Consider the following 71,135-nt stretch of genomic DNA (forward strand, 5'->3'; position numbering starts at 1 on the left):
GTCAAGCAGCTTTGTTTCTGACTCACTATGTTCCCAGAAGGAGTCTAAACACTGTCACACACACACACACACACACACACACCAGATGCCAACATTATTATTATTTTATTTATTTATTTATTTTTAGCAAATTATACTCTTTCCTCTGTATTAAATCTGATTTTAAATATGAAAAAAACTTAAACAAGGCTTAAAGGGAGAACCAACAGACAGAAACATAGTTTTTTTCATGCACTGATCAATTCTGGGCTATTTTGCTTTTATAACATGTCTTCTTTCAGACTCTAGTGGGAAAAAACGGTAGTGTATTGTTATATATTTGTCTATTTGTGTCTGTACATTTATCATAAATTCACCAAAAGTAAGCATAAGTTAAGTTGCCTATTTAAACAAAATTTCAGAAAACTTAAGAAAATAATAATTGTCTTAATGTAATTCAGAAATAATCAATCAATCAATCAATCAATCAACATGTATTTATACAGCACTTTACAGCAACCAGCAGGTATTCAAAGTGCTTTACATCAGGAATCAAGTATAAAACAACATATCATTCAATAAAAAGAATGAAACATATAACACAGTAAAATCAGAAAAGGTTACAAAGAGTGAAATTGTCACACCACTACTATGTATTAAAAGCCAGTCTAAATAAATAGGTTTTGAGTTTGGACCTAAAAAGAGCTACATCCGTAATAGTGTGAATATCAGAAGGTAACTTGTTCCAGAGTCTCGGGGCAGATCACCCCACCGTTTATACCTTGACCTTGGGACTTCTAAAACCAGCTGATACTCCAGGGCCAGGCTATTTAAAGCCTTGAAAACAAACAATAAGATCTTAAAATCTATTCTAAAATGCACAGGGAGCCAATGTAGGGGTGTAGAGAATAGGAGTGATGTGTGCACGTCTAGATGTATTTGTGAAAAAGCGAGCAGCAGCATTTTGAACAAGTTGAAGGCGTGAGATGGAGGTCTGATTCAGACCAAAATAAAGAGCATTACAGTAATCCAACCTAGAACTAATAAAGGTATGAATAGCCTTTTCTAGATCGTGCCTGTTCAGGAAAGGCTTAACTTTAGCCAGGAGACAAAGCTGGAAAAAGCTCATTCTAACAACATTACTGATCTGCTTGTCAAATAAAATAAAATAAAAAATAAAGCTAGGACAGCACTCCAATTTGATAAAATGTACTGCCACACAACGGACGTTTCGGGCAGCGCCCTTCCTCAGCGTGTGCTTAATGTAATTCATCAACTTACAATACATATCTTTAAAGGCTGTTTTCTCAAAATGAGTTTTTCTCAAGACTCTGAACCAGAAATCTCCACTTCAGCACTGCAGTAGCAATAACAAACACCAATCATTCCACTTTCATTCCTATTCTGAAGGGTTTTACAGAGGGGTTTGTTAATATATCATTCATAGCCTCATGTTACACAACATTTTAATCCTTAAAACATGGCGAAAATTTATTATTTTTTAAATGGCTGTGTGTTGATGGTATATTCTAATTTATTGAGTGCTAAAAATATATATAAATCCAGAATTCCCTCTGTAAAAACCTTTGACTCTAATATGCCAACAACATGAAACAAGAATTGTGAACCTGGCTTCATCCAATGTTCAGATTTCTGTTCTGAAAATGTATGCAAATGAGTGCGTATTTAATAAGATAATGCCTCATTTGCATATTTAAACATGCAATGTATTAGTCATACAGAAAATAATTATCTTAATGTCAGTAATCAACTGGGGAAGTTACATGGTGATATATATTAGCTACATTGTATTGTTTACCTTATTCACCTGTAGTGTATGAATTTATGTATTTGTGACTTGTTTTATTCATGACTAAATTGCAAATTAGAAGTCTTACCTGGACTGATCTGGACCTGTTGGAGCGAATCCAGGGCCTCATCCTTCCCTCGCACCCCTACTTCCTGGTTATGACTGAGACCTTCAGTGACCTGAACCCCCGAAGACTGAGAGGCTGATACTGGAACAAGCAGTTGAATAACAGACGGGCAGATTCACTGTCATCGCTCGGAGAACAGCAGCAGAGAAAGAGAGAGGTTTACCAGGGGAGCAGAGTGCTGCTGCGGAAATGCTGAGAGAATCGATGGTGGAAAGAACAACCAGAGCAGAAGTCCATATTTCCATGGGCTGTTCTGAACACTGTGTTACAGAGTACACCATGTACAGCATCACGAGCATCACTGTCCGGTCAGCTGTGAATAAACAAATTAGAGGGCAAACAAAAAAAAACACTGGATGTGGAATCGTCGATACAATCTAATGGGCTATGGAAAAGGAAGGGAGGCGATGTTTCTGTTGCTTTTCTGCACGTAAGCAGGGATTGATCGCACCAGTGGCTCATGCTGAGCCATCCGAGGACTGGGGATGGAAATGGATACGATTATATTGATACCAATGTCATTATCGATTCTGCTTATCGGTCAGATTCTTTATCGATTCCCTTATTAATTCCTGGTCAATTTTCTGTGTGGGGAAAAAAAGTAGGCCTACACAGGTTTTCAGCGTCAACGCAACTGTTTTTATTATCTCTGAAGTCTGAACACAGTGGGGATGAAATGAGAGAACGTTTGTATTCATTTTCATTTAGGTTTTTTTTAGTCAAAGAAAAAACCTACTAAGCCTGCCTGTGTGGCGCTAATGTTATTATAAAAGGATATTGGCACTCATGCGTAGTGTCAAACACATGGAATTCCTGGAATGTAAGGCCATGTTTCGGAGAAAAATGTTTCAGCATATTGCTGGTGTTTCCACCCTTACTTGAAATTATCATTTTACAGACATTACAGCACCACTGTTGTCCATTTTCTTCATGAAATCAAGCCATGCTTTTGGACTGTTTCTTCCTAGCTCTTGAGCGTAACCATTACGACTACACGCCTAACCTCACCCTTAGCCAAACCGTAGCCTAATTTTAACTTTAACCCTAAAGCCAGGAACTGACCCTCAAACAGTCCTTTGAAGAAGTGAGAACAGACAAACCAAGGGGGTAAGCTTCTCCTGGGACCGCGAACCTCCTATGGCGCCATTTTGTTGCTAACAAACCATCACCTCCTGTTAGCATTCCATTGACTGCCATTCATTTTGACGTCACTTTGACAGCGAATAACTTTACATCTGAAGCGTTTAAAGACTTTATTTGTCCATTGTTTATTTCTAAAGAAACTCGACAATGTATAAAAGGCTCCATTACCTTGTACCTCACGTTATGGCTCCGTAGTAGACGTTTTTGTAAAAATAGGCTAACGATTGTGTCATAACCACGCGACTTACTGTCGCACAGTAGAGAAATTACCGTACAGTACAGGAGAAGCTCGCAGGCAGTTTCGACTCACATTAGCTGTTTAAGTTTAATTACTAATGTTAATTAGCATTTTAGTTAGCAATAATTAGCCTGTGTCCATGTTATCTCCTTACATATACCTACACTCTCCGTCTCTGTAAGATTCGGAATGATTGAGATTTCTCTTGGCACATCTACCAGAAGACTTACAACTTTCAGACACGTTGCTCACGTCACATCTACGTCGTCTCTCTCAGTTGGAGGCTGCTCAGTAACGCTCAGCCATCACCGGAAAAGTGCTTCTAATGGCTTTCACTGGTCTCCGTCCAGAGCAATGAGATCTGTTGGTCCATTTTATATATGTCAATGAGACAAACTCACTTTCCAACAACACCAATGTATGGAAGCCCATATCGGCCAGAACAAAACAAAAAATAGACAAAAAGTTCCTTGACATATTCGTGTTTTATGTATTTTATTTTGTATCTTGCTTAAAGGTGCAGTAGGTAGGATTGCGAAGATCCAGGACTTAGCCAAAAAATGTGAACATCGACAACTTCTCAGTTCCTCCCCCCCTTTCCGCTAAAGCCCAAAACTGTCTCCTAAGCCCCTCCCCCCACAAGGGAGAATGAATGCGTGTGCATGAGCAGTGATTGACAAGCAGTTAGACACCCCCCCTGGCCCTGATTGGTGCATCTTTTTAAATCTAAATGAAGAAAAAACTGAGGTCATTTTGTTTGGACCCAGTCGGGCCGATGATATCCTTCCCGTTGACCTGGGCTAACTGCAACAATATGCGAAACCCACAGTCGCAAATCTGGGTGTCAAAATAGACAATGGTTTTAAACTTGATAAACACTTAAATAATGTTGTTAAATCCAGTTTCTATCACTTGAGGCTTTTATCTAAAATTAAACCTGTTTTATCACGTAAGCACTTTGAGCATGTGATTCATGCTTTTATTTCAACTCATTTAGACTACTGTAATGCACTTTACATTGGCGTTAACCAAACCTCTCTCTCACGCTTACAGTTAGTACAAAACTCGGCCGCTCGTCTTTTAACCGGAACTCGCCTCGCTACATTGGCTCCCGGTCCATTTTAGAATACATTTTAAGATCTTATTGTTTGTTTTTAAATCACTGAATGGGCTGGCACCTCGCTACATCTCAGACCTCTTACAAGTTTACACCACCTCACGTTCACTTAGGTCTACTGATCAACTTCGGCTGGTCGCTCCAAAAACCAGGTTAAAATTCCCCAAAAATTGGCCCCGACCCTCGAATCTTTTAAATCCCATCTTAAAACTCACTTGTATTCCCTGGCTTTTAACCCAGCATGAGAACTGTGCGCTCTTATGTTGTTTTATGTGTTTATATGTGTTTTTATGTTTTATTTCTTGTCCAGCACTTTGTAAACCTTTGTTTTTTAAATGTGCTATATAAATAAAATGGATTGGATCTGAACAGGGAGCTGTGGATTTTTGCAAATCGTACTACAGGCTGTAGGTGGTGCCAGAGGAGCCGGATTATTTTTTAAATTACCTGCTTCATGTAGTTCTACTCAAACACAGGGTCAGTTTCAGTAAATATGACAGAAAGTTAGTTTTATAAGCAGTGATGCCGGGTAACGCGTTACTTGTAGCGCGTTACTCTAATCTGACCACTTTTTTTCATTAATGAGTAATCTAACGCGTTACTATTTCCAAATTAGTAATCTGATTAAAGTTACTTATCCAAGTCACTGTGCGTTACTATTTTTGTCATTTTCCTTAGTAAAAATATATATTGTTTTTACTTTCTTCTTGCGTCTCGGGGAGTGAAGTCACGTATGCTACGACAAGTCACGTTTTCAGCATGTGGACAATTAACGTGTACGCAGCGACACAAATGTAAACAACAATGGAGGGAGGAGAGAGATGCGCGTTTTCTAGCTGGAAATACAGTCACTATTTTGAGTTTGTGTCAGCTAAAGACGGCAATATTATGGTTTGTTGTACATTCTGTGCTGGTGGCGACAAAGTGCTATCTAGCTACAAAAATACTACGTCAAATTTGAAGAAACATTTGGAGTCGCAGCACCGCACAGTCAAACTTACAGAGCAAGTCCCGTCAGGTGGTGCAAAGCAGAGAGAAGGAGGTCCCCCATCATCCAAACAACAAAAGCTGGACTTCGGTGCAAAACCAGTAAGTCGGGGAGAGTTGAAGAAGTTAGTCGGGCAGTATGTTGTAGAGGAAGTGCTGCCCTTAAACATGGTTGACTCGCCTTCGTTTCGTGCCATAATAAACAAGATCCCTACTACTGTCAATGCCGAGTTGCCTCACAGAACAGCTTTGTCACGGTTGTCATTTTTATGTTGAGGCTGTGGGGGTGTTGTCAGCAGCTACTGAATGTAACTAATAAAGTAACTTGTAATCTAACTTAGTTACTTTTAAAATCAAGTAATCTGTAAAGTAACTAAATTACTTTTAAAATCAAGTAATCTGTAAAGTAACTAAGTTACTTTTTCAAAGTAACTGTGGCAACACTGTTTATAAGTCTTACCTACTGCACCTTTAAATCTCTGTTGCTTATGTTTTACCTGGCTGCAAGTGTCAAACTTTCCCTCGGGGACAAAAAAGTTAAAGCTCAGACATTGACTTCTTGACCTCGACAGAAACACGCTGTATTCTGAAAAGAAACACATTTATATCTTTATTTTTTATTTACTGTCTAGCCAAATCCCCAGGTATTTATAAGATTACCCATTAAGTGTATGGAGGTGTGTGTCTGTATTATCAAAAAACAGGCCGCTGTATAGTTCTGTGTGTGTTCAGTAGGGAGTTTTTAGTATCTTTACTAAATGCATGATAGGAAACTGGTTCTAAGTCACATAACCACACCTTCCTCTGTAACGTAGCTCACACAGCATTATCTACAGTCAAGTATAACGACAGTCTGCAAAGTCGGCTTTTAGCAAAACCATCCTGCAACAAAACAACTTCAAGCATTTCCTTCACGTCAGTGGTAAGTTTCGATTTAAAGCCAATTACAATGGTCTAACAAAAGCAACACTTGAACATGATTTACTAAATAGATGATTGTACGCACCTTTAACATGTTTGACCAAACCCAAAAATATAAATCTTGAAGCTGTTTAAATTGTAACTCATACTATTTTCTGTAAATGTCTGAAAAAGTATACAATAGGCCTACAAAAAGAAACTCTTTGAGAAGAACGAATTATGATCAATCAAGGTATTCTTAAAATGTTCGTATTTCTTCAGGAATGTAAATATATATAATATATAATAATTTCTCTTTTTATCCAACTAAATTGAAGTGCTCACAAATCAGCAAATTATGAGATAAGCTAAACCTTTATTAATCCCCGAAGAGAAATTCAGGAAATGGTGGTTCTGGTTATGATTGTTTAAGGAATACAACATGCAAAATTAACACAAAAATTATTTAGAATACAAGGTACAACCACTATAGAGAATACTGCTGGATATACAGAAAAATATATTGGTTGTAATGTGATTTTTAACTAAGTGATGACTAATTTACTTAATTCCCTTTTAAGATCTTGTTCTCCAAAACTAAAGCAAACTTGAAATAATATTTTAAAATAAATACCATGATCTCAAGAGAGTATTTTTTGGGGGTTTATAAAACACTTCAGAATGGAAGAATTTTGTAGTGTTTCAACTCTCCCATGCGCCATGTTTGTTTTTCAGCTTTAGCTGACCATGTTGACAGCCTTAACTCTGGCCTCCCTGAGCCTTATGGTGTGGCCATCTAACCTCTGCCCTCCAACCTGCAAATGTCTCCACAACCTGACCAATGTTGTGTGTCAGCAGACAGGGCTGGACCAGATCCCTGAGCTACCAGAAGGCACAGAGCAGCTGTACGTCTCATACAATAAGATCCAGGAAATACCCAAGCATGGGCTGGAGAAGCTAAAGGTAAAAGGAGAAAGCTTAAAGGCCCTGACACACCAACCCGATTATCGGCCATCGGACAGTCTGGCGAGGTCAGTGACGCGAGTCTGTTTGGTGTGTTCCATGCCGTCGTCAGTCGGAGGAGCCATCGGCCTTCATTTGGGCCGATTTGACATGTTGAATCGGAAGGCAGGAAGTCAGACTAAATGGCCAATCTGATTGGTGGAGTGCTAACCCGGAAATGACAAGCGGGATGAGCGTGACTAACGCCTCTCAAAATCTGACGAAAATCTTTTAAACTGACCTTTGTCGATCTGAAATTAAGCCTATTTCTCGCTTAAAATGTTTTCAGAAACACGTTTCGGTGAACTATCTTCGTAAAATATGAGATCGTATTCCGAACGAGCCACCATTATGCTTGGTTGTAAAATCCAGGAGCAGCCAGACCCACGTGACGCGTTCGTCCAATCAGCTGCCGGTTTTAATTTTTTGGGCGACAATACAGATTAGCGCTGTCTGCTGTTATGGAGACGTATTACGTCTCGCGCACGCACAGAACGTACGCTCAAGTCGGCGTCGCTTCGGTGTGTTCCGAGGCACTTTTTTGACCAACATGGGGAGCCTTTTCTGCCGAAGGTCAGCCGTCGGGTTGGTGTTTCAGAGCCTTAATGCCCATTTGGGCTTTCAAGATATTGGATGTAGCCTATTATCTCACACTAATAATATGACTTTTTTGTGATATTTCTAAAGAATAATACATAACAGACCTTTCACAAGTCTTCTCTCCTCCCTGGATGTTCTATAGGTCCTGGACCTGACTAAGAATCAGCTGAATGTCTTCCTATCCCTCAACCCAGTTTGGCCCAACATGACAAAGCTGTCTAAGCTCTTCCTACGCAACAATGACCTGAGGTTGCTACACCCTGGTCAGTTCCTAAACTGCCTCGCTCTCACCTTACTGGACCTGAGCGAGAACCAGATCGAATATCTACCCACTGGATTCCTCCATGGATTATCTAATCTGAAGACGCTGTTTGTGAACTTTAACCAGATTCAAATGTTACAGGTTGGTGGATTGGAAGGAGCCTTCGCCCTCGCTGACCTCCACCTTAGCCACAACAATATAACAAAGATAGAGGAAGGTGTGTTCAAGAACTCCACTGTGTTGGAGAACCTTGTTCTGTCCAGAAACAGAATCACACGTGTGGGCAAAGCCAGCTTCACAGGAGTAACAAGTCTCCAACAGCTTAACCTGAGTGGTAACATGCTGGTCACTGTTCCAGCTGAGGCATTGAGGGCTGTAAACAGGCTTAGGTATCTGTATCTACAGAAGAACAGCATCATCAGCCTTCCAGAGAATTGCTTCTCCTCATTGAGCCTATTGGAGCATCTAGACTTGAGCAACAACAAGCTGACCACTCTGTCTGAGGGATCACTCAGAGGTCTGACCATGCTGCTTGCGCTGGACCTCAGTCTCAACCCCATAGATTCTCTTCCCTCAAAAGTCTTCAATGACCTGATCAGCCTTGAGTCACTTGATTTATACAGGAACAGGCTGGCATCTCTTCCTCTGGATGTATTCAGTAACTTGAACAACCTGCAAGAGTTGCAGCTGGACAGCAATCAGATCTCTGCCATACCAGTCGGGGTATTTGATTCGTTGTCCAAACTCAACGACTTACATCTGTCGAACAACCGCATCCCGGAGCTCCGACCTGCTCTGTTCAACAAGCTTGAATCACTGCAGAACCTGTACTTGGAGTACAATGCTCTGAGGCACCTTCCCGAAGGCCTTTTCCACAAGATGAAGGTCCTCAAGAAGATACACCTCGATGACAACCATATCAGGTCTCTACATCCCTCAGTCTTCCATGGTTTGGTGCGAGTACATTCGCTGAAGCTCTCTCGCAACCATCTCACCTCTCTACACCCGGACCAGTTCAGAGACCTTATTGGTTTGAAAAAGTTAAAACTAGATGGAAACCACATAGGTAACCTTCCTGCAAGCCTGTTTGTGAATCTACTACATCTTAATACACTGGATCTGGACTATAACCGTATCTCAGAGCTGTCTCCTGATGACTTCGTAGGGTTGACTAACCTGAAAGACCTCAGATTGAGCTTCAATCAGCTCCATGACATCCCGTTTAACACTTTCTATCCCCTACACAACCTCCACAAGCTTCTGCTGAAGAACAACAGCCTGGGTAGTTTACACCCTCTGCTCTTTGCCGGACTTTCAAAGCTAACGGAACTCAACTTGGATGGAAACAAGTTGGATCACCTGCAACCTGGTGTATTTAAAGGACTCTTAAAACTTCAGAAACTGAGTTTAAAGTCCAACCAGCTTAGAGCAGTAGAGAATGGGACTTTGGAGCCTTTAAGAAACCTTAGGGCTGTCTATCTGTCAGGTAATTTATGGGACTGCTCCTGTGCACATATTCTCTACATCAGCAGCTGGGTCAACATACACAGAGACAATCTCGGAGACCAGCCCATTTGCTTCTTCTCTTCTTCTTCTTCTTCAGAGAATACAACACTTTCTCAGGCAGCTCTGTCTCCCCCGTTGTTGCAAGATCATTGCATGACAAGTGCTGCAAGTGGCTCATCCCCTTTACTTCCTCTAGAAATGCTGAATCTGCTCACAATTTATTTCATAGCTGTCTGCCCACTGTGACATCCTTTGTGGTGAATTTGTGCTCTCTAACATTTTCTTCCTGCCTTTGCTTTTCATGTTAACTCTGTACAGAAGCCCTGAGAGGCAAGTGAGAAGAAAAAAAAGTCTGGTGATCCATTTTCTAAGTCTGATCTAAATTCTTTTCTCTCCTGTGTTTATGATTAAAGAAAAGATGTCAGGACAATCTTTCTAAGTTCCTTAAACATTTTCTAAGTTACTTTTTTTCCATCTGTGATTTTGTGCGTGGATCACGTTTGTTTCAAGTGTTTGATGTTGTAATACTCATTTCGGCCACAAGACACTGAAGTGTATCACTAACCTGTGTTCTAAATACGTCTTAAAGCATTTGTGTTTTCTTCCAGGTGAGTTTTAATTTCTCCATGCACTCTAAATACAAGGAAGGTACATATTGTGTTGGCAAGTTATGTAACATTACTGTCATGTCTTTCTTTTGGCTATAGACACGTATTTTAATCAGTGCTAATCTGCTGTTTTAGTCCTATTTCGAAGAGAACATGGAGTAGTGGTGTGCTTCAGCATCTTGTGGTTGAAAGGAGTATTACAACAACAAACATTTAAATCCTGACAAAAGGAAATTCACCAGAGGCCTGTACTACGAAGCAAGATTTGGCGTTAACGAGGTAACTTCAGGTTCAACCCTGGGTTTTGTGTATCACGATGGTGGATCACTTGTTACCAGGTTCAATCGCCATGGTAACTTATGCTGAACACCTAGCCTGCTCGGGAGCAGGTTATGTTGGAGATTAGAGATCAACCGGTGTAAAAGCACCGCCTACTGACAAATCAATACTTGGTTGATAACAGCGTCACCGTTCTTAGAAGATCAGCTGGAGCTCGGTGCGCGGAGAGAGAGAGAGAGAGAGAGAGAGAGAGAGAGAGAGAGAGAGAGAGAGAGAGAGAGAGAGAGAGGGAGAGAGAGAGGGAGAGAGAGAGAGAGAGAGAGAGAGAGAGAGAGAGAGAGAGAGGGAGAGAGAGGGAGAGAGGGATGTGCTCATAAAAGTTAAAACATTTAGAGACTGATAACCCCGTTAACATTCCCTGATGGGTATCTTCATGAAATATATTGATTTTCAGCGCAGAGAATTACGTATAGGCTATTTGTCGGCTTCTTGAGTCGTGTGTTGCCAATGCCACACATCGGTTTGAATTATATTTTTATATTTTTTATTTGCTCCCATGATCGCTTCCCACTGCCAGGGTTGCAACTGAAATAATAGGCCAACGACAGTTTATAGAAAGCACAAGTGTAATTATGGTCAGTTGTGCCTGACTGATGGGGAAGTGATATTGATAAGCGTTGTGATTTACACATAACAGCGTCAGCTATTTTTTTGCCAGCTGTCCTCCTGTTTTAGGAAGCAGCGACTGTATTGCTTTTTGCCTGTAAAACCGTGTTCCGTGTTCTTCATATTTATGTAGAATTATAGTTTGCTCTTCTTATGTAAAATATGCGGCTCTGGTAGATGTTTGCGATTGGTCATGCTGCGCAAACACCGCCTCTTTTATGTGAACGCGCGCGTCGCTGGATTGGGAAACCCTGGGTTGATTGAATTATTTGTTAACCACCGTCGTGACACAGGTTATGCGGGGCCGCGGTTGTTAGGTTAGTGAAGCCGGGTAACTGAAATCAATCCAGGGCATGCAGATCTTGATTCGTAGTACAGGCCTCTGCTTAAACGTTTTTTTACACCTGTTTTCAGAGACGAAAAAAAGCAGCTTCGAAAAATTATCCTGGCAAAACTTTTTTCCCCACCTGATATTAGAGATGAAAAGAAATTTAAGGAACATAAAAAGATTATCCTGGCTAAACATTTTTTCACCCGTTCCTACGTCATAAACACAGAAGAGAAAACTATTTAGATTAGACATTGAAAATAGATCACCAGATATTTTTTTTCTGACTTGCCTCTCAGGGCTTCCATAGACTTTAATTTTTAAGTATTTGCACCATGATCACAATATACTGTAAACTTGAATATCTTTAGGTGCATTTAAATATTGTGTAAATACAAATGTATATGTAAAGTGCAAGATAGAGAGTTCTTGCAAAACTGTAAACTTAATGATTTAATTCACAATCAAATGTGGGGATAAGGGATCTAAAGTGAATATGAGCATAATATACACATTGGTAGCACAAAAACGTGGTACATATTACATTTTAGTAAACCTCACCATAAGACAACATGGACTCTAGTCCAGTGATTTGCATCAGCTCCTGGTTTTGTATCTTGCTGATATTTAGAGTTACTTTAAGGCTGCGAGGGTTGAGCATGTGTTCATAAATACTGGGAAAACTGGCTTGACGACTAGAGATAAGTTTGTGAATTGTTTGTGTCTGCATTTGATTTTGACAGTATACCAGTCAAAAAGAGAGATTTTAAGCTCTTTAACCTCTTCCAATGCATTATGAAAGTCAATAAAATAAAATAAAAAACTCACAAGATTTAGATTTCAATGTTTATCAGTTTGACTCACATTCACAAAGTAGACGAATAACAAATACACTCCATAAGAGTAGTTACAGATGGAACTTTCTTACAAATAACGGTTTCGGTATTGTTAGTCAACACATAGGCTCTTCTAATGCACACAAGGCAACTTTGTTTCCAAAAAAGTCATAGTTGTATTTTATTTATCTATTGGAGATCAAATGCACCGCATTCAGGTAAATGCCTTAAACTTAAAACGTAAAAAAGGGTTCTTACCTAAGCCTTTTTTAACTTCATCTAAAAGTTGTTCATTTATTTGTTCACTAATCTCAACCCCACATTGCATCTATCTCCACCAGCTTCACAGTAAAACAAATCAAATCTGCAAAACCCACCTTCATAATCTCCAAAACCACTTTCACAGCAAAGTCTTCTTTTATTATCTATATCCACTCATTCATTCCTCAACAGGTACAAGGAAGCCTAACGTCATCTGCTCTGTCACCAGGGCTGACGTCTCATCAGAGTTTTGCTTCAGACATAAAAACACTTGTGGTCCTTCAAGTTCCTCAGGTAAGAGAAACTCTTCCCACACTTGTCGCACATAAACTGTTTCTCCCCGGTGTGTATCTGCTGATGGGCTTTCAGGCTGTTGCCCTGGTTGAAGCTGCGTCCGCACGTGTCGCAGCTGAAAGGCTTCTCTCCAGTGTGGATACGCTGGTGTCTGTTCAGGTTTCCCGTGTTGCTGAAGCATTTTCCGCATGTGCCACAGCTGAACGGTTTCTGTCCTGTGTGGACAGCCTTTGGAGAGGAAGGTTAAAAAAAAAAAAAGCTGTTAAGTGAAGTCATGTTCAGCTGTAGGATTAAATTGACTTAACACCACACTGGGCCTCATGCGAGAAATGTACTACTCTAAACCTCTCTTACTTAAAGGTGCAGTAGGTAAGACTTATAAAACTAACTTTCTGTCATATTTGCTGAAACTGACCCTATGTTCCAGTAGAACTACAGGAAGCAGATCATTTAAAAAAAAATCCAGCTCCTCTGGCACCACCTACAGTCTGTAGTGAGATTTGCATAAATCCACAGCTCCCTGTTCAGATGCACCAATCAGGGCCAGGGGGCGTGTCTAACTGCGTGTCAATCACTGCTCATGCACACACATTCATTCTCCCTTGTGGGGGGAGGGGCTTAGGAGACCATTTTGGTCTTTAGCAGAAAGGGGGGAGGGACTGAGAAGTTGTCAAAGTTCAAATTATTTGGCTAAGTCCTGGATCTTCACAATCCTACCTACTGCACCTTTAAGTATGAAGAAGTCCTGAAGAGAACACAAAGAGTATTATCTAGCTCTTTTCTGCGTGATAAAGACATATGTAGTTAGTATGGCAGCAGACCAATAACTGCCTGTCTGTCACCTATAAAGGAAATTACCTCAGCTCGTGTTCACAAAAAACTTGTTTTTTTGTTTCTAATTTATTTAACCAGCATCACTGTTCGATGTTAACAGAAAGTGTGCTCTGTTGCATCTATAAACCACACAGTAGAGCAATGTCAGAAATAAAAATGTATTTCTATGGTCAGCAGCAGAGGTTTTTCTGTGTCGTAGCATGAGGTCTGTGAGCTCTCCTTTTTTATTCCATAAAGTATCTGTTGGGGTAGATGCTGTTTTAATAACAAACCCCCTTATCCATCATTTTAAAATGTAGGTCTTTCAAAAATTCTTTGTTTGCCTAATTTAGATTTTTCAACATGGCATCATGACTTTGCGTAAACATACATGCCGACTTTCTTAAGCCAAGTGGCGTGTTATCTGTACGCATTTTGAGCTATCCACGTGTATGTCTACGCTGTATACAGCGGACGTAAACATACGTGTTATCGCCATCTTGCCGTGTTATCGTGAGAAGAAAGGAAAAGAAGAACCGGTTGGGTTTACGAAAAGAAGAAAGCGACGGTTGAGTTTAGGAAAAGAAGAACAGAGTTGGGTTTAGGAAAAGAACAACGGGGTTGGCTTTACACAAACAACAGAGTGAGGAAACGCTACACGCGGGACGCGCTCGCCGCTCTCCTGGTGAAAGTCCTGTGTTTTACCCATCCTCCACCCCAAACAACCTCCCTATGCGGATTTTCGCCCTTTCATACTACTCGCTACGGCGTAAATTCACACACAATCGCAAGGTAATGTCAGTCAATGGAGATCAGTCTGGATTTTTAGGACAATAGTCCTTGCTTTTTTTGTGAGCTGCTAAAACATGGATGTTGCTACAGACCAGCAACACATTTCCGTTTTTTTGTCAAACACAGCAAATGAAAGGGATGGGGATATCTTTATAACTTCACTGTTGAACCTTTCCATCACAAAAACAATGCGTAATGCAAACCTACCTGATGGGACTTAAGGCTGCTGTGCTGTGTAAATGTGTGGCCGCAGATGTCGCAGGAGAAGGGCTTCTCCCCGCTGTGCCCCTTCAGGTGAATCTTCAGGTAACTGGATGACTTGAAACTCTTCCCACAGAGCCCACAGCTGTGAGGCCTGACCACTGTGTGGTGCTGCTGGTGCGAGCGCAGGTCGGTGATGGAGCTGAGCCGCCGGCCGCAGAGCACACACGTACAAGGAATGGTTGCCGCGTGCGTCTGGAGGTGTTTGCGAAGCGAGTCGACACAGGCCATCGTAGTACCGCATGCTACGCAGGCTACGCTCGCCAGCGGGTCCTCGCCTGAGTGAATCTTCTGGTGCATCTTCAAGGCACTCTTCTGGATGAAACATTTACCGCAGGTCTCGCAGCTGAAGGGACGCTCACCGCTGTGTATCCGCTTATGGCCTTTCAGAGTGTCAGCCTGGTTGAAGCTTTTGCCACAAGTCTCGCACCTGAACGGCTTTTCCCCCGTGTGTATGCGCAGGTGGCGCTGCAGGTTACCTTGTATTGTGAAGCTTTTCTTGCAGTACTTGCAGTTATAGGCCCGCTCTCCCGTGTGGACCATCTGATGCATTTTCAGGCCGTGGGCTCGGTAGAAACTCTTTCCGCACACTTCACAGCGAAACGGCCGGACCTCAGCATGGAGACGCTGGTGGTTCCTCAGCAGCTGCTTCAGGGTGAAACCCTTTCCACAAACGTCACAGATGTGTGGTCTCTCACCTGTATATGGGACCAATGGGTTAGAGTAACAGAATATAGCATACTAAAAGACAATATGCTTTTTAAAGCTCCCCTAATAAACATGTTTAATGAACATGAATCAAATAACTGGATGTAATGTGAAATAGGTTTCTTGCACTGACTAACACAAAGACAATTCTGCAGCTCTACTGAGCTTCTTGGACACTTTTAACCAGGCCAGCAGGAGAAAGACTACAGCACATATTCAGTGGGTATCAAGGAAGTAAACCCAGATGCTTAGAAACGTTTAGCATATGCTACAAGGGAGCAACTCCATTGAACTGAATGGCCGCCATTTTGGGATCCGGTATCCAGTTAATATAATATATCCATGCTTTTAGCTCATTGTTTTGGTTTTAAGGCACTTTACTGTGTGGTTGAGTCTCATGGCTCTTAGTCTATCTTTGCCAGACCCTCCTCCAAAGTGCGTTGGAGGAGGGTCTAGCTACTCCACATAGCATTCGGGGATGGGAGGAAAACGTGCTCTGTTTTATTGGCATTTCTTTAAACCAATCACAATCGTCTTGGGCGGTGCTAAGCACTGGAGAAAAGCCGCGGTGCCGCTGCAAAATAGGTTCGGAAGAAACTTGTTTTGGTGGAACGTGTATGTTTAAAAGTTGTTTTAGTCGTGCAGCAGAAAACTCAGATTGGACAGATAGTCTAGCTAGCTGTCTGGATTTACCCTGCAGAGATCTGAGGAGCAGTTAACCATAGTCCTCAGAAATCCACCGGAGTTTAGAACGCCAAAACAAAGGAAGAAGGTACTGGACATCCGGCCAAAAAGAGTGAAATCCGGCGGAATTTCCGGCAGCAACGGAGTAATCCCGGAAGTGGAACGTCGTGGATATAGACTAGTGAATGCTGGACAACATTCATCAGGCCAAAAACACACCTCCAAATTAATACTAATACCACTGTGTCTGCTGGATGTGTAAATATGTTTCCTATGGATGTTTATATGGATGTTCCTTGACACTATTAAAGCCGCAAAGATTAATCGATTAGTTGTCAGCTATTAAATTATTCGCCAACTATTTTGATAATCGATTAAATCGGTTTGAGTCATTTTTTTATAAGAAAAAGTAAAACAAATCTGATTCCAGCTTCTTAAATGTGAATATTTTGGAGGCTTTTTTCCACTCCTCTATGACAGTAAATTGAATGTCTTTAAGTTGTGTGCAAAACAAGATATTGGAGGACGTCATCTTGGGCTTTAGAAAACACTGATCAGCATTTTTCACCATGTTCTGACATTTTATAGACCAAACAACTAATTGATTAATCCAGATAATAATCGGCAGTTAATCGACAATGAATGAATCGTTAGTTTCAGCTCCAGACACCATATTGTGTGTGTGATTTTATACTTGTCATTATCTTTAAAGGCTGCCTGTTTTACATCTGGCTGGGGGACTACCAATGAAAATAGGTAGCACTTTTGAGCTAACTCGGGCACATTTACATTGTTTTAATGATGATTAATGTTCACTGTCCCCTTTCAAATAAAGAAAGAGAAAATAGAAATATCAACTTTTAAGGCAATATCAGGGCTGTTGGTTTGTCAGCTTCTTGTGGAGTCCTTATGCCCCCCCCGTACCGTATTACCACACTCACCAGTGTGAAGCAGCATGTGTGCATTGAGGCTTCGCTGGAGTGAAAAGCCTCTGCCACACTGAGAGCAGCGGAAGGCCTTCTCGGTGTTCGCCCCGTGGACGGCCTGGTGGGCTTTGAGCTGCAGCAGCTTGGTGAAGGTTTTCGTGCAGTGTTCGCAGCTCAGAGGCTGCTGGTTCTGACTCTGACCCTCCTTCTTTGATCGACCTCGATGGATCTTGGGCTTAACAACACGTTTAGGTCTGGTAGTGAATCCTGGGTCACCGTCGTCTGAATCTTCTGGCTCCAACTAACAGAACAATTGCACAAATTGTTAATTAATTTCCTCCTAACTCGTTGTTTTTTCTTGTTTTTGGTGGGCTGCATACACTGGCCAGAATGCAGAAATTACCATTAACTGGTGTAGTTCATTACATGCTTAACAAACTGGTCTCAACACTCACACTAACATATAGGGGCAATTTAAAACAGCATGGACCATGGACTGTATGTATGCTAAATTCTTTACGTAATAAAGGAGGACACAAACAGACAAAAACAAGAAAATGAATTAGGTATTTGGGAAATCAACCTGGTAGTCTGGGTCGTCATCGTCGTTCTGGCCCAGGTCATCTCTGTTCTGACCCGAATCAGAGGACGCCTGGTCAGCAAACGCCTCCAATTCTTCTTCCTTTATTATCACAGGTTGGACATTTTCCTGAGAGGAGTATAGAGAATATGGACATATTTAAGAGTCAAAACATTGTGTCTGGGTGGACTAAGGCAGTGATGGGGTTCCGTTAAAAGTTTTCAGATTCAGTCATTTAAATTATTAAAGGATATCAGAACATCTACATAAGAGAAGACAGGATTTTACCTCATAAGTTCTGACTTTCCACAGGTGAATTATAGGCGATCTCTTCACTCCAGCAACCCCGCTAGCCACAACTGTAAAAATTCAGAAATCTGTTTATCAGTATTTTTTAGCAATTTCTGCTTTCATCGGACAAAGTACAACGTAGCCAGGCAGAAAGCAAGAGAAAGCAAAGACAGTGGAAACACAGCACACTGCTGAGTCAAAGTCTCAGCAAACTGCTCCAACATCGATACAGTGTTGGTGCTTATGATAACAAAGAGAAATGATTTAAATGAGTTGCTGTCGAAGTGCAGTGGTTTATTATCTTGTGCATATGTGAAAGCTTAAATGCATCATTCATATCCTGCCCTACAGAGCTAAGTGGCAATAAAAATAACACAAGACAATAACTGTTAGTAGAATTTATGAGCCTATTCATTAAAATACTGTGTATATATAGTTATACTGTTCCTCACATTTGTACAGTGGTGGAAGAAGTATTCACATCTTTTACTTGAGTAAAAGTAGCAATACTACAGTGTAAAAATACTACAAGTAAAAGTCCTGCATTCAAAATAGAGATGGTCCGATACTATTTTTTGCTTCCCAGATACCGATTCTGATACCTGAACTTGCGTATCGGCCGATACCGAGTACCAATCCGATACCAGTGTGTCATATATTTTATTATGTTTTAACAACTGTATACTACTATCCCTGTATGGATGATATGATGTATAACAGCTGTATACTACTATCCCTGTATGGATGATATGATGTATAACAGCTGTATACTACTATCCCTGTATGGATGATATGATGTATAACAGCTGTATACTACTATCCCTGTATGGATGATATGATGTATAACAGCTGTATACTACTATCCCTGTATGGATGTGATATTATTTCTATCTTTGTTGTCAGTCTGGCTCAAGGTAAACTCTTTGTGAAACATGAACAATGAATACCACAGAACTTTCTTCTTTTATGCAGTTTGACAGTCAGTTATAACGGGAAAAGAACATAAATAAACTACTTTAATGTAGATTTTCTTTAGGGCTTTATTACGTGGTATCGGATCGGTGCATAAACTCCAGTACTTCCCGATACCGATACCAGCGTTTTAAGCAGTATCGGAGCCGATACCGAACATCTCTAATTCAAAACCTTACTTAAGTAAAAAGTACCAGTAAGTAAAAGTACTCATTAATAGTAGTAGCAAAGTAAAAGTATAAAGTAACATAAAAGTATGCATTAAAATACTCAAGTAAAGTACAAATACCTCAAAATTGTACTTAAGTACAGTGATTGAGTAAAAGAGTATACTTAGTTACATTCCACCACTGTGTTTTTACGGCAGTTTCCCTACCTCATTCTTGTCAACATATACAGTATTTACTTGTTGTTTTTTGAAAGAAAGAATGCTTGCTAAATATCAACATGTGTCATAATATATTTTATTACACTGACTTGCTGAATACTTGAATCTGATTGGTCAATCACAAAATTCTACGGTCTGCTTTTCCTCACACCTTTGGGCTGAATCAAGACCCCTCCGCTCCGGTCCTGCATCAGCCTGTCACCGTTCTAATTTGCTATAATGACCAGCTCGCTGGGAACACGACCAATTTCCCACTCAATGTTTAATTAAAGTGCTCATATTATGCTTTTTGGCTTTTCCCCTTTCCTTTATTGTGTTATATATATCTTTTTTGTGCACGGTATAGGTTTACAAAGTGAAAAAGCCCAAAGTCCACCCCAAAGGGACTTACCATCTCCAACAGAAAACACTGTTCACAAACTGCTCCAAACAGCTCTATTGTAGTCCAGCCTTTACTTCAGAGACACACATGGTCACTTTGTAACACACGTTATAATGCTCGCCTAGCTGCTAGCGTGGCACGCCCTCATACTCTGCTTCTGACTGGCTAGTAGTCCTTACCTAGCTACTGAGCATGTGTGACTCCCAACAAAGATGGTACAGAAGTGAGATGTCTCACTGTAGCTAATACAGAGAGCTCAACACACAGGGTGAAAAGAGGAGCTGCAGTAATGTGCAGTACAACAAAAATATGGTGTTTTTTGAAAATTAAACCGTGTCAACCTATTCTGGTACAACCTCTAAATACAATTATGAACCTGAAGATGAGCATAATATGAGCACTTTAAGAAAAACAACACAGTGAAAGGATAATCTCATCACCTCTGCGACTCTTCCTGCCTGAGCGCTGGCTCTGGTCAGTCTCTCCTTCTGCTCCGTCGGTCGAAGCCCTCTGGCCCTCCATCTCTCCGCTGCTTCCCTCCGTCAGCTCCTCTGCTTGCTTCTGGCCTCCGCTGCCCTCCAGCACCAGCTTCAGCTCCGTCTCCGCCACCTCTAGTCTCTTCCTCAGCTCCTCAATCTCTGCAACGCCCTGTGTCACCTACAAAGACAAACTTTTTTAAATTGAAATCATGACTAATGGAGAATGTGAGGATTTTGTAGCCATCTGGTTTTCTACTTGGGTTGGGCGGGAGCGTGCCTATGTTCCCACAGCCCTATGGTCCCACATTTCTAAGAATATTTTTCAAAATTAGGCCCTATGTTTCCACATTTCCTTTTTCATAAATTTGTATCAGATTTGATCCCCCTTTCTCCCAATTTGGTAGCCAATTACACCCAACCTATTATCCAGTAGGAATGGACTACAGATGGAATGTAGCTTTTAGCTAAATCTGGTAACTAACCCTAACCCCTAACCCTAAACCCTAACTAACCCTAACCCTGGGAACATAGGGCATAATTTTAAGAAAAATCTTAGAAATGTGGGAACATAGGGCTGTGGGAACATAGGGCCTAATTGTCAGTGAATTTTTTTTCTTAGAAATGTGGGAACATAAGGCTGTGGGACCATTGGGCTGTGGGAACATAGGGCTGATCCTGGTTGGGCAATATGGCGATCCATACTAATAATATAAAACTGTACAGTCGTAACTATCCCTTTAGTTTTCGTAGTATTTTGAATTAGAGCCTGAGCGATTTGTCAATCTCAGACATAAAGGTATCGGCATATATGTCTGATATGAAAACTTTTTTTACAGAACATACAATGCAGAAAACGATGCTTGGGTGATTTAGATATTGTGTCATTACATAGTTTGTCCAGCAGAGCACACTCCGACTCCATTGTTTACTCTCAGCACTGTCTGCAGCATGCAGCAGAGTGCATCCTGAGCCCACGGTGGTGCGAACTGCGGAGCCAAGCGGTGTCCCCGCAGTAAGTATCGAACTAGTTTGTGAAATACATTCTGGAAAGTTAGTAAACAATGACCCTATCATTTTCCCTTTTTAATATAACTAATATAACATTTACCATGTAGCTGACAACCGCCATGTTACCCGTGCTTATAGTCACACCGACCTCTGCAGTCATAATCGGTACACTATCCATGTAGAAAAGGTCTACTTTCATTCCAGTTAAAAAAATCTCTGTATCGGCTGCCACATCAGTAATCAGTGACTTGATTCCCTCTAAAATCGGTATCACTCTAAAAAATTCCATATCTGTCAAACAAGCAGAATCATCTCTAACCAGAAGTTCGGGGTTGATAAAAAAAACAAAAACATCTTAGTTTCAACTGTTTCTGCTGAGATTTCTTGGTACGGTCCAAATTCAGAATTAACACTTGCACGGGCGTTGGCCAGTACTGTGGAACATCAAAAACTAAAAAAATGTTATGCTTGATTGATCAGATAATAAATAATAAACTAAATGTAAAGTCTAAAGCTTTTTCAAGCAGAAATGCCCCAAATTTGATGGTTCCAGCTTCTCAAATATTAGAATTTACATTACAGTGATATCTTTGGCTTTTGGACTGTTGAGTCGTAAGAAATTGGCAATTTGAAGGACTGTAGGATATTGTGATGGAAATCTTTCACTACTTTCTTACATATCATAGAGGAAAAAGTGATAGATCGGGAAAATGATTATAGAATTTAATAAATTGTTAGTTGCAGCCCTAGGACCTCTTCATCTTAAGTCTTTATAGGAAGACATAAGTTCCATCGATGTTGATGAGATTACTGCATATGACATATGCAGAAGAAGTGGGACATGATATGAAATGTTTTACTGCATGCCATGTACAGATATGTTTGAAATTTCTCATAATTTCTGTGTAACAAACATGAATTGGCATTTGGAAAATACGCTGTAATAAAAATCCTGATATAACATTATACTTTTCCTGATATAACATTAGATAAGATGGATTTTCCAAAGATGGCTGCAACACAACAACAACACCAATGCAGTGAAGTGACCTACTTCTAACTGCAGCAGACACGAACAATCGTGGAAAAGCTGGCAGATCTTCTCCACAGCTTCTCGAGCCAAAGACGTCATGAAGACGCTGAAATGGATCACCTGATGAGAACAACACAGATCTGTGTTACACACTGGATCAATACTTATCAAGTGTCACAGCAAAGGGTGAAAGAAAATGAATCCACTGTTTCACATAATCAGCAAGAGTAATACTTGTGAAAAAGAGCAGGAGTTTATATTCGCCTAAAATCACAAAACAATATCATGATTATCTTGTTCCTATTTACAGTATATTAATTATACTTTTATATTAATATTTTTCATATTCTACTACTTTCTACTCCACTACAATTCAGAGGTAAAACAAAGGCTCCACTACATTTATTTGTTAACTTAATAACTTTGCAGACACAGATTAATAATACATTAGTAATAGCTTCATAATAGATTAATAAGATTTTGAATGCAGGGTTGTTTTTTTTTTACTTGTAAAAGATTATTTCTACATTGTGGTAGGCCTACCTACTGCTACTTATTTCACTTAAATAAAATATGTGGTTACTTCTTTTGCAGGCTTTTGATACATAACTATATATAAATATATATTTAGCTATATCATGGCTGCATTCCAGTTAGACATCTGTCTTTAGTGTCCTTAAGATGATCACAGAAGCTATCATTTTTAATTGACAACTGATAAATTGATCACGATCCTGAACGTGACGTCTGCGTCGAGTGAAACCTGTAGCTGAAAGGCTTCTAGACATACAGCAGATAGATAGGCCTGGGTTTGCCGTCCAACTCAAAATGGCGATCAAAGATGGATTCTTCTCGGTTGTTGACCAACCAGAGCTACATATTTTTTATTTAATTTAGTCGTAATAATGATTGTGTTCGCAATACGCGCTACAGTCAGCATAGCAGACACATTAAGTGGTTATTTAAGTTCAGCTCTTCTATTTCTATGTTCAGCTGGTCGTTTGGACGCCAGAGAAGGAGGGAGCCCCAGCAGAGCAGAGGATGGACCGACACGGCTCACACACAGACAATAGCCGACAGTTTAACGTACCTTCTCATCCAAAGACCCGTCTATGTTTTCAGTTGTACATGATGTTGACACTTCTGGATGCGTTGATGCGGAGCCGCCGATAACTTTGGTCAACTCTGTCACCGTCGTATTCACCATTATCTCCACAATGGAGCCTACCTGCGCCTCAAAGTCTGACATTCTGACAAGTTAATATTTCAGCTAACTAACACATTTAGTTTCAGTTCTAAAATGTTATAACAACACAATTAGCATTTGCTGCTACAATATTGTCGCTATGATGAAAAGAAAAACTCGAGCCACTAACAACACGGATACCGTCTTCCTCTTCCCAGTTCATGTTCTTCAAAATAAAAGCACGCATACTTACTATACCGTCCTGGCCTGGGTCCTATCGGAGACGGTTTACTATAAAGGATATTTGGTCCTGTTCAGTTGTCCACACTCACCAATAACGTTAGGTAACACTGGTGCAAAAAAACAAACAAAAAAAAAAACACATTCCGTGATGTTGACATTATATAATTTGATTATTACAGGACAAGTAGTTCCCTGATCGCAGTCCGGGGTGGGGTATTGCGGGTAGGGATTAGGGCCTCTCATTTGTACATTTTTTGTTTTTATTTATCCTTATTTCCATTCCTTATTTTTGTTTTTATACTGTAAAAAAGAAGCACTGTAATAACAATTTTGTAACTAGATTTTTGAAATTAAGCTATAATAACAATATTTGAAACAACAATATAATTTGATTATTATTACTCAGGCATTAATGTAAAAGCAGGATTTACTGTTGTAGATGGTTGAGCTGGAGCTCATATTGAACTATTAACTAATGACTATTGTCTTTATGGATTAATGTGCTGAGTATTATCTTGATTAATCGATTGATTGTACATTTAAATGATTAAAAATGTTAAAAGGAAAAGCAGCAAATCTTCAGAGTAGTCATAGAAGTCTTGAACTTTTTTAATGGCAAAGCAAACACACACATTCATACGGGAGAAACTTGGGGTTCAGTGTCTAGCTCAAGGACACGTTGACAAGCGGAGAGGATTAAACCTCCAAACTTGTGATTAAAGAACAACACAGCTAGGCTTGTCGCAATATGCAATAAATCAATTACTCGCATGATAAATAAAAATCAGCTCGATCATTTTTAAATGGAAATTATCGCGGCCGGAGAAAATTTCCATTTTATTTATTGTTTTTGATTATGTTTGGTTTTTATTCCAGTCTATTTTCTGTTAACAGAGACTGAGAGTCCATTTTATTTATTGTTTTTGCTTGTTTTGTTGGAGGATATTTAAAATGTCTTCCAGTTCCAGTGTTAAATATTCTTTAGAAGTAAAAGCTTAGTGATCTTTGAAAAGGTGTACCTGCATTATTATGCCATTATCATTATATTAGATGAAAATGGTCCCAGAACGACAATATTATACATTTCTGGGACAATTTATCGTCCAGCAAAATTTGTTATTGTGACAGGCCTAGCCACAGCCGCCCGCAAATCAATATAAGTACAAGTAACACCAATACAAGTACATCTAAGTAAGAAGTTTCTTGTTTTATTGGACCAAATTATTATAAATATTCTTTAGGAGGTATCAATTAGGGTATTCTAAGCTTAGTTTGAAGTGATTTCAATAGTGTATGTAGTAATATATAGTCCCTTACTACCCTCCAGTGGTCAAAAGAGGAACTACATCAACACAAAACATCAAGTCAGACATGAAAACATAGGAATACTTCCGTCAATTACTTTCAAAATAAACACAAGTGACTAAACTATAAAACAATCTTTCTTCAGATATCCAATACGTATCAGGACTGGGTGTTTTGTCCTGACAGGAAAAAACATTTACGAGTCTCCAAAGCTGAGACTACAACGAAATCACTGCTGCATTGTCATTATTATCACCAGGTGCTCAGTTTCAGGACGTAGAGAGTGTGTTCCCTAACACTTTCTGACGTTTCTCGGCACAATTGTGTTTCTTGAGCAGCCTTGAGTCTGAAAATCCGAGTCCGCAGCTGCTGCAAGAATACGGTCTCTCTCCTGTGTGGACCTGCATGTGAAACTTCACGTGTCCGAGCTGCCTGAACCTCACTCCACAAACTTCACACTCGTAGGGCTTCTCCCCCGTGTGGACCCGCAAGTGTCTGAGGTAGTTTGTGTAGATCCTGAAGGCCTTGCCGCACTGCTCGCATTTATGTGGTTTCTCTCCAGTGTGCTGCAGTTTGTGGGACTTGAGAGCCTGAAGGATGATGAACCTCTTCCCGCACACGTCACAACCGAACGGCCGTTCCCCCGAGTGGATTCGTTGATGGTAGTCGAACGTCACTTTGTAGAAAAAAGACCTCCCGCATGTGTCGCAGTGGTATTGCATCTGGCCTGTGTGAATGAGCTCGTGTCTTCTCAGCATACTCGCGCTGTCGAAACTCTTGCGGCAGGTCTTGCAGCTGAACGGCGTCACATCAACTATCGTTTTGTCCCGTCGATAGATAACTCTGCGGTTCCCTCGCTCTCGAGTTCGTCGTCGGATGACCTGCCCGTGTCTTTCATCGTGGGTTGCTTTCTGGTGTCTCTGCAGCTGGCAGTTGTAAAGAAAAGTCTTTCCACACAGGTCACACATGAACGACTTTGAGGCACCGTGAACGAGCATGTGGGCTTTCAGCCTGTTGTCCTGAATGAAACTCTTCCCGCAGACTTTACATTTGAACGGTTTTTCACCTGTGTGAATACGAATGTGTCTCTTCAGGTTTTGTTGCATGGTGAAGCCCCTTCCACACGTCTCACATGTAAACATTTTCCCTCTGTGAACCAACTGGTGCATCCTGAGCGACCTCCTCCTTATAAAAGCTTTGCCACACACCGTGCATTTGTAAGGATCTTCACCAGTATGAGTGCTTTTATGGCACTGCAGCGTGAACGCGTACCGGAAACTCTCCCCGCACTCGGAGCATTTGTGCGGCTTTTCAACACTGTGTACGACCTGGTGAGCCTGCAGGTTGGGTTTAGTTTTGAAGGCCTTCCCACAGGTGGAGCAGGTGAACGGCCTTGTGTCTGTGTGCGCGAGCTGGTGAGTCTTCAGTTGCATTTTTGTTTTGAACGTCTTCTCACAGAGCTGGCACTTGAACGTAGCGTACTTCTTCTCCTCGTGCCGCAGCAGGTGGTACTCAAAAGTCGCCGTGTTCCTGAATTTTCTCGGGCACTGGTCGCAGGCGAAAGGCCTCTGGTCTTTGTGAGTGTTCATGTGCTTCGTCAGATGAAACTGCCGGTTGAAGCTCTTGTTACACACATCACATACAAACAACTTCCCTTTCCTTGTGACTTCTGCTTCCTGTGTGCTTCGGCTGTCGGTGTTTTTGGATTCTGCCGTGTTTGTTGTGGTACAATCATCTGCCGTGTCTAGACAGGAGAGGAAAAGATAACAGTTATCACACAAGACTAATAGAGGCAAAGACTGGGATTGTTATGGTAAAAGGGAACATTTTAAGGACATAAATCATTATTTTACTTCTCATCAATTTCACATTAAAGGTCCCATGGCCTGAAAATGTCACTTTATGAGGTTTTTTAACATTAATATGAGTTCCCCCAGCCTGCTTATGGTCCCCCAGTGGCTAGAAATGGTGATAGGTGTAAACCGAGCCCTGGGTATCCTGCTCTGCCTTTGAGAAAATGAAAGCTCAGATGGGCCGATCTGGAATCTGCTCCTTATGAGGTCATAAGGAGGAAGGTTACCTCCCCTTTCTCTGCTTTGCCCACCCAGAGAATTTGGCCCACCCATGACAGAGAGACATCATGGCTTGCAAATGAGCGAAGCATGGCAGTTGGTCAAGGCCACACCCCCTCTCTCCTCCTCAATAGCTACAGACACAGAAATGGCACATACTAAGGAAAGCTCATTGTGGGACTGGCTCTAGTGGCTGTAATTCTGCTCCAAGGATGAATTTCGGGAAAGAGACTTCAGATACAGTATTAGGGGACCACTAAGGTCTATATAAAAGAGACTTCAGATACAGTATTAGGGGACCACTAAGGTCTATATAAAAGAGACTTCAGATACAGTATTAGGGGACCACTAAGGCCTATATAAAAACATCCAAAAAGCAGCATGTCATAGGACGTTAAAAATGTACATATTAACTGTGTATAGGTCTAAGACCCTGTTCATATATCTTAAAAATAAAAAATAAAATGTAGGCTATATATATATATAGCCTACTTTTTTTTTTTTTCTCCACATAGTCCCACACATTTTTCTCAAATAGCTTTACTATTTGTCTTATTCCCTGTGTATTAACGTGGATTACTTCGACATTCATTGTTTTTTTTGTTTTTTTAAATCTCACCTTGTTTACTGGCCGGTGAGGACTCAGCTTCAGAGTTCACCTCCTTTGTTTCCTCTCCACCATCTGAACAAGAAAGGAATAGTAAAGAATACAAACAAAGACACGTTAGTTAGTTAACTGAAGATACTGTAAATGTTCAGTTCCCAGTGATAATTATAATAATAATAAAAATATTATGCTGTCTGGGTCAAATTTCCAGACAGAAACAAAAACATATTTTCTGGTGCTGTGAACTCCTAATGCTCCATTGCTGCTTCCACAAGTGCCAATAACATCATTGTTTTCTATCAGATAATTAGTAATTAAACTCCCTTTGAATCAGTGTTGTGTAATGAGTTGTTATTCTGTGTTCCTTACGGAAAAATATATATACAATTTATTTAAGGACAACCTTAAATTTATTTGATACATTTTGGGATAACATTTCATCCAGTTGCTTAAAGGGGGTGTTTTAGAAAAAACGTTATTTAACTTTTTTATTATTATTTTGTTATTATTTTTTTATGTTTTGAGTGTTTTTACTTTTGTCGTTTATTTAGTGTTTTTGTTTATTATTATTATGGTGACTCCGATACCTTATGGAACTTTTTTTGTGTGTTTGCTGTTTTTTTTTAAAGAAAATTTAAAAAAAAAAAGGTGAAAAAAATTTTTTAAATTCCTTTTAATGATTTATTGCTTAAATTCACCATATCGTGGACACACTTTTCTGCATCTGTTGGTAATCATAAGGTATCTTTATTCGTTATTGTAGTTATTTATTCAGAAACAACCTAATTTAACTGAATCTGATAACAGGAAGTACTTCATGTGCAGGAGTAACCAACCAGGAGATATTTGTGCTTGGTCATCATGAAATGTTCAGTGCATTGCAGAAGTAGTGTTGAAAAGTTGTTTTGAGGAACTCACTTTCCCTCTTTGTGCGGTGTCTACACCTCATTTTTCCCAAAAGGAAATACAATAAGCTTTAAAAAAAAAGTATTTTGTGGTGGATTTATTTTTATGCGTGTAGGAATTTCTCCCATCTAGCGGTGAAATTGTTTTTGCATTCAAACGAATAGTGCTCTCTAAAGCCTTACTTTTCCAACTACGGTAGCCGTCATGTACCAAGAAGCTATGACAACATGTCTTCCAATAGAGCTTCATCAATTTTTTTTATTATTTTTATATTTTTTTAAATACAACATACAGAACAAATAAATGCACTAGAACAAGAAGCGCTGAGCTATCATTTCCTTGGTTGCAGTTGAGCCGGCTAGCCAAATTTTTGTCTGTCTCCCAAGCAGACGTAATTTAGAGTCATTAAGTAACAAAACAACCGGGATTTTACATCCTATCACATCAGATATTATTGATGTTTTTTTACTCCAGAACTCGTGCACCTGTTCACACTCCCAGACCATGTGCAGGAAAGTTCCAGTTTGTTCAAGTTGGCAGAACGTGCAATAGGGAGTAGGAATCGCTTCATCACTTTTTCGGCGACGAGGATTCCTTCTCCTGTGGCTCGGCATAAGTATGATCCTCCATTATGATCTAAAATGCAGTGCAGGCTTTCAAATTTGCCGGGGCGGTGACAAGCGCCTCTCACTGATCTCCTTCTCCGTTTCAGCTGGTTTCGGTCACGTGACGCTGGCTCTGAACGAAAACGCGTTGTGGATTAGCTAGACAGGTCGGCTAGTGCTTTATGTCCTTCTCAGCGATTACAGTTTTTCAAAATGGCGGAACGACATAGAAGCCTCCTTGGACTTGCCCGTCCAATGCAAATACAGATAATAAAAAATCTTCGCTTTCGAGGATAAGTCAGATCATTGGCAGAGGTCATTTTACACCAACGAGGACATATTTATGAATGAAGACATTGATTTTAGCTAATAAAATACTTAAAACACTACACAGTGTACCTTTAATAAAATCTTACCAGCATCATGTCCACTCTCCATCTCAGCAGCAGGCGCCGTTTCTGTGACTCCCTCTGGTAATGTATCTGTCTTTCTTTTTAACTTCCCAAAAGGCTTCAGGGTGTAGATCAACCCGCTCTGCTCAAACAGGACCGGGCAGCCGTTCAGGACATTTTCTCTCCACTTCCTGGCATTTTCAAAGTTTTCAGTCGTAGTCTTCAGCACGCTCTCCAGATGCCAAACTTTGATCTTCAGAGTATTGTTTTCGTTGTGCAGCATTGAGGACAGTTGAGAGAAAACGTCGCCGATCTTTCTCGTTGCCTCCCGAGTCAACATTTCCACAAGGCTGTCAAAATCTGGCTGTGAGGATTATAACAAAGCAGTCAGCACTTTTTGTTATAAGATGCACAATCTGTTAAAACTGAATTTAAATGTCCCTACAAAAAAGTTATATAAACAGGAGGTATAGTACAATCACACTATACAGTGAGTATTACCTATTAAGGGTTTCAACTGATGACCCACCATCATTCATTAATACAACTTCTCTAGTATAACTCAATGTCTCAAACTATTACATTATTAATAGAATTATGTTAAAATTACACATTCAATTGTTTATGTGTTTTATGTTTGTTTAATTAGGATCTAACCAAACCAAACCAGACTTTTTTTTAAGTCACAAGCGAAAAAAGTACTGATTTAATCTTTAATAATGAATTTCGCATTGGTTATCATGTTTTTAAATATAAAATCTTAAATGTAAAGTAACTAGGAGCTATAGCTGTCAGATTAACGTAGTGAAGTAAAAAGTAAAATACCGGTAATGTCCTCTGAAATGTTGTGAGATTGAAGTATTAAGTACCACTGGAATCAAGTCCAGTACCTCAGTATTTAAGTAAATATACTTAAATTACTTTCCACCACTGTCCAGGTGAGAAAAATGAAGCATGTCGAGATTTGCAGGTTAAATTTGGTGCTTTCAAAAGAGATGTGAGTGTTGTGGATACATTAAATGATTTATAATAAAATCACTGTTAATTATGTTTCGAATGATTAATGTCATCACTATTAGTATCATTAATTCGTATCACTCATGTTGCAGCTGGTAAAGGTGGGGCTAATTTCAACTAGATAGTTAACTAGCCTAATCTATAATAATATATTCATTTAGTTGATTACTGAATTTACAGCTGTATTTATATCAATCTACATATTTGTGAATATTTTTTTCTGTGACTTCATATTCAGAACACGCGAGCGTGAATATTTTCCGAGTGAAAAATTCAACACACAAGTCTGTGACTTTAAATTCAGCTGGTACGAATATTTTAATAGTGAAGATTTTAACATACAAGTTCAGATTTTTGTTCTACAAGTTCGTGTTCGACTTGTGTGTTCACATCGAGTCTACAAACTCTCGCATTTTGCACCATTTACCTTTATACAAGAACGTTACTTTCCCCCTCAGAACATGACATTTTTAGCTAGCTAACGTTACCGCTTGTGATGACAGTCCGCCATCTTTGCTGCGCTGTCCCTTTACTTGATTTTTTTCCGTCGGCTCAATCTCCCTCAGCTAGTGTTTCTGACCAACTCAACAAACTCTCTGGTGTCCGCAGCGTTACTATTTTACACCCATGGTTCTCGATGTTAACCGTTGACTCACCTCACGTCTTACATTTGGCGTCTTCGTGGATTGTTCTTTTGAATTTCCGACAACAAGAGCGGTCTTAATGACGGTCTCCATGATGGACTTTGTTTCGGAGTAAAACACTAACTTTTCTGACATTTCTACCTCCGCCGACTCTTACAACCGCGTTAATAAGAGAACGGCGAAAAATAACCATGAGAGTTAGCACCAGAGAATTTCTCATAAGGGACGATTTCTAATCCGTAGACGGGCTCTGGTTAGCGCCATCGATTCCGGAAATGAAAGTAGAATAAAGGTAAAGCTTTATTTCAAAATAAAACCCTTAAAAGTTGCTTCGATTGCAAATGTTCTTTAATTGCAATAACAAATGAAAACAAGTATATTTTCGGTGCCATAATACACAGAGCTCAAAAGTCATTTTACAGTTTCAAATTTTTGTTTGAAAATAATTACATCTTAATGGCATTGTATTGATTATTGTGAATTAACAAAACATAACATCATACAAATCTTTCCCAAAAAAAAAAAAAAAAAAATAGCTGAACACAGAAAAACAGATATTTAAATGCTGCTAACCTCTACTGCGAATACTCTGAGTAGAGCTGCGACTACTTTTCCTTTCAATTACTGTATTCATTACTTTTGATTAATCCCTTAACTCTAGCAAATTAAGAGCAGTAACAGGTGAGTTACACGAGCCCTACATTGTGTTAAAACTCCTAGTAAACCAACTGCCAAAACAAAAGCTATCAGTTTATAATATGAGGACAAACAAGCATCCTTTTGCCAGTGTGAAGAGCTCACAATTGTATTTTTAGTTTTTTTTTTTATTAAATAGATGATCCAATGATGATTAAATAGATCCAGACAATAAACTGGCTCTTTAATGGAGTGCATTGTACCCGCTCTCAACAACAGATTATTTAAATTAATTAAACTTTTAACACAAGTCATTTTGTTTCCCTTAATACAACAAACCACTTGTTTTATTTATGACTTCATCAGATTACACCGTGTTCTACCGTCCTGGTAGACATCCCATCACCTATGGCCCGTCACAGCTGTGCTTCCTGAGCTGCCTGGAATCAGAGAAGCCGCGGCCACACTGCTGGCACGAGTAGAGCTTCTGCCCCGTGTGGACCTGCATGTGGGACTTGAGCTGGTTTGACTGGTGGAACCTCCGGTGACAGTACACGCATTCAAACGGCTTCTCGCCCGTGTGGATCCGCAAGTGTCTGTAGAAGTTTCCGTCTGTTCTGAAGGCCTTGTCGCACTGGTCACATTTGTACGGTTTTTCGCCAGTGTGAATGCGCTTGTGCTGCTTCAGACTACCGGCGAGGAAAAATCTCTTCCCGCACACGTCACAAATATAGGGCTTCTCCCCCGCGTGGCTTCTCTGATGATAGCCGAAAGAGTACTTGTTATGGAACGCCCTCCCACATATGCCACAGTTGAACTCCTTTTGCTCACTGTGGCCTCTTTCGTGAAGTTTGAGGGAAGACGCGGCGCTGAAACCTCTCAGACATATTTTGCAGCTGTATGGTTTAACCAGCGAAGAGGTGTTGCACCTTCTAGGCTGGGAAGAGGTTTGTGTGCCGTCCGTTTCCTTGCTCCGGTGAGCATGCACGTACTTCTGGTGTATCCGCAGCCTGCAGTTGAAGAGGAAGGTCTTCCCGCAGAGATCACACATGAAAGGTTTCCTGGCGCCGTGGATGAGCATGTGGGACTTCAGCTTGTTGTTTTCCGAGAAGCTCTTGCCACACTCCTGGCAGGTGAACGGCTTCTCTCCTGTGTGAATGCGAAGGTGCCTCTTGAGATTGTTATTCAGGCTGAACCTCGCTCCGCATATGTGACAGGTGAACGGCTTCTCCCCAGTGTGGACTATGCTGTGTCTTTTCAGGGCAGTGCCGGTCCTGTACGGCTTGTTGCACACGGTGCATATGAACGGAGTGATGCCCGTGTGTTTCCTCTTATGCACGGTCAGGGAGTGGGCATATTTGAATGTCTCGTCGCACATTGTGCACTGGTATTTTTTCTGGTTGGAGTGAACTATCTGGTGGAAGCGGAGGGTGTCTTTACTCTTGAACTCCTTTCCACACGTTGCACAGCTGAACGGCCTCTCTTCCGAGTGTACGCTCATGTGGCATTTGAGCAGGACCGCCGTCTTGCAAGTCTTCTCACAAAGCGGGCACTTCAGCAGTTGCTTCGATTTCTGGTGGCGTACGAGGTGGTTTTCGAGAGACTGCTGGACTCTGAATGTCTTCCCACACTGGTCGCAGGCGAACGGCTTCGGTAGTTCCACCAGCTGGTGACGCTTGAGGTGATTCTGAAACGACTGCTCTCTTCGGTACGATCTTTTACACTTAGGACAGGAGAAGGGCATGGGGGCGTTCCTTTTCTCGTGACGCAAAAGGTGATTTTCCAAAGACTTCTTTTCAATGAAACTTCTGCCGCACTTCTCACAAGGAAAAGGCTCCTTGTGGACCTTCATGTGTTTCGTAAAGTCACCTTTCCAATAAAAACCAAGGTTACAACGCTCGCAGGAGAACCGCCTTGCCGTCTGGGACTCTTTTCTTTTTCTCCGCCCTCCGCCTGTCTTGATGCGTTTCTTTTGGGTGCTGTTGTCAGTGAAAACTGGAAATAGAGGGGAAAACATTCACAAAATTAGTAACTACTATTATTTGAAGATTTTATTTTAATAGTCACCTTTTTTCTCTAGAGAGGATTTCCTCCTCCACCTATTCAAGTTCCATCCTTTTAATGTCAGGCCGGCTACACGCTGGCTGCGTGGCGTGAGTGTGGCGTTTCTGTTGTGTGGCAGCTGCTTGGATTTTTGTCTTTACACGCCAGAAACGTGTCTGACGCGGCGCTGCTGCTGCTAGCCTTGTCTGTACACATGTATGTTTCCCATTGATAAAATTAAACACCATGTTAAACATAAATATAGACTGATTTGATTACAGCAAAGACAACGTCGGCAGTATTCACGGCAAAATAGGCTACAGAATATTTCGTTCTTTATTGACAGGTGCAATATTAGAAAATCGGTTTTTTTTTTTTTTTTTAAATTACATTTATATCAAAACCTAGAGACTTTCAAACATCAAAATGTCATTTATTAATATGTATTAGTGTCAAAATGACATATAAACATCTTTTCCTATTCTATTTTGCCTGGAAACGCTTCCAACACGCTTGCATGTCGCGTGAAAAATAGCCATTGGTCCTATTTCTAGCACGTACGTGTCACGCAGGCAGTGTGTGAGCTCTAACCTGTAAACATGGGAGCCGAAATATAAACGGACACGCCACGCAGCTGACACGCTCACGCCATGCAGCCAGTGTGTAGCCGGCCTTAGGGTCACATCCTGCGAGAAACAGTCCGAAATCTAATCATACCTTCTTCAGCTTTAGAAGTAGGTTTCCTGATCCTCTTCGGTCTCCCTGAAGGTGCCTCTACCACAGATGTCTGTGATGCATAAGAAAATAATTTAAGTTCAAATTTTAAAATGACATGCAGTCAACACCCCAACAGTGGCAGGTTTCCTAAGCATTACACTTCCTATTCATATAGAGACACTAGAACATCTGATCATAATTGTTGGCTCAGTCTGTTGCTTAAAGACAGCAACACTAATCGTATAGCATGTTTTCCCCTTAAAGTACATACTGTATCTCCACCAGAGTGGGACATAAGCACAAGCAATAGTTCAGGTTTGAGAGTTTTAAGATTCTCAAACCTGAACTTGCTTTCAGACAAATCAGAATCTACCAAGTTTAACCAACGAAAAAAAAAAAAGAACACAGCACAGAAACACCAAACCTTTTCCTGTGCAGAGTCGACATCGCTGGCGGAGCTGGAGTCTGGACTGGGGACGTCTTGCGGCGTCCACTCCGGCGAGGCTGCTGGTTTGAGAACGAGCTGCGTGGACCCAGTCGTCTCAGAGACGGCCGCCGACGGCGCAGGAGGCTGGTAGACGACTTGGCTGGCGCTCAGCAACAGAACCGTGGGAGCTGAGTGGCCTCTGCCCACGAACATCACCGGGGCTATCGCAGCCTCAGGGACAGCCACAGATCCAGCTGCGGAGCTGGGAACGGCTTCAGCGCTTCCTGATGAAACCGGAAGAGGGTTCGAGGTGGATTCCTTCGCAGCAACCAGAGGGGCAGCAGGACTGGTGGAGACCGACACAACCGGCGCTCCTGTGTTGTGTCAAAGACAGAAATCAACGTTGTTACATTAATCAATGTTCACCATCAGAGCTGTATAACGTGCAGATCACAAGAAACACTGGCTGTATCCATGAAGAAACTAATTTACTGTCACACACAGACAGAAATACACTGTATCTGAAAATATCAAAAGCATGTGTAGCACAATGAGGAAAGAAAATTACATCACTTTATTCTAATGCAGCCTTTAAAACCAGGAAAAGACCACACTTGTGCGTGGCATATCACGATATGCAATATCCAAACTTTAAAATGATATTTAGCCTCATACATGGATGTCGATATAATATCTAGGGCTGCACCATATGAAGAAAACGTCACATTGTGATTATTTTTGACGGATTGCGATATGATTCAAGACATTGGAGGGAATGATCAATTTTTTGGATCACCATTCTCATTTTCATTGAAACACAAATAAAAATGTACTATAGTCACGTAGTGTGATTTTTGCAAGAATCTGCACCAAACAAAGAATTCTTCCTTTAGTCTGTAGGATAGGATAGTGTAGACCGGGAGTTCTCTGCAGCCCCACAATACTTCATTCAGAATGGTTACACACGTATTTTGTCTTTAACAAATATTGCCCCAGCCCCCGCTGCGATTTGTATATTGTACTAGTCCATATTGCAATTTCGATAAAATTGCGATTAATTGTGCAGCCCTAATAATATCGATATATTACTCAGACATAGTGTGGGGCTAAAATGAAAAATCTGAATGTGTCTCAGTAATGGGTATTTCCACTACTTTCTAACATTTGTAGACTAATCAATTCATCCACAATTGACAAACATAGTTAGATACATTCCACCACTGAGCCCCACATCCTAACACGTCCTCGCAGCTGTGATGTTTTCAGAACTTCATCTGACTGACTGATGGGTTTTCATGTGGCCGTGAGAGTGACTGAAGACTGCCTCTCACCTATCAGTGAGCCGTCCTGCACCAGGATGTGGGTCGGGCCTCCTCGTGTCCTGTTGCTGCCTTCACTGATGCCCTGCAGCTCTTTCTCCAGCTGCTCCATCTCTCTGCCCAGCTGGACCACTCTGGCCTCCAGCTCCTGCTCGAGCTGCCCGGCTTTCCTATGCAGCACATCCTCCAGCTGCTCCACCTTGGCCCGCAGAGCCTCGTTCTCCTCAAACAGCTCCGAGGAGAACTCCGTGAACACCTTATGGATCTGAACCACCAGACACTTCTCTATCTCCTGGATTTCGCCGAGCTTCGCCTCTTCCCATTTGGTGTTTGGCGCCTCTTTCGCCCAGACATCTCTGAAAACAGAGACGGTTGCCTGGATGGCGACTTCCACGATCGCCGCCACTTCGCCGCCGAACCTCGCCTCCATTTTCCCCCAGGCAAATTAAAAACTCAGCCCGCTGTGTCCGTCAGGTCGCTGGGCATTTTACAAAGCTTAAAAAGTAACTTATATCACAGTGATTTGGACTTTAAACACAACAGACTTTCTTCCGTGAAAACGTAACGTTTGCTGTCCTTTATATGGCGGCCTGTGCGTTTCTCAAAATATTCCGTGCTGCACATCCGCTTCCGGTGTCACGTCTACATTTCAAAATAAAAGTCCCATACAGTGATGGAATTTTCTTCTCTGATTTAATGGCCGATCGCAAACCAACGTATATAGGTGCATACCGTCACCCACTGGACCGGATTGTGTAACATCAGGGCTTTACACGTTTACATACTTCCTACTACAGGTTATATTAAAGTAAAGAGAAAACTAAAAAGCTAATAAAAACTATATATTACAATCTAATCCTGTATCTTTAAGAACAATAAAGAGAGCCTTGCAGTATTCACTCATTGTGTCACATTCAGATATTTTACGTAAGTAAAAGTAACAATATTACAGTGTGAAATACTCTGTTACAAGTAAAAGTCCTGCATTCAAATCAAAGTATTAGCGCCAATATAAACTTAAATTACCAAAAGTACTCATTAGGCAGATGTGTATTATATTATTGGGTTATACTTTTTGATAATAACGTGTACATCATTGGTAAGGTGGAACTATTTTGAATTACTTGATATACTGCTGGGTAGCTTAATCCATTATATCATAATTGATTAGTTGGTTTATATTTTATACTAACGATGCAATTAGGCAATCCAAATAAACTTGACTTTAAATGATCACCCTTTTACATTCAGTGTGCTCACTTTGTTGCCCTCCTTGGAGCACGCAAAGGACCCCCTGCAGTACCACAGACCTCACTTATCTGCTTGACAAAAAGACACACAAACATTATCTTTCAATATCACAATCTGTATTTATCAATTCAAAGAAACGACTGTACAGAGCAAATGATTCGCAGTTGGTTCTGATCATTTTATACATTATTGGTTCATTCATTCACCCTTTTCTCATGATTGTGTTGCCCCGGTATGTTACAGTGATTGCATAGTGGAGGGATGGGACTTGAAGACATGCACAGCAGTACCATAATATAGACTATGTCATTCATGCAACCTCTTTGTCCTGTTGTGTTTGTGTGGAGGAGGTGTTATAAACATGGTTTATCAACAATCTCACTTCCACACAGACTCCAAAAGTTAAACATAACAAAGACAAGGGGCAGTTTTCCCAGCGTCACCATGGATAAACTTATTTTCTCGTTTGTTTTTACAGAAAATAATTATGATCACATACATTTGTACATCATCAGGTTGCTGTAGGCAGGCGTACAGAGAGGCAGACAGGCTGAGGGCAGATAGACAGTGGTGCTCTGGGGTCCTGGGAGGAGAGAAACTATGGCAGCAAATATGTTTGTTTGGGTGCATTTCCTGCAGAAAAGTGACTTCAAGTGAAAGAGGAGGTCATAAATAACTGTATCTGATGACCCTTGAATCGTCCTAATGTGGCAGAGGACGATTTTGTAAGAAAACCGGTGCATTTATAGATGTTAAACCTCCAATAAAAGATCCATGAGTCCACATAATCAGCCTCTCATTCCCCGTTAGTGACTTAACTCCACAAAACATCACAACTGAAGTTCTGAGGCCGGATTTGAGCTCAAGAGTCTTCCCTGATTGTCTTCAGAAACATATAAACAAATGCTGGATACAAAAATTATACTTAAGGTTGACTGTGTTCACTGTAGTCTGAGCCCTATTCAAAAATATTTTGTAGACGATATATTTCAGGCAGTGTGTGTACTAGATCGATTTTGACGGACGAATGATGAGCGTGATGAGAGCCGGCTGTGGCTGTAATGTGTATAAAGATATTTTAAACTAAATAACAACACATGCTGTATGTAGAATGTGACAGTGTGATTTTTTACAGCTGTTCTTTCCAGTTCTCAAGTTCGACATTAACGCATGAATTAGGCCGAATAATTGTTTTTATTATTATTATAAGCTGGATCACAATTTTCTGTAGCTCAAGGTATGGAAGGCCATTTCTGCCAATGTGATGGGAAAAAAAAGATCCTTTAAGTCATTATGAGAAACTTTCTCAAAATAATGAAAACATTTCTCAAAATAATGACTTTATATTGCAACATAATGAGAAACCTTCTCAAAATTAGCTATTTAAGCTATTATAACATTTCTCATTATTTTGTGATATTAAGTAATTCTTTTGTGATACTAAGTCATTATTTTTTGTGATACTAAGTCATTATTTTTTGTGATACTAAGTCATTATTTTGTGAAACTAAGTCATTATTTTGAGATACCAAGGCATTATTTTGTGGTATTAAGTCATTATTTTTAAGATACATGGTCATTTTTTTTGGAGATACTAACTCATTATTTTGATCAAGTTTCTCATTATAATGATAGATGATAAGAGGATCTTTCTTTTTCATCACAGCGCTTAGTTTTCATTTCTTTTCTTTTACTGGCGGAAATGGGCTTCCATATAAAGGTGACATCTTCTATTGTCACGCTGACCATAAAGATATTCAGTTTATATTGTTATAAAAACAAAGGGGAAAAGAGCAACAAATCTTCACAGCTGGAACCAGATATTTGATGATAATTGATCCTGAAACGGCCTGACATAAAAATTTCTTCCAACCAACGAGATCATTCTTAACTTTTCTGGAGCTGACGTCCCTCTGCTGAATCCCCAACACCACTGACCATCAGGCCTCAGCTCTGCAACAGGCCAGTGTCCCTAGTGCAACAAAACAAAGTTGCATAATGTCTCAGTTCATTGCTACCATGATCATGATCATCATCATCATCATCATCATCATCAACATTCACAATTTTCATTCCTGAAGAAACACTTCTACAACCCTCATAAATTACACTCCATATTACTGCATACTGCTGTGTGGTTTTGGTGTACAAGATGCAACAGGTCAAAGACTGAAACTGTTTTATGTTGGTAGCTGAATGACTGAATGGTATCAGACTGAGAAATGTCTGCATTAGTGTTTCCCTCTGCTAAAGAATCAGGAAAGATTTCACTTTCTATCTAACTGCCAGCGACTAACTGAATGTTCTTATTCCTGGTTTAACGTACATTTTTATTATCTTATGATCTACATGCTGTTTTCAGAGAGCAGGAGCAAACACTGATCTGCATCCAAACTGAAACATTTTCCACAACAAAGTTTTACATTCATTTCCAGTTAGAAAAGAAAACACTGACTATAAATACATATATGATAAACCAAAAGGTATTTTATTCGTCATTTCATCTCAGCCGACAGACTGAGTTCGATGTGAACAGAACAGCACAGACACACACAGACAGGCAGGGTACCATCCGCCATGATGTTTACCACGCTGACTTTCACGTTGTTTCTGCTGTGTAAAACGGTTCAAATTAAATACTTTGTAATGTTATCTGTTAACGAGTTAGCTGTACCCTGCATGTTTTGTCCCGCGTGTATCTACAGCAACAAAATGTGTCAGTTTATTACGCTGTTAGACTCATAATCTGACAGTAGAGGATTGTACCGTGTCACTTTACATGTGGAAAATTTGCTCATTCAATATTCACCTCTTTTAACTCTTGACTTTGTGTCCAACATGCATGTAAATGATTGCATTGATCTGGCATTCACACCTAATTTAAATGCATAAAGTGTGTTAAAATAATTTGAAGTTACAGTTCTGGAGACATGTTTTATGATAACCATGAAGCTGACCAACAGGTCAGTACAGAATTTAAAATCTTGAAGTGAATAAGGTACAAAAAAAAAAAAAAAAGGAGCAGCGAGATATAATAATACTCTCGTAACCTTAATATTAAACTTTTGAGAAACAGAATAATTAACCTGGCAAATTTGGACTTTTTGTAAGTGTGATTTCTAAGTGGGATTTTTGGGCTCTACAGCCTCCTCAGAGGAGAATGTAAACTTTTAAGTTTAAAGTACAACTAAAATCACATTTTTACAGTCAACAATAATGTCAATGTGTTTTCTTTTATTGTCAATAGTGTTTTGTTTTTTTGTATTTAAAGAAAGGGAAAAAAATAGCTCCAGTACCAGCAGGAAAACCAGAGACAAAGTAAACAAACGTGTACTGAACATAGCTTATAAACCATGAGCAGACAGTGTTTGGTTCGCAGTGGTTTTAAAGAGTTAGGAGGAACATACCAGCCCTGATTGGGACCATCTCATCCACTACATGTTTGAATGTTCGAAATAACCACCGGTGGACTTTAACTGAAAGATTTAAAAACACCGGAACTGAAATGAACAATGTTTTCATCCAGTAGCAGTGATATTAAAACATTATTGGTATTTGAAATGATTTGATGAAGATGCTCCTACCAGGGCAGGAAAGTAACTTTAGTTTGCCCATCAACCTCTGCGGCTGGTGCTTCCCAAAATTCCCCAGCTGCATTTACAAGTTTATTAGACTCTGACAATTCTCCCCTTATGGCTTTGTGGTGACGCAGGGTTTAAAATGAACGTTTTCCTCCACCAGCCAAATGGCTAGTGAATGTTCAGAATTCACCAGCCACTCAATAAATCACCGTTGTTTTTTTTGGCTGGTGAATGAAGCAAATCTACCAGCCACTTGCATATTTTACCAGCATTTGGCTGGTAAATGGTGCTAATTTTGAACCCAGAAATGTAACATAAACTGATGCGTGGATGGCGAGTCAACAGGCTGCAAACACAAGCTTCTATTGACGAGTGATTTCTCTTCAAGCAAAACATGCAATCTCACAACTTACAGACAGTTCAACCCCCTTTTTCTTAATATTTGGTCCGTCTGATATCCTGGCTCTCAACGGTGTGTCAGTTCATTCATTCATTCATTCATTCATTCATTCATTCATATATTCCCGTCTAATTCTACGCTAATGAGATGTTGACCTGGACAAGTTGACGACCTTTTACACTCTGGAACATGTTTATAACCTTTGACATTTTAAACCTGCTGAGTTATATTCTTCTGTGTGTGTGTGTGTGTGTGTGTGTGTGTGTGTGTGTGTGTGTGTGTGTGTCGTGGTTTGGCCATGTCTGGAAGACTGAGGTGGCGTCTGAGGGGACAAACATATTAACATGTGAAGCACACGGTAAGCACACACTAACATAGATAACCTGAGAGCTATGGAGACCCTGGGAGCGGAGAGGAGCAGCAACACACACAAACACACACACACACACGCACACACACACACGCACACATGCACAAACACGCACAAACACACTGCACGCAGAAAAACAAGATATTTTGAATTCTGTATAAAAAAAAAGAGGACGCAACAGATTTGGGTGAATAAATCAAAGAGAATAACCAACGAGTTGTTTGATGTTATAAGAGAATAAAAGAGTAGATGGCGCCTGTTTTCAGCCTGAGGGCCTCATTCATTAAAAACATGCCAGGCGCAGATTTTGTGCTTATGACCAAAGCCAAACATGTAACTTATGGGAAATGGATCCTTGATGCTAAAATCAGCAGGTTACAATGAATTTCACCCACTTCCTTTGAGATATCGAAACATATAAATCTTTGCCTCTACAGCTTTCTAAAATATGAATGCTTTAGTTTGTTTTTGCCTTTTTATGTGTCTTTAAAGTAAAATGAAATGAATGAGACCCCTGGGAGCCAGAGTTTACCATCAGATGAAGTTTTTAATCTATGAACTGTACATGTTTTTGTTTTTTTAATAAATTAAACTTGGGAGCCCAAGTGGCTGCAGTGACCACACTGTCTTTATGTCACAGTTTAAACATCTTGTGACCCATCTGTCTTGCACAGATGTAATCCTAAATCCTATATAAACGAAGGGAAGCTGCTCTGTTTGCTCTTTGTGGGCAGAGTTCAACAATTCAAGCAAATTTCAGGGGGGATCTTTCTTAAGGGTTTCAAGCCTTTGGATGTATTTTCTATGACTTTCTGAGCAACAACGAAACATTTTTGCTTTCCTCTTGTTTCTTGTGTTCCTGATTGTTTTGAAGGTAATCACCCTTGTTGGCCATCTACTCTTCTCTCGTCTTACATCACCATCTTTCCACCTTTCTAGAATCAGCTCAGTGCTGTAGCTGTTTATCAGTGCTGACTCATCCGTAGTGAACTTGGATGAAGTTTATATGTCTGTAAAACATTTTGGCATAATTTCATTGTCTTTCCATTTTCTGAGGAGTAATGAGACATAGTGTAGGATGAAAGATAGATACAGTAGATATGACAGACAGACAAGAAATACATACATGTACAGCTCATCTCATAGAAAAAACAAACATGGAACAGAATGAGCTACGTTTTCTCGCACTACCAGCAATCAGACTTTGAGCTAATGTAATGCATGTCCCGTCTCTCTCTCGCGTTAACGCTGCCCGAGGTTCAGCAGCACGGAACTCTCTCTGCAGTTCTCTGAAACAGCCACCGGGAGGGGGGGAGGGGGGGGGAGGGGCGTAGGTGGAGCGTCAGTGACTCTGTGTGTTCTCACAGAGACACAGAAGAAGAGAGAGAAAGAGAGAGAAAGACGTCTCCTGCACCAAATCCGTCCTATAAGTGAGCCTGGGTCAGTCCTTCTGTCCTGTGTGTCACTTTCCATCCAAACACAACCGCTTTGTTGACAGTGTTGGAGGCGGAGAGAAGGAGGGGGGCGTTCACTACCATTCTATGGCCCCGCCTCCTAGCCGGAGTTCACGGTTCACGATTCAAATCCCGAGATCGATCCGTCGCCCGGCTCACTTTTTCTTAGCGGACTTTTCCGAGCGCTTTGCGTCCGACTTCCCTCCCCGCTCTGACCTCTCCGACCGTTCGCCCCTCTCTCTCTCCTTCTCCTTCTCCTTCTCTCTCTCCTTCTCCTTTTCTCTCTCTTTCTCCTTTTCTTTATCTGCCCGCTCGATCCGATCGGCCCGGTCCGAGCGCTCGCCGCCGCGCTCTGACCTGTTGTCCGCTTTGCTGCCGTCGCGGCGCGTGCCCTCGTCTGTGGATGAGGTAGTTGGTTGGGGCTGACCCCATTTGGCAATCTCCTCGTGCTCCGTAATACTGCCGGTGATGTTGGTCACCCACACTTTGAGGTCGTCCTGCGACGGAAGAGAGGGATCACAGATGTGAGATGATTTACTGTTTACTGACATGCATCACATAACTTCAGGCGTCTCAGTGATTTTACATTATGTCATCGATAAAATAAAGCCACTGCTATTTCGGAATCAAATTAGAAAAAGAAGAATGTCTCACCTCATCTTTTGCATGAAACAAAAACTCACTGCCGTCCTTCGTTCTGCAATAAGAGGAGAGAAATTGAACTTACAAACAGTGTAGTGCAAAACATGTTTGGTGGATAACTTTAACTGGAAGAAATGATTTTCTCGGGAATATTGCTGTACAAGACAAGTCTTTTTCGTCTTGTTTCTACTAGTTACTCATTATTCATAACATGCTGTTTGCCGTTTATCAATAATAATAATAATAATAATGTATTTTCTTTGGGACACACTTTTATACTAATAACTGCTCTTGTGTAGGTAATTCCAGATGCTGCTAGATCGGTAACTACATTAGTAGGTAGTGTGCTAGTGAGCTAACTAATTTGCCAACTGGAACATTTAAGAACACAATCTACTGAATGGTGCATCATGACCAGTAGGCCCTTGTTAACCTGCCATCCCCTAGAAGCAGAGAGAGTGCAGTCGCAGAGCGGTTCTTTAGTTGAAAATGTTATTGTAGTCTGCCTGACTCACTGATCCTTGATCTGACTGAGGTTTGTGCAAGTTAGAATCTACGGCCCGACCATACAGACAGACCTTTTCTCTGAGTTCGCCCCTTCTGTCAGTTTCGTTTTGAATGTATAATATTCTCTAAACTACGTATATAGCTAGGAGGGTGGGTGGTATTAAAAAATACAGAACTGGGGGTGCCTGGGTAGCTCACCTGGTAGAGCAGGCGCCCATTTATAGAACTTTACTGGGGCGACCTCTAGCTTAGAGCGTGCGCCCCATGTTGGCTCAGTCCTTGGCAGCGGCCAGGGTTCAAATCCGACCCGAGGCCCGTTGCTGCATGTCATCCCCTCCATTTCCTGTCTCTCTTCAGCTGTTCTAAATAAAGGAAAAAGCCCTAAAAATATCTTTCAAAAAATAGAGAACCAAAACAAGCCATTTACGGGGCGGTTCGCTAGTCACAGGTGAACGAAAAGAACTGGGTCCGCCCCCCCTGTTAAAAATAAACAAATCACCAACTGATCACGAGTGACTGCAAACTACACGACACCGCTTCTTCCATTTTTATTTCACCTGTGGGAAAAGCAATGTAGCAAACAGCAAAAAGTGATAAGGGATTCTAAACCCAGTTCTGTAAAAAAGAAAAAAAGAAAATCACACTTTTGACTGTGTTTAAAAAGTACAATAAACAAACAGTAAACACGAGTATGAAAGCAGCTCCTCACTTGAGCGTGAAGACGTTCTTCTTCTTCTTGTAGCCGTTGGTGACGTCGCAGTGGCAGTGGGAGAGGTTGAGCAGCGGCTCGTTGTTGTAGGATGTGGCGGTGTTCTTGGCGTCCTTGTAGAAACCCATCTCCCCCTTTTTCAGCACGCAGTACAGGTTGACCCATGACCTGCTGTGGTGTGGGAAGGCGGGAGGGGTGAGGGTAGGGAGAGTGGAGGAGGAGAGGAAGGTGGAGGGGAGGAGCACGGGGAAGGTGGTGGTTGGGGGGGAGGGAGATGGGAGGAGTCAGGAAGAGCTGCAGAGTCGCTCTCGCTAAGCTAACACCTCACTCACCTGACCAGAGCAGACAGGTAGGTAGGCGGGATGGACCGGCGCCAAGAAGGGAGGAGGAAACACACTGCTGAACAAACACAGACGAACGGACGGACACACAGACGGACGGAGGAGGAGGTGGGGGATGGAGGGATGGGGAGGGAGACTACGTACAGTTTGTGTGTCTCTGTGTGTGGGGCTTATATATGACTTACCTTGGAGGAGACGAGAGGAGCAGCCAGTAGCACCGAGGAAGAGAAGAGAAAAGAGGGAGAGTTTGGTTAAATGGCATTTTGGCAACAAGACAACTTAAAACTCGTAGTCATGCTTCTTTTCCATCTTTGAGCGTGTTTACATGCACACAGCATTCCAATCAATAAGCTTAACCCAATTATAGGTATTATTCAGGGCAAGCTGTCTGTGTGCAACTTAATATCTCAATTCCAAATTCCTCTGTGAACGAACAATGGAAACAGAACTTGACTGGAGAAGACCAACGGTGCATGTGATAAGGTGTCTGCATTGCTGATATTAGCACTGGTTTCAAGTGTTCCAGTTATTTATTGTCATGTTTGTCACAACAATGACAGAGAGGCAATGGTTGGCAATGAAAATCATAGATCTCAGGCTCCCTCCAACAATGCTCATTAAATACTTATAAAAAGAAAATCTTGCAGGTAAAACATGAGACATGACATGCATCGAATACATAAAGTGCAGGAGTTGGATACAATAAAACATACAAAATAATATATATTGGGTTGACAGATACAATACAATAATTGCAAAATGAATAAACTGAATGTAAACATGAATGTAGTAAATGTGCGTAAGTAGTATATACATCTAGAGATGTAAACAGGTAGTAAAACAGTAAGTAAAAGTATATAAAGGTAAGTGGTAAAATGGTAAAATCTTAAAGATAAAGAAAAAACAATTAATAACAAGATTCTAATTTTCTATTCATACACATAATATGGACACACAGACTAACCAAGATTGAATTAGACCCATCTCGCACAGTGTCACATGTTATTATTGCACAGTGTACAGGCACTACACGCCTCACTGCAGTTGTTGAATTCTAACTAAATAATCTGTTATCTTTGTTTAGAAGTGTTCAAATGTAACTATCCTTTATAGTAGTAGCTCTGTTTTAGAATATGGACTGAAAAGCTCAGTAACTAGTGACTGACAGATTTTAACATCATGATACACACACCATTCACATGCACCGTATCCTATTATAAGGAACGCTTGGTTATCCTGAATAATACCAGAATATTAATGTGCACATAAACATACTCAGTGCCTCGTCATGTAGCTATGTAACAGAGACAGGTTGAACCTCAATTCTTTCTCTCGGACTAACTGCATCCTCTCTTTCTCAGTATTGATTGGAGGAAAAGGTCTGAGGGCTCGCCCCCCACAGATCTTCTCCTCCAATCAAAGTTGAATGTAAAGCAAAAAGAGAGCATACAATAAGACAAACGAGGAGCTGTTTGGAGATTCACACTTGTCCAGATTTAAGCCATTCAGGATTATGCTTTACCTTGCCATGTACATAACAGGGCATGTACATTCGAGACATTCATCCATCGCTTTGAGTGGGACTCATCCATAGCTGGAAGGGGATGAGCTTTTAGCTGTGCGTGGTCAGCCCAGCCACTAGAGGGCAGTGCAGAGAAAGACTTTATCGTTGGTGTCTCTCTGGAGGAAGCAGGGCGGTCATCTATGGAGGCCAGGTAGTGTGTGTGTGTGTGTGTGTGTGTGTGTGTGTGTGTTCAGGCAGGCTAAGCAACACAAGGCAGTGTACGCCACCAACTGCTCCATCAACCTCCACTCCCACAGCAGTCATCAGCCAGCCCGTCTGCCAACCATTTCTGTTGTGCTTTATTCTGTGGCTCGTGTTAGATCAGGAGGCATCTTAAGCATCATGCATAATGTTTTCCATGCGGTGAGATGTCTGCGGGTTGCTGTTTTAATTCATGTAACTGTTGTCTTCAAGTTCTGATCCTGATGATCAGAGATGACATACATCAAATATTAAAAAGCTACAGCCTGATATGAGAATAACCTAGTGTCTGGAGTGTCTGCTGTTGGCACTGTCAATGGGATACTCTAATGTTTAGATTTCTGCATGGGTATTTTTTTTTAAAGTAATTGCTTAAAGCTGGGGTAGGCAGTTTTCTTGAAAACAGCCCTTCTCCTGCAGCTCTTCAATCTCTGTCCTCAGCCCCTCCCTTCATAAAGTAACCTGTACGAGTACTAGTCATTCATTTCAATCATCCCCATCGTGATTGTGATCCCAATGATGTTATATAGCGTCAATTCTATGAGACTTAACGTCCTGTTTGATGACATTCTGTGATTTGAAGCTCTAGCTAGCTACATAAACATGAACTAATAAACTTTATCTGAAGGGACGTGCATCTGCGTTGGTAGAACAGCCAATACAAACGCTCTCTCTCTGAAATGACCTGTGATTGGCTAAAGTCTAGTTTTCTCTCACAACACTTGAATTACAATATGCTGAAAGGTTATTATGGATTTTTTGCCCAATGACACAAAAAAACGGGCTTCTCCAGCTTTAACTTTGGAAGAAACTACACACCTACAAGCTTACAAACTAGCAGTGCCACTTAAAAAGCAACAGTAGCAGCGCATTTTTAAAAATGGCCATAATGAAACCTGGAACCATCACCTTATCGTGGTGGAGAGGTTTGTGTGTCCCTATGAACCTGAGGGCTGTGTTGTCTGGAGCTTTGTGCTCCTGGTAGGGTCTCCCAAGGCAAAGTGGTCTCAGGTGAGGGGCCAGACAAAGAATGGTTCAAAAACCCTATGAGTGACCGAGGAAGAGATGGAGTGACCCTGCCCGGAGGAAGCCCGGGGCCCCCGTCTGGAGCCAGGCCCAGATGGAGGGCTCGTATGTTTTGGACACTCGAGTGAAGAGAGGGGCAGAGCTGTCAACCGATCACCATCTGGTGGTGAGTTGGGTCAGGGGGTGGGGGAAGATTCTGGACAGACCTAGTAAGCCCAAACGGGTAGTGCGGGTAAATTGGGAACGTCTGGAGGAGGCCCCTGTCCGACAGACTTTCAACTCACACCTCCGGTGGAGCTTTTCGTGCATCCCTGTGGAGGCTGGGGGCATTGAACCCGAGTGGACAATGTTCAAAGTTTCCATTGCTGAAGCTGCGGCGAGGAGCTGTGGTCTTAGGGTCTTAGGTGCCTCAAGGGGCGGTAACCCACGAACACCGTGGTGGACACCGGTGGTCAGGGAAGCCGTCCGACTGAAGAAGGAGTCTTTCCGGGATATATTATCCCAATGGACTCCGGAGGCAGTGGCAAGGTACCGAAGGGCCCGAAGGGCTGCAGCATCTGCCGTGAAAGAGGCAAAGCAGCGGGTGTGGGAGAAGTTCGGAGAAGACATGGAGAAGGACTTTCGGTCGGCACCAAGGTGCTTCTGGAAAACTGTTCGCCACCTCAGGAGGGGGAAGCGGGGAACCATCCAAGCTGTGTACAGTAAGGATGGGACGCTGTTGACCTCAACTGAGGAGGTAATAGGGCGGTGGAAGGAGCACTTTGAGGAACTACTAAATCTGACTAATACGCCCTCTATGGTAGAGGCAGAGCTGGAGGATGATGGGGGATTGTCGTCAATTTCCCGGGTGGAAGTTGCTGAGGTAGTTAAACAACTCCACAGTGGCAAAGCCCCAGGGATTGGTGAGATCCGTCCAGAAATGCTTAAAGCTCTGGGTGTGGAGGGGTTGTCTTGGTTGACACGCCTCTTCAACATTGCGTGGAAGACTGGGACGGTGCCTAAGGAGTGGCAGACCGGGGTGGTGGTTCCCCTTTTCAAAAAGGGGGACCAGAGGGTGTGTGCCAATTATAGGGGTATCACACTTCTCAGCCTCCCTGGTAAAGTCTTCTCCAAGGTGCTGGAAAGGAGGGTTCGGTCGATAGTCGAACCTCAGGTTGAAGAGGAACAATGCGGATTCCGTCCTGGTCGTGGAACAACGGACCAGATCTTTACTCTCGCAAGGATCCTGGAGGGAGCCTGGGAGTATGCCCAACGGGTCTACATGTGCTTTGTGGATCTGGAGAAGGCCTATGACCGGGATCTCATCGCTGCTCTTTGCAGATGATGTGGTCCTGATGGCATCATCGGTCTGTGACCTTCAGCACTCACTGGATCGGTTCGCAGCCGAGTGTGAAGCGGCTGGGATGAGGATCAGCACCTCTAAATCGGAGGCCATGGTTCTCAGCAGGAAACCGATGGAGTGCCTTCTCCAGGTAGGGAATGAGTCCTTACCCCAAGTGAAGGAGTTCAAGTACCTTGGAGTCTTGTTCGCGAGTGAGGGAACAATGGAGCGGGAGATTGGTCGGAGAATCGGCGCAGCGGGTGCAGTATTACATTCAATTTATCGCACCGTTGTGACGAAAAGAGAGCTGAGCCAGAAGGCAAAGCTCTCGATCTACCGGTCAGTTTTCGTTCCTACCCTCACCTATGGTCATGAAGGTTGGGTCATGACCGAAAGAACGAGATCCAGGGTACAAGCGGCCGAAATGGGTTTCCTCAGGAGGGTGGCTGGTGTCTCCCTTAGAGATAGGGTGAGAAGCTCAGTCATCCGTGAGGAGCTCGGAGTAGAGCCGCTGCTCCTTTGCGTCGAAAGGAGCAAGATGAGGTGGTTCGGGCATCTGGTAAGGATGCCCCCTGGGCGCCTCCCTAGGGAGGTGTTCCAGGCACGTTCAGCTGGGAGGAGGCCTCGGGGAAGACCCAGGACTAGGTGGAGGGATTATATCTCCAACCTGGTCTGGGAACGCCTCGGGATCCCCCAGTCGGAGCTGGTTAATGTGGCTCGGGAAAGGGAAGTTTGGGGTCCCCTGCTGGAGCTGCTACCCCCGCGACCCGAGACCGGATAAGCGGACGAAGATGGATGGATGGATAATGAATTGATAAAATGATTGTTCTGTACAAACTATGAACTGACAGGCACTGCAATTTCTATGTTCAGACAGATCTTATTAAGGTTCGGAATCAAACTACACTTTCTATTTTTAACTGGTTAGAGATCAAAGGCAGTGCTGAGAGCAACAACACAACAAATAGTGACACATTACTTATTCACTGATAAACCTTTCCATTGTATAATCCTAATAATGTGACTTCTTCATGTATGTTTGTCAATTACAGGAAACATTAAGATATGCCACAAATTTGTCAATGTTCAATTTCTTTGGAAGCAGATGAAACTGACAAAATACCTCTTACTTCCACTTCGCAGAATGTAGAACTTTTTCTTATGTGTTATCTAGTAATCAAAATAGGTAAAAAAAAATGATAACGTCATAGCATCCCTTGTATCTAAACATATGTAAACCTTAATGTATGCATGCTTCTAAAGACACACAGTATGTCTGCTGAGAAAATCCAAAGCTTAGCTGAGTTGTGAGGTGTCATGTGTCATCTGCGCTGGTGACAGTCATGCATCTGTTCTACATGTCAGACGCAGTGTCAGCGGAGTGTGTTAGCTTGTTAGCTTAGCATGCTGGAGTCATGCCCTGTCATTATTGTTGAACCAATAAATGGAGGGGGCAGTGATGTCATGAGAAACAGACAGCGGAGATACGACGTGTGCGGCAGTAAACAAGTATTTAAAAATCAACAACAATCGACAGTAAAGACCAAATAGGTTTAGATTTAGCAACAACAGGTGGAATGTAAAAGTCATGTTGGTATCATTGTATGTGAAAAAAAACCTGACAATATGTGAGTATTTTGTGGTAAACCCGACCCATCTGTTACTCCGAGAAGTACTACATTAATCAATTGATCAGAATCCCTAAAGGCTGATACTCATGACACCAGTGTCCATCCTCCTCCTCAACGACTTCTATCATCTGCTAGTCCAGATGTTATGCTCATCATTATGACCCTGAACACCCACCTATTGGTGCTCTTTTTCAGGGTCTCGATGTCCAGCTTGCGGAAGAGGAAGCCCTCGTGGTGTGCGGTGTGTGTTGGCGGCTGGGGGACTGCCGGGCTGCTCTGGGCCGGAGCGGACCTGGACCGCCGCGTAGTCTCTCCTGGCTCTTTGGGTCGTGGTCGACGCCTTGGTTTGGGTCTGTCCCGAGCCCGAGGCCGGTCGAGACGGGAAGACTTCTCTGGTACCCCGTTAGGCACTCGAGGAACCTCACCGCGGGCCTGAGGGTGGGGAGGGGTGATGGAGTCAGTAGGAATTTGGTTCATGATTTAAAAGTAATAATCTTTATTAAGTCTTTGATGGTGTGGTTTACATTTTCATTATCTAAAGCACACATGCATGCATGTTCTCAGGTTATCACGGCTCACTCTAACCAGTAACCAAACTAATCTAACAGTATCATCCAATTCACATGTACTCTCTGACCAGCGCACTACCTGACAAATCAACATTTGCTTTTGTGGTGTGAGTAGATGATGGCTGCTATTCATTTTCTGAGATGAAAGCTTCTCAAGCCATTGTAGAAGAGCATTTGTTTTGTTTTTTTTATAAAATTTTGTTCTGTGTTTAAAAACCCAACCAAATAAGCTACAATATGCAACACAAATAACCAGTGTGAGTATTTTGATGAAATGCACAGACCTGTGCTGCTTCTCTTTCTTGCAGTTGCTCTACAATTTCTGCCATGGTGGATCTCTTTTCTCTGCAGAAAAAAAAATTAGAAATTGCAAAATTAGAGAATCATATTAGAGTTCAGTTGAGCTGTAGATATAAAATATTAATAATGACTTTCTTGCATTCTTGTCTTGCAAAAGTATCCAACTGTAATGCCCTACATGGCCGACATTTTAACAGTGCTCAGCAAAAATATACGCTAGATTCCAACTCCGAAAAGTGTATTAAAACATCTCTTTAACAAAATATCCATTCATATTCTGTATAACCTGCTCCCAGAGACCATATCTTAAAATAAGACAATCACTTTATATGCTACATAACACATTAGACAGCACAACCTAACAGCACCTCAGTACACTCAAAGTCTCACCCTCCTGCTGAGCGTCTGTCTGAGTGCTCTTTCCCGGTGTCATGCTCACTGGATTCCTGTCTGTCCGGCCGGTGTCGGTCCCTCTCTCTCCGCCGGCCCTCATGGCTCCCGTGGCCCTCCTGCTCGCTGGACGTTTGCCTTTCCAGCGTACGTCTCTCCCGCCTCTCGGCCTGTTCCCTCCACACCTCCTGAGGAAGCTCGTCCCTGCGTGCCTGGATCAGCTGCTCGCTGGACAGCTGCCGTTCTATCCTGTGGTGGGTGTGGCCCTGGGGCTCAGTGGGGCCCAACAGGTCAGTCCTGGACCCCCGAGACCCTCGGGTGGGCTCGCTGTGCAGGCGCTCCCTCGGCTCCTGAAGCACCACCTCGGCCATCACAGCCACCTCCGCTCTCTCTGTCCCTATTTCTCCCATCATCATCTCCCTCTCCCTCCCCCTCTCCCTCTCCCTCGCTTTCTCCAGCCGGCTGGCCACGAGCAGCGGCGTCACCGCATCATCCAAGTGTTTGATTTTCGGTTGCCGTAGGTACGTGGAGGATTTCACCTCCAGTGTCCTCGCCGTCTGCACTGGCTGGAGGTGACTCATCACCTTTGTCGCTTGGTCCCTCGCTGTGCTGGCGCTCTCTCGCGCCTGGTTGGCTGAGACTAGCATGGCCGCCGTGGCAACTGAGGCGATCGAGGAAGGTGCGGGCTGGCCTAGTCCTGCAGCTACACCCACTACGCCTCCGTGCCGCGCCTCCAGGGTGTGGCGGTAGCTGGAGCCGTTCATCACAGGGGTGTAGTTGGCGACTGTTGACCCCAGCCGACAAGCCACAGATGAAGGAGAAGGTGTAGGCGTGGCAGGTGAGGGCGAGGGAGGAGAGTTGGCTTCATTCTGCTCATAGATGGTCTGTCTCATGACGGGGGAGATCGGGAGGCGGGGCAGGGTGGATGCATTGGGTGAGCCATCTTGGGGGTCCAGGAAGACTTTACGACCCAGCAGAGGGGTCGGGGGTTGTTTACTTTGCTCTGCTTTCAACTTTTCCACCTGCAGAAAGATGACAGAGCCAGCTTTAAAATCAAACTTTGAGACTAACGAGTCACTTAAGGCTTTGGCATGATTGAATGATATTGAATATTTTATGGAAACATACTGTATCTCTTTACATATTTGGAAATCCTAAGCTTTTATTCAGTGATTATAGCATGTCAGAATTTACAACTGAAGCGTGATTTATGGGTCTGCATTAAATCGATGCCGTGGCTACGTACTTAGGTACGTGGAGATACCGACCCTACGGGTTAACTTTTCCTGCTACAGATTTCTGACCGTGGTCAGAAAGCACAGGGGAGACACTTTGTTTCTCTCACTATGCCTCTGGAGTCGGTACTCGCTACGCAGCTAATCACCGTCACTCTCTCACTCGCTCTACCACACACTCCCCACGCACACACACACGCCGGCCCTGCTATTCTCTTAATGAGATCGACGCACACACCAACGTACAAGTATAAACTTCAGGCCACGTAGGCTACGGCGAAAGCTCTGCGTGGAGCCTCCGCAGAACCATAAATATGCTTTAGCCTTTTCAGATGAAAATTCTCTTTTTCTGGCTAGATTGCATATGTATTTACACAAGGATAGTGGTGATATTACCGTGGTGAGTCGACGCAGGGAGCTGAATCGCTCTTCCCAGGTGGCGGCGGCTTTGCGGAAGGCTTCATGCCGACGAATCAGCTGCTCCACCTCGTCTACACTACCGCCCAGCTCGTTGCTGCTGATGAACGGCTCCTGAGCGGTCAGCCACGCCTCCGCCACTACCGCCTCCTGGGCAAACTGGTGAACTTCCAACACTGAGGGGAGGAGAGACAGAAATAATATTCAAAAGCAGATAAAAAAAAAAAAAAACTTCTATCAGTTTGTTTTTAATTAGAAATTCTTGGCTTGAACATTTTGTGTATTTATACTTTATATGTGTATATCTGTGTGTTTGTACATCTGTGTATATTTATAAAAGATTGTAGGGCTGTATGTGTGTGTGTGTGCACGCTCACATTGCTGTAGAAATTCCCAGTGCTTGTCCCACTTCTCAGACATCTCATATTGTTTAGCAACCACCTTGTCCAGCCTCTCCTTGATCTGAGAATCAGCAACATCAGAATCACAACATCACAGGAGTCAAAATTAGTGCTAAAATAAGAACGTTCAGAATATTACCAGGCACTATTGTTGTGTATATTTAAAGTGTGGTCCCAGTTTTTAGTTTTAACTCGTATTTATGTGTGACTTGGCTGCTGCAATTTCCTGTCTGTCTGCCTGTCTGTCTTAAAATGGAAACCCATAAAGATGTCCTTATGAAAGCTTGCTGTTAGTTTGCTGAAAGTAAAAAAAAAACCTTATCACAGTTTCAGTTTCCACAGCAGTTTGGCTGATCAGCCCAAATCCCAAATCTAAACACACACACACACACACACACATATGCATACATATGCAGCAGCAAACATCGTTGGCAATTTAATTCACAATATTATTATTGTGCTGCACTGCTCCAATTTCTCTTGTAGATTATTAACTGTCATTTACAATAATTATCATATCTCCTGCTCTCACCTCTTCAGCGGCTGGGTTTCTAGCAGCCAGCAAAGTTTTGCCCGTCTCGATACACTCCAGGGTGCTCCGTCTGCGAGCCTCCACTTCACTCTTCAGACTCTGGTGATAATTCATCAGCACCTCTACTGAGGACACGTCCCTGCAGGACCCACAGAGCACACAGACACTTAGCTCACCGGTACAATCACCTACTTAGTTTTTCAATGGTCTGTGTTGCTCAGAGAAACCTTTAATCCAAGGGGTGGATTTTTATTTTTTTAAGATTTTAAGTTGATCATGAGAGAAATATCAAAGCAAGCAATTACTTTTTCTGTTCTAACAAGTTGGTTTGAGATATATATATATATATACATACACATATATATGTATACATATATATATATATATATATATATATATATATATATATATTATTTTTGAACATTGTTTGATTAACGTAGCTGCTTAAATTAGGTAATATTGCTGTTGATGGTGTGAGCTGTTTTAAAGAGTCCTGCTGTTGAGGCCGGGCTGAGAGGTTTATGCCTCGACGCAGAGGTCCAGGGTTTGAATCCAACCTGTGATGATTTCCTGCATGTCTTCACCCTCTTTCTCACCTAGCTGTCCTGATGTCCAAATGAAGGCGGAAAAGCCCAAAAAATAATCTTAAAAAAAAAAAATGCAAACTGAGAGCCAACATCACACACTGCCACTCCCTCTGGTCCACTCTCTCTGGTCATTATATAATAATTGATGTACATTTGAAATAGATTTTGGGTATGAGGGAGGGAGTTCACATTCACAATTACTGAATTGCGTACACTCAGGGTGGGGTTAAATAAGTTTATACTTCTTCCCACTTCTTTTCGGATATGTAAACAGATCGTCAAGTGTTCACAAGTTGTTATTTTTATTAATTTATTGTCTCGTTAGTTGTTGTTATTGATTTGTTTTGTTTTTATTTCTTGTCTGCTGTTCTGTTCTTTACATATTCAAAATCAATCAATCAGTCAATCAATCAATCAATTATAGTTTTTGTATTATCCTGTGAAAGCCGTACATATTATACACCATACCATCTTGATTTAGTGTAGATACCTGGGTTTCTCTCCTGTCCCTATCTGACAGATGATCGATTCCATCCACATGATCTGATCTCGGACCATGCTGAAGAACCTCAGCTTGTCTGTCTCAGTGGTAATCTGTACTCGACACTCCTCGCAGGACGTCAGCAGCTCTTTCCAGAACTGCATCACTTCATGCTCGCGGCATGCGATGGCTTCGGCCTTCTCGCCGGCGTACACCGTCCTTAGCTGAGCTGCACTCTCCTGCAACTGACGCACCTGGCAGAGTGGGAGAGCAGATTTTAGGAAAACACTAAGCTGAGCAAAGAAGAAAAAAAAAATAGAAAGAGTTTGTTTTCCAAATGACGCACAAAACACAGCTGCTCTGACAGCTGTGTTCAGTCTGGGCCAAATGTCACTGGAGTTGAATTTTGCAGCGTTCTTCAGTAAAATATACCACTGTTTCTGTTCCCCAGGTGCATGACAGAGACTACATAAAGCAAAATGAAATGCAGAGTAAGAAGCCATGAAGATTCAGGCTTTCAGATTCAGAGTTTTCTTTTAACTGTCAATCAACTATAAAATTCATTTAATTAACAGTTGTAAAAATATGACAAATGAATCACATCAAAGTTCCAACCATACCTGTAACAATAAAATGTCTGTAAAGTAGAATATCAGTATACTGGGACAGGCAATTTTGTCATGTAAATAATGTTTTTTGAGGTAGGTGAAGAGATATGAGTCAATTGCTATTTTACCGATTCTAAATGATCACCTCCACCTCATCTCTGTATGAATGTGAGGCACAGCTTGCTAAAGAAAGCGTACGTGCTAAACAAACATCTTCTGAGTTAGAAAAAGTCCTGTGGACCTCTACAGAATGATCATTCACTGAGGGAAGTCTTGAGGTCAGTGAATGCTGAAGCAGTTCATTTTGCTGTACATGCTGTCTGTTTATGTGCATGTTGCTGTACTTGCGTGACCAGCAGCTGTATGTCCTGTTCGAAGCTGTGCAGGAGTCTCTGCAGGGTGCTGGTGTTGGCAGTGCTGCCCTGCCGAGCCTGAACTTCTGGCAGCCTTCGATGTTTGTCCTCTATCTGGGCCAAAACCTGAAAAAAACAGCAGTACACAATGTATACAGTGTGTGTGGGGAAAGTAATTTCTGTATTTAGCTGCAATATTTGTCCTCTACTGTAAAACAACAGTTTCCTGCCAAATTGTCGTAAAAAGTGAAAATCAACAATACTAAGATTCTGCTTACCTTAAAAATTTAAAATACCTTCTACAGGGCAAAAACACTGAATAGATTGCTTACTTTAAAAGGAAGCTGGTACATATACTTAGCAGCTCATTTTCTTGCTTTTTTGTCCGATGTTCGAGCTGTTCTCACCACAATGAGGGCCTTCTTGCACCAGAAAACACTAACATTTTAGATGCATGCAATTATACAATATATTAAACCGGGCTGAAATCCATGTAAAAAATATAATAAAGTGGTATCATGCACCATTGTATTATATCATATAAAACACCATATCATATCTAAGTTTAGTCTTGTTCCTCAGGTGTCTTACCTCTCTGCAGTCAGAGAAGAACTTGTGCAGCTGGTGTGAGGCGGCGAGCATCTGCGCCCGAGTCTCCATGAGCTCCAGCAAGTCGGCCCAGGCCTCGTTCACCCCATCCTTCCATTCAGCGATGGTGGCGGCCTCTGAGTGGCCATAGTCGATGAGCTCGTCCACCATCTGGTTGACGGCCGTCACTCGCTCCTGCCCCACGCTGCCCGTCTCTGACGCAAACTCCGTAAACTTCTCCTGCAGGACCTGGAGGTGCGACAGGGGAGGAAGTAAGAAGGGAAAGGAAATATAAGAATATTAAATTCTCCACATGCCGTAAGTTGTTTATTCACAGAGAGAAGCAGATTTATTAGCTGCTGTAAAAGAATAAAACTACTTGTTTAAAGTTGGTGCAATTAACAGTTGTAACTTTACGTAACAAATAGTCTATATCGACGAGGTTTCATTTCCAGGATTGTTCAGGTGCAGCTGGAAGATCCGCCAGATGTCCCTCATTTCGGCCAGATGTCCGTCACCTTCCTCTTCCTTTGTGTTGGCATTCTAAACTCTGGTGGATTTATGAGGACTATGGTTAACTGCTCCTCAGATCTCTGCAGGGTAAATCCAGACAGCTAGCTAGACTATCTGTCCAATCTGAGTTTTCTGTTGCACGACTAAAACACCTTTTGAACGTACACGTTCCACCAAAACAAGTTCCTTCCAGAGGCTATTTTGCAGCGGCAAAATAGCCTTAGCACCTTAGCACCGCTTAGCACCGCCCATGACGATTGTGATTGGTTTAAAGACATGCCAATAAACCAGAGCACGTTTTTCTCCCAACCCGGAATGCTGTGTGGACTAGCCAGACCCTCCTCCGCAGTGCTGTGGAGGAAGGCCTGGCAATGCAGGACTACGTAACAAACAATCAAAAGAGACCCGTGTTGTTTTTCAATTTCAACATGTGACTTTCTTAAATCTTACAACTCACAGACACCATCTGTCGACACACTTACAGTGACATGCTCATAGTCTTGACCCAGTTCGGGCGAGCTGGCGACCACCTCCTTCTGAGCGATCCACTGCTCCAGCTCGTCCACCTCCCTGTTAAGCTGGTAGAGCCAGTACTGCTGCTCCAGGCGGCTCTTCCTCTCCTCCACCAGGTCCTTCAGAGACACATACAGACGGTCGATCTGGGACTGACGCTTGCTGATCTGCTCGCTGTGGAAAAGAGGAACTTAGATCACATTTCTTCCCCATTCTGATGTTTGGTCTGAACAACTGTTAGCAATTGCTGCGTGCTTAGATTCTTTTTTGGGGGCATTTTTTGGCCTTTATTTTGATAGGACAGCTAAAGACATGAAAGGGGAGAGAGAGAGAGAGAGAGAGAGAGAGGGGGGGGAATGACATGCAGCAAAGGACTGCAGGTTGGAGGCGAACCCGGGCCCGCTGCGTTGAGGAGTAAACCTCTATATATGGGCGCCTGCTCTACCAACTGAGCTATCCAGGCGCCCATGCTTTTATGATTTATGTACATTTTTAAAACTTTCAGTTGCTGCACTGCATGATGCAAAGGTGGAAACATTTATGTCTTGACACGTTTCTTTGTGTCAGAACATTTTTTAGTTTGCCATCATCTTTTATTTTCAAAAGTTGAAATTGGCAGAAACAAACAAATTGCAAGAAAAATAGCAGTGCTTGCAGTCCTGAGAGCATTTTTTTTATACAGTAATTAAAATATTGCCACATAACTCCTTACCAATGCTACATGCAAAAAAAAAGCATTGATTTGAATTTGAAATATTTGTCTCTGTACTGTAACTGTTGGTAATCCTCTTGTTCACCTTTCATTTGAAATAACAGTAACAAAAACAGCTTGACAGCAGTTGAGTCCACACATTTGTCCTCAACAGGTCAAACATAACCAGCAAGATTCATTGAAAAAGATGCCTGATTAGTTAACGTTTCCGCCCCAGAGTTTAATCAACAAAAACTATATTTGTTTCTGGTTAACTTTGACAACTGACTTCTAAAATCAAACACTTTTTATTTGGTCATAAACCAGAAGATTAAGAGCATTCCTGTCATTTATTTTGTGGTGACAGAAATTCTCTGTTTATAGATTGTATACGTGTGTTTACATGCTCACCAGTCTGGATGCCCCATCTCCAGCAGCTGTCGACACTGCTGCGACAGCAGGCCGATGGTCTCAGCGTAGTCCTCGATGGTCTGTTCTAGGACTAAGTGTTTCTTTAGCAGCTGAAGTGTGCTCGGCTCGTCCTGGTGGGAGGAGGAAACAACACACAAGGATGAGTTTCACTTTAGAAATAATACACATGCAGCACAAATGCTCAATGCTGCCTCCATGTATAAGTCTAAGTAAAGAGAAAATAGCCATGCTCAGATTAGGGTCCCACAAAATTAGATGAATATTAAAGTACTATTGATGATTTTAGATACTTTGAAACTGGCAGAGGCTTAGCAGCCTTTGCAGGGACTTGTGCAATCAGGCGAGTCATAATGACTGAAATATGATGACGAAATGATTACCTGATTATAACTGACTAAATGCCGTGATTTTGAACCAGATAATGAACAATTCATTAGTTGCGTTTTTAATAAAATGCCCAACTTTCAGACAGTCGCACACACACACACACACACACACACACACACACACACACACACACACACACACACACCTTCCCCTTCTCCTCGTTCATCATGTGCAGCTCTTGCTCGCTCAACCAGGCCTCCACCTCGGCTGTGTCAAAGTAGTACTGCTGCGCCTGGTACATGGCGTCCAGGACCAGCTGCCTCCTCTCGGTCTCGGCCCAGAGCAGAGCCCACAGCTGGGCCAGCTGGTCGTGGCCCGCCCTGACGCAGTCGGCCTCTGGGCTGCGTATGGAAGCGATGATCCCCGCCCTCTCCAGGACGTCCTCGATCCTGCTCCTGTGGCCCTGCAGTTCTCTCTGAAGTGTCTGGAGGAGAGCAAAGGGCAGGAGCGGGGCTAGAAGTGAAATATTATTGGCCCCCCCTTTGGCCATTGGCCCAATCCTTTGGGCTAGAGTGCTGTCAATCTGACAATTGTGATTTCCATTAGTTCAGAGTATGGTCACTTGGCTGCCTGTTCTACCAATGTCCCCAGCCCTTGTCACATGACCAATTAATGTTTCCATCACATCATGACTATCCAAAATTCTGATACCATGGAACCAGCACTGGAATTGTTTTTTTAAAAAGTGGCAGGCTAAGCCTATAAAAAATGTGTATAACAAGTGAAACTAATAATGAATGTGATGTTTTATTTAGCAGAATTACATTGTGTTGTTCTATCCCATTCAATATTTCCACTATTTCTAAGCAGATTTTCTATGCTGTATTCTGATAAAATGATTAGATATTAGATTATTGGTCCCCCCCCTCTATGCCACCCCACTTAATAAATCCTGGAATCGCCCCTGAGAGGAGGTGACTGGTTTGATCGTTTCTATGTTGTGTAAAACAGAACAATGATAATGTGATTCACTGTGGAATTACAGATTTAAAAATAAGTATGATGCATAATAAGGTAGGTGAGGAGGTTTGGAGACTGCCGACTGCAGCTAGAATTCTTACCTGGTTCTTCTTCATGAGCTGCTGGACTGCCTGCAGAGAGGAGCCGTGCTCCTGAGACATGGCCATTGGGAGGCGCTCCTGGACCCACAACTACAACCACAACAATATGACACACAGCAGTAAATACAGATGTGCATGTGCATATGTGCACCTCATTTTATCGTAGGTGAATCTGTGTATCTAATTATGACGTAGAGATATCAAATATAAACAATTTGGACTAAAACAGGGTTGAACGTTAACATTGACTCAACACATTTTAGTTTTCATTTTTCAAATGCATTAGTAAAGTCTGCAAATAAAAGAATAAAAACATGACAACTTATTGTGAAGATGTGAGACAACAATAAATGAATTAAGCGTCCAGGCTGTGACATGACGAAATGTATACACCCTGAAGGCTCCCGGTTTCCATTATAGTGAGTTTGTATAGTGTGTGAGTGAGTATGAGTAAACTGCTCCTTTTGTGGATATCTGTTATACACAGTCATATTGTGGGAACTCCCTTTTGGGGATGCATGCCCCCACAATGTAAATCATTTAATTCAGGGTAAGATTTGTTTTAAGTGTAAGGTATGGGTAAATGTTGGGATACGGCATGTAGTAGTTATGTTGAAGATAAGTGTCAGTCTCCAGGGAATGAATGCTAGTCAATAAAATGTCTTTTTACTTGATGGAAACAAGTTTGTGTGTGTGTTTGTGTTGGCCAACGGCCGTCAAACTCACGATCTCATCCTCCAGGTCTCGTCCGACTTGGTGAACTTCTTTGGACGCCAGCAGGATGCGTCGTCTCTCCTTCAGCGGCTCGATCAGACGCACCATCCTGGCCTCCACAATGGCTTGACGCTCTGCAACCGTCTCCTTGGTCTGCGTCTGCTGTGGGATGGTGGCCACCTGCGCCTGGAGCTGCCCCACCTCCTTATACCACTCCTCCATATGGCTCTCCATGGTCTGAGGGGGAGGAGGAGGAGAAGGGCGGCAGGAGAGAGGGGGAGTAGAGTCAAAGTTATCAAAACGGACGAAGCAAAGGAGGATGTGTTGATGAGGAGAGAGGGATGGAGGTGGAGGTAGATAAGAGACATGTTGCCATGGGAGACCAGATAAAGATGGGATGAGTGGGATGTGGGGGATGTGACAGAAATGCAAAAATTAGTAGTTTGTTGTTGTTTTGACTCCCAGGCGACAATTAATTCATGTGTAGTTTTATTTTAATCGCTCTTATTTCTGACATAAATTTAAGATGACTTCATTTATCTTTATCATTTCATTTGTCATTAAGAAACCAAAAATTGCTATCTATATTAACCTATCAGAAGGACATTATTACACAGTATAAGCTAGATAGAAGTATAAGTATAAAGTTAATTTGTGTATGTACAAAATTATAAGGGAAAAACAATACAAAAAGTAATGACACAGCTTGTGGCCCATCCAAAGAGACAGGGTAACAACAATCACAATAAGAATTTATTCATAATTGTTTTTCAATAATTGAAATTTAAGCATTAAAGTTTAAATGGCAAAACGATCACAACAGAAACAATACATATCAATAACTACAATCTCTGTATTATGTCTAGTAATTATATAATTCTAAAAAAATAATATTATTTTATTATTAATATAATTTTCTAATATATTGAATTGAATTATTGCTTGTGTTGAGTTCTAAAATGTCATCATTTAAAAAAAGCATGAAAGCAAAGATGAGACTGAAAATAACCCAGAACAGCGAAAGAATAATTGATGGACATGAAGTGTAGTGAAGTTTACTGTACCCCTTGCCAGGATGGATGCTGGGTAGTGGAGTTTGGTTTGGAGTTAGGATGATGTGGTAAAGCAGTGCTAATGGCAGCCTGTTAAAGGAAGCTGTAAGCGGAATGCTGTGGGAGAGGAGAGTGAGACATGTCCGGTGAAATGATGAAGTAATGAAAGGATGAATCTGTGCGCTGTTAAACCCAGGTCACACCTGCCTGCTGTTGGCTGTGCAAAGAATCAGACTCCTCCAAACCGCCGCTGTTGGAGGGCAAGTGACGAGTTACATCCCAATATCACACGTAGAAGAAAAAAAGACCTTTTTACATCACGTTTACTACCATGAAATTAAACCTAATGGATATTTAATTATAGAATATTAAGTTATTGGACAGGTTATGGGTATAGAACAAGAAAAGTTGCGTTGTTAAATATAGATATAACTAGACGATACAGGGCTGTGTACACCCTTCACACACCTTCAGCTACTGTACGTATGTGTACATGAGTATTTTGCAAATCCAAATAACAAAAACAAATGCTTTGAAAATACAGTTGGGGTCAATTGAAAGCTCTTAGCTTTTGATTTTATGTTTATTAAGTTTTCGTTTATGGCAAATGGACTGCACTTATATAGTGCTTTTTTCCAACTTTTCAACAGCACAAAGTACTCGACTTTACGCACACACACTCACACAGCAAAGATGGCGGAGCTGCCATGCTCATTGCAAACAATTCTGGTTCTTGAATCAGTACTCGGTCAGCAATTGCTAGCTCATAAGCTACGCAACAACATTTCAAATTCATTCCTTATTCTTCCTGATAAAAATAAACTGTAGTTGCACCAGTTCAGCGGTGTACTCTCTCACCGCACACAACCAGAACCTGAACAGAATAACACATGATCAGTGTTAGGTATTTAATTACTAAAGTAAATTTAAGACTATTCAATGTGAACATATATTGAAATAACTAAACACAGGACAAACAGAGATGAAACTGTATCCAATCAATCACAAAACCGTAAGCTTATCAAAGAACATCAAAATCTGTTGATTTAATTGGCAAACAATAATAAAAAAGATGTTGGCATCTGTATTTAAAAAAATATACTAATCAATATCTTCCACTAATCAGTATTTGTAAAATGATCTTGGGATGAAACTCTTATGAAAGCTCACTGGGTTGGCATGAGTGCTGATGGCTTATAGTGTTAAAAAAAACATCAACACAAATAAAAAATGTATGTTGGCGTGAAAGTAAAAGCGCCTGACTGTGCTGAAATGAGATAAAAAGCATTGAAGGCACCCAGTGAAAAATGCAGTAGTTAGTCATTTCCAAACATGATGTTTTGTTTAAATATCAATGAGAGGAGGCCATCACTGTGTGGAGATAATAACGTGAACAGTGAGTCACTGTGAGACAGTTCAGCATGTAGAGTAAAGAAGCAGTGCTACAGAGTCATATTCACAATTTAGGTCAAACTATTTAGAAAAGTGTTGGAACTCCTGTAGCCTAGAAAATGAATACTTATAACAAATATGAACTATGTTTTTTTAGCCCAATATTGCACAAATATCTGGCAAAAATTCCTAGTAATGTGATCATTAGCCGTTTTTGCTATGGCGAAAACTAGAGAAGACCACAGATTCACTAAGTGCCAGAATAATGCTTGTGTAATTCATAAAGGAAATAGAGACACTTGTTATATCGTTGGCTGCTTGTCAGACTGACTAAAAGGCAAAAAAACAACCCAGAGGAGAAACAGAGCAGCACTGTCATCTAATTGACATGCAGAATCCTCCACAAAAATATATGTACTCTATGTTAACCTTAAAAACAGAATAAAAGAAGCATACATGAACTTCATCTGGAATCACCGAACATGCTCTTGAATTTCTTTACTGTACCTTTAAATATTAATGTTTATCTTGTCTTTGTAATGTAATAATCTGTAACCTAGAGCTGACCAACTAATGGGATACAGAAGCATACATTTCTGTTAAACAAATATAAAGCTTTTTATTTATTTTTTTTAATCAAATTGTTTAGCACTCTGCTTATGCAGCCTTTGAAAGGATCAGAGCTCAATAAGTTTGAGAATGAGTAAGCTTGAGGTTAGAGACACAGCACTTTAAAAGAGGACTTTTGGTTGAAATGCCTGCGAGAATAAAGTGAAGAACACTTAGTTTTTTAAATCCTACGTACGTGTAGTTTTTTCAGCTGCTTGTTGACAGTGGTGAGGTCCTGTCCCTGGTCCACGTAGGCTAGTTGACACTCCAGCTGGCCCAGTCTCTGGTCCAGGCTTTCGTAGCTCTGCACCAGCAGGTCGGCCTTGTTGGCCTCAAAGAGCTGGCGGGCTTTGGCCTGGGTGGTGCTCTCCAGATCCTGCCAGCACTCCCTGATCTCCTCCAGCTTCCTCCGGACCACCTGGCTGAGCTCCGGCTTCTCCTGGATCAGCTGCTGGCCCTCCTGGATGGACGGGAGGAGGGAGGAACACAGAGGGGGCGGTAACATAGAGGTTCAGACCTTTCATGTTTTAATAGGAAGCGACCATTACAGGCGATAATGATATACAGACCCATAGGCGGATGAGCAATGGAGCAGGTGGAGCAAATGGCATCGGCATTATTCAATTAGCAAAGTTATAGTTTAGCTACCCTACTTTTTATCTTTAAAAGGTTGATTATATTTAAAGGTCCCATGACATGGTGCTCTTTGGATTTTTATATAGACCTTAGTGGTCCCCTAATACTGTATCTGAAGTCTCTTTCCCGAAATTCAGCCTTGGTGCAGAATTACAGCCACTAGAGCCAGTCCCACAATGAGCTTTCCTTAGTATGTGCCATTTCTGTGTCTGTAGCTATTGAGGAGGAGAGGGGGGGGGGAAAGGTGGAGAGTGGGGGTGTGGCCTTGACCAACTGCCACTTTGATCATTTGAAAGCCATGATGTCTCTCTCTCATGGGTGGGCCAAATTCTCTGGGTGGGCAAAGCAGAGAAAGGGGAGGTAACCTTGCTCCTTATGACCTCATAAGGAGCAGATTCCAGATCGGCCCATCTGAGCTTTCATTTTCTCAAAGGCAGAGCAGGATACCCAGGGCTCGGTTTACACCTATCACCATTTCTAGCCACTGGGGGACCATAGGCAGGCTGGGGGAACGCATATTAATGTTAAAAAACCTCATAAGGTGAAATGTTCATGCCACTGGACCTTTAAAGGCCTCATGAAATGAAAAATGCATTTTTCCAGTGTTAACTCTCGGTCATTTACCTATTGTTCAATTCTGAGTATTTTTACATTTTAATCACGGTCTGTTCTCATCCTGTGAAACGGTTTCAAAGGTTTGGTGACTCATCCTGCACTCGGGCCCGTTTACTAATTTTACGTCCAATGAAAATGTTTTTTCAAGTTTTGATGTCCTGCTCCCATGACTACAAATCCTGCCTGTTATCCGACCGGCGCATGTAATAAGACCAACATGGCTTAACGTTACGCTTTTCTAGCTTTTTGACATGTTACATTCAGCCTGTATCAATGTTCAATCGACTATTTTCAGCAACTGGCGAAAACAATAAAAAAATAAAAATCACACATTTTTAGACCACCCTATGAGTTGGTTCAGTCGAACCCGACGCTGATCGTTTGCTACAGCATGCTTTGGGTGTCAATCACAGTCTGCCAATCCACACAGGAGTCTGACACATTTCATTTATTATTTCATTAACTATTATCGTGGACTGAAAATAGAACACAGGAAAAGATAGGCTAGCGTATGTTAAATGAACCTGCTTGGTCCACTGACTCCACACAAGCTAAAAGTCGGATTATACTGTTGCCAAAAATGCCGAACCGATTTGCGAGTCAAAGTAAGACAACCTCGGCTGTGGAGATGGGACGTCTCCTAAGGAGCAGAATGGAAGAGTCGGCTCTTGACTTATTTGCAGAGGTTATGTAGAAATGCATGACATTTTTTTACAATTACAATTCAACGTATCTATCCAAGATTGCCTCACTATTTTAAAACATAACCAGGGGCCCATGTTCAGACCATGTAACTAGTGAACAGTTGAGCATGTAGAATCAAAAGAGTATATAGCACTTGAGGTAAATACTGAACACAAAACGCACTTGAGCTACCAAATGACACGCCATAATCACCATTACAATATTAAACATAACCTGTTGTGATAATGAGGTCACTACGTAATCAACCACCTTAATCAGTGAGTCTGTGTCTCTACACAGCACCTTGGCAGTATTTACATAAACTCATAATTTTAAGCATATATCAGTTTCATGTTAATCACTTTTCCCCTCATCACTAGGCAAATTTATGCCAAAAGATACTCTGAAAATGAACCATGTATATTTCAAAAAGCAGTAACGTTTCAAGAAATGCTGGGTGTACAATCAAAGAACAAAAGAATAAATATGAAAATAAACAACAATAAAGAGTGTAAAATGAACTTGTTTAAGACAGAGGGAAAACTTACTCCATCTTTCTGAAATACAGAGATAAAAATTATATATTTTCAAGGGCTGCATTATTAAAAACTCTGTAAAAGGGGCGGTACCCGACATTCAGAACATTGATATAGTGGCTAACAAATATTTGCTAAGTAAAGATATAGTGGAATAATGCCGTCCTGAGCAGAGAATGACGTCACACTTCCTCTGTGTGTGTTGTAATCTGGGTTTCTCTGTTCTTTGTTTTGATAGCCAGTCCGGCCGTGCATGTTTGTGCATCTGGCCGTCAAAAAACTTGTGAGAGCCGCATGGAGGCAATCCCAGCCCGCAGTTTTTTTTTCTTCAGTATTTCAAGTACAGCCCCTTTAAAGAAATGTCAGAAATTGCAGATTGTCCATAATCTGATCACATTGTCTGATCAAAAATCAGAAAGCCCAAACCCATTTGTAATTATTGTAAAGGTGATTTACAATTCCAATAAACAGTTGACCTGATGTCACTGAAAATGAGAAAATTAATTGAAAACATTTAAAAAAATCTATTATTCTTAAGAAATTTCAAAGCAAAAATGGCAAAATATCACTGGTTTCAGCTTCTCGAATACGAATATTTTTTGGTTTTCTAATTCTTTTATAATAGTAAACTGAATATTTGGGGGGGTTTTGAACAGTTAATCGCACAAATAAGTTGTTTATAAACGTCACCAAGGGCTTCGGGAAGCTGAGATAGATATTTTCCACTATTTGCTAATATTTCATAGACCAAACAATGAATCAAGAAATAAAAAGCATCATTTGCAGCCCTACTGAAATGGAACATCTAAATATAGTCATAAGGATGCAAGGATGGCTCTCTCTTCTCGGCTTCATCACATCCACATATATTCGCTGGGTCTTATGTTGGGATAATTATGTACTGAGGAACTGGGTTAGGATATGTATGTATGTGTCTGTGTGTGTGTGTGTGTGTGTGTGTGTGTGTGTGTGAAGAGATTAAACCTCATCGTATTAAAATGCCTCATAAATTACCTCACACTCCCCTTCCCCCTTCTCTCTCTGTCCTCTCTTTTTGATATTTCTGCCCCCTTTTGTACCTCATCCTGTTCTGAACCCCATTTTACACAAGCACAAACACACACACACACACACACACACACACACACACACAAACACACACCACCATTCCTTATGTCCACCTGCTCCCTTCCTTTTTTCTCCAATTTACCACCCCCACAGTGAAATCCTTCCCCCATCCAATTGTAATTCGTCTTTTGCAGCCTGTGTGTGTGTGTGTGTGTGTGTGTGTGTGTGTGTGTGTGTGTGTGTGTGTGTGTGTGTGTGTGTGTGTGCGTGCGTGCGTGTTGGAAAGAGAAAGAGAGTTACAGAAAAAAAGGAGGAATCAAACAAAGAAAAAATATCAGATGAAAACAAAAGGACAAAAGAAAATTGGTGGCTTATTAACCTGTGTCAAACCCAAACCCAGTGCTGGGGAAGGTAACCTTAAATACAATATGTATGTTACTTACTTCCATTATACAGTAACAGTGCTATTCATTCAGTGTCTGTATTCATCTCCCTTAAAATATTGTGTTAATGTAGCAATATGGCTGCCTGTACATGTGAAAACAAGATTCACATTATGGCCACAACTAATATTTCTTCACGTTTATAAATTATTTTCGTTGTAGAAACAATGCAATTTAAACTGATAAAATAGAAGAAGAAAAGTACAATTTTAATTAAACAAAACAGAGAAAAACAACAGAGTCTACAGCTAAAAAGCTAAAAAGCCAGAGGATCACCAAAGTCAGTAGGGTTCATTCTCTGGAAACCATGAATGTCTGTACAAAATGTCATGGTAATCCATATCATAGTAGTCGTTTCAGTCTGGACCAAAGTGATGAACCAACCGACCGACCGACCGACCGACCGACCAACATGCTGCTAAAATGCCGAATAAATAACGACTTTATTAGTGATGCTGCTAGAAAAATAATATTGCCAATGTAAAAAGGACTGTAAATAACGAGTCATTAGAGCTATGATTGGGCCCAAAAAAATCAGTCCCAACCCCACATGAACCCAAACTCCAAGCCCTAAATTCCACTGTTTTTTTTATCCATTGGTTAAGATGAATATATACTGTATATAAAAGACGGCAGTCACACAGAGCAGTACACAGTCCATATATTATTCATGACATTACACAGACTATAAGGTCTGCATTAAAACACTGGGAAATATGCTTGAATCTGACCTGATTCAAGCCCGGGGAAATTTGAGAAATTACATCCCGGCCCAGCTTCGGCAACAGCGTTTGGGCAAAGACTAAAGCCCTACTAGTCATCACAACAATGTAGCCTACTCTGTGTACTCTACTAAGTAAGACTACTACATTTCTCAGTATTTGGTGCTTGGCATTTCAGACTCTGCCAACACATTTCACCGTTTCAACAGTAAAATAACTTTGAGCAGGGACTCATCATCCACAGAGGACAACATCCTGCCTGATTCACTCAGGTTAGGATCAAATCTAGACACACAGAGCTGGCTGATGACTGGAAACTGGATGGCACTGGGATGATAAAAAAAGGCTTCTGGTCCAAACCCCCAGACCGGCTGTGTGAGAATGGTTGCTCCACAGTGTGAATGTGAGTATTATAAAAGCATTATTAGTCATAGAACAAAGTGAAGTAATACTAAAAACATTGCAGGTTTGAAGTCTTCCTTTAAAAGCTATTTTTGAGGAGATAGCACATATAACTGCATGTGGTAATGTTGTTAATGTTGATGTTAAGTCAGATTTTAGCAAATATAATGCATTTTTCTTTTTCACAAAATATGCATTTTATATATATATATATATTATAAAAAATGATCTAAATTTAAATGCAGCTATATTTTTGAAAACATGGCAATTTCGTTTATATTTTCTAAAAATTGTTTAAGAATATATCAAACAAGTTTTTTTTATACTGTGTATAACATAAGGGAAAAAAAACATACTGTATATGGCTATACATTTTACAACATTCTGTATTGTGGCAATAATTATATAACATAATGTCAGATATTTTGCAAAGATCCCATTTCATGTTTTCCACAATATGTTACAAATGTGTGTTACAAATTTATTGTAAATTATCAGATCTCCATGAATGAAAAATATATTTCCATTGCATAAATAATAAACTCCTATTTCCTACATTAATGAATGTTACAATAAAAGATAAAAAACAAACACTAATGGCTTAAACTCCTGAACCAGATGGGTACAAGTGGAGGAAAAGGAGTAGAATTATGATAATGAAATGAAATGTATTGTTTTCCTCAAAAACTACTAAAATGTTCTATGGAACTGCAGTAATGTGTGTACGTACATTAACAAACAGAAAATGAAATAAAAGCTGAACAGGAGGCCACACTACACCACTCATTGTCACGTAATTTCCAGTGTTAGTGCGTTACGTCAGCTCT

General features: G+C 41.5%; 4 protein-coding genes across 12 annotated transcripts in view; 1 reads left to right on the forward strand and 3 right to left on the reverse strand.

The window, feature by feature from the left end:
- The first annotated feature begins 6,222 nt into the window (after positions 1-6,222).
- Positions 6,223-10,513, forward strand: si:dkey-182i3.11 (leucine-rich repeat-containing protein 15). 2 transcript variants are annotated; one of them, XM_031304186.2, is made up of 3 exons: positions 6,223-6,323; positions 7,037-7,264; positions 8,046-10,513. In XM_031304186.2, exons 2-3 carry the CDS (start codon positions 7,049-7,051, stop codon positions 9,915-9,917), a joined length of 2,088 nt encoding a protein of 695 aa, XP_031160046.1. In that variant the 5' UTR covers positions 6,223-6,323; positions 7,037-7,048; the 3' UTR covers positions 9,918-10,513. The 2 variants fall into 2 exon arrangements, with proteins under 2 accessions (XP_031160046.1, XP_035856923.1); XM_036001030.1 differs by having other exon boundaries at positions 7,157-7,264.
- Positions 10,514-12,382: 1,869 nt separating this feature from the next.
- Positions 12,383-23,719, reverse strand: LOC116053203 (gastrula zinc finger protein XlCGF26.1-like). Of its 2 annotated transcripts, none has more exons than XM_031304196.2 (8): positions 23,351-23,719; positions 22,282-22,380; positions 20,181-20,397; positions 17,996-18,066; positions 17,711-17,836; positions 17,143-17,428; positions 14,756-15,507; positions 12,383-13,171 (listed from the first exon to the last, which is right to left on the reverse strand). In XM_031304196.2, the coding sequence occupies exons 1-8, from the start codon at positions 23,507-23,509 to the stop codon at positions 12,905-12,907; spliced, it is 1,977 nt and encodes a 658-aa protein (XP_031160056.1). In that variant the 5' UTR covers positions 23,510-23,719; the 3' UTR covers positions 12,383-12,904. The 2 variants fall into 2 exon arrangements, with proteins under 2 accessions (XP_031160056.1, XP_031160057.1); XM_031304197.2 differs by having other exon boundaries at positions 23,637-23,701.
- Positions 23,720-24,822: 1,103 nt separating this feature from the next.
- Positions 24,823-37,123, reverse strand: LOC116053195 (zinc finger protein 729-like). Its single transcript, XM_031304178.2, has 7 exons — positions 36,392-37,123; positions 35,058-35,434; positions 34,634-34,703; positions 32,283-33,868; positions 29,601-29,940; positions 27,686-27,748; positions 24,823-26,738 (listed from the first exon to the last, which is right to left on the reverse strand). Exons 1-7 carry the CDS (start codon positions 36,807-36,809, stop codon positions 25,264-25,266), a joined length of 4,329 nt encoding a protein of 1,442 aa, XP_031160038.2. The 5' UTR covers positions 36,810-37,123; the 3' UTR covers positions 24,823-25,263.
- Positions 37,124-40,091: 2,968 nt separating this feature from the next.
- Positions 40,092-71,135, reverse strand: part of LOC116053110 (spectrin beta chain, non-erythrocytic 4-like) — a 107,471-nt gene continuing 76,427 nt past the window's right edge. For 5 of the 7 annotated variants that reach the window (XM_031304028.2, XM_031304030.2, XM_031304032.2 and 2 more), the window contains 18 exons: positions 65,399-65,662; positions 62,162-62,386; positions 61,436-61,525; positions 60,520-60,798; positions 59,967-60,097; positions 58,834-59,038; positions 57,842-58,087; positions 57,242-57,376; positions 56,299-56,543; positions 55,222-55,360; positions 54,666-54,750; positions 54,268-54,464; positions 52,637-53,658; positions 52,231-52,291; positions 51,553-51,809; positions 45,294-45,464; positions 44,090-44,132; positions 40,092-43,932 (listed from right to left, as the gene is read on the reverse strand). In XM_031304028.2, coding sequence (XP_031159888.1) covers positions 43,591-43,932; positions 44,090-44,132; positions 45,294-45,464; positions 51,553-51,809; positions 52,231-52,291; positions 52,637-53,658; positions 54,268-54,464; positions 54,666-54,750; positions 55,222-55,360; positions 56,299-56,543; positions 57,242-57,376; positions 57,842-58,087; positions 58,834-59,038; positions 59,967-60,097; positions 60,520-60,798; positions 61,436-61,525; positions 62,162-62,386; positions 65,399-65,662 — 4,137 coding nt within the window. In that variant the 3' untranslated portion in view covers positions 40,092-43,590. Of the gene's footprint in view, positions 43,933-44,089; positions 44,133-45,293; positions 45,820-51,552; positions 51,810-52,230; positions 52,292-52,636; positions 53,659-54,267; positions 54,465-54,665; positions 54,751-55,221; positions 55,361-56,298; positions 56,544-57,241; positions 57,377-57,841; positions 58,088-58,833; positions 59,039-59,966; positions 60,098-60,519; positions 60,799-61,435; positions 61,526-62,161; positions 62,387-65,398; positions 65,663-71,135 lie in introns of those variants that run through there. The other 2 variants (XM_031304029.2, XM_031304031.2) reach the window with 2 other exon arrangements.

This window comes from Sander lucioperca, chromosome 5 (assembly GCF_008315115.2).
Source record: "Sander lucioperca isolate FBNREF2018 chromosome 5, SLUC_FBN_1.2, whole genome shotgun sequence".
Taxonomy (NCBI): Eukaryota; Metazoa; Chordata; class Actinopteri; order Perciformes; family Percidae; genus Sander; species Sander lucioperca.

Bases quoted from the DNA above. Each gene is read 5' to 3' on its own strand.
- si:dkey-182i3.11 (XM_031304186.2), top strand. From the start codon at position 7,049: ATGTTGACAGCCTTAACTCTGGCCTCCCTGAGCCTTATGGTGTGGCCA. The intron at 7,265-8,045 runs GTAAAAGGAGAA...GATGTTCTATAG, and splicing joins ATGGGCTGGAGAAGCTAAAG to GTCCTGGACCTGACTAAGAA.
- LOC116053203 (XM_031304196.2), bottom strand. From the start codon at position 23,509: ATGTCAGACTTTGAGGCGCAGGTAGGCTCCATTGTGGAGATAATGGTG. The intron at 18,067-20,180 runs GTGATGAGATTA...GAATTTTTACAG, and splicing joins AGGCAGGAAGAGTCGCAGAG to TTGTGGCTAGCGGGGTTGCT. The intron at 15,508-17,142 runs GTGAGTGTGGTA...TCCCATATACAG, and splicing joins ACACATGCTGCTTCACACTG to GTGAGAGACCACACATCTGT.
- LOC116053195 (XM_031304178.2), bottom strand. From the start codon at position 36,809: ATGGAGGCGAGGTTCGGCGGCGAAGTGGCGGCGATCGTGGAAGTCGCC. The intron at 35,435-36,391 runs GTGAGAGGCAGT...GACACAACACAG, and splicing joins GCAGGACGGCTCACTGATAG to GAGCGCCGGTTGTGTCGGTC. The intron at 26,739-27,685 runs GTGAGATTTAAA...TCTCCTGTCTAG, and splicing joins CTCACCGGCCAGTAAACAAG to ACACGGCAGATGATTGTACC.